Source organism: Necator americanus, chromosome III, assembly GCF_031761385.1.
Source record: "Necator americanus strain Aroian chromosome III, whole genome shotgun sequence".
In the NCBI taxonomy this organism is placed as follows: domain Eukaryota; kingdom Metazoa; phylum Nematoda; class Chromadorea; order Rhabditida; family Ancylostomatidae; genus Necator; species Necator americanus.
In genome coordinates this window covers 27737139-27802959 of record NC_087373.1, presented here as the reverse complement: position 1 = coordinate 27802959, position 65821 = coordinate 27737139, and the positions used below count along the sequence as shown (strand labels likewise).

At 39.4% G+C, this 65821-nt stretch overlaps 4 protein-coding genes across 9 annotated transcripts; 1 reads left to right on the top strand and 3 right to left on the bottom strand.

The window, feature by feature from the left end:
- Positions 1 to 3594: 3594 nt before the first annotated feature.
- Positions 3595 to 5565, bottom strand: RB195_011148 (uncharacterized protein; the record flags this gene model as incomplete). Of its 2 annotated transcripts, none has more annotated exons than XM_013445894.2 (1): positions 3595 to 5565. In XM_013445894.2, one exon carries the CDS (start codon positions 5563 to 5565, stop codon positions 3595 to 3597), a length of 1971 nt encoding a protein of 656 aa, XP_013301348.2. The 2 variants fall into 2 exon arrangements, with proteins under 2 accessions (XP_013301348.2, XP_064050033.1); XM_064192450.1 differs by having other exon boundaries at positions 3595 to 5520.
- A 3111-nt stretch (positions 5566 to 8676) lies between these two features.
- RB195_011147 (uncharacterized protein) lies at positions 8677 to 22266 on the bottom strand (the record flags this gene model as incomplete). 2 transcript variants are annotated; one of them, XM_064192448.1, is made up of 19 exons in its annotated part: positions 8677 to 8679; positions 8729 to 8849; positions 10956 to 11071; positions 11190 to 11276; positions 11564 to 11674; positions 13282 to 13394; positions 13454 to 13603; positions 13666 to 13782; positions 13851 to 14010; positions 14067 to 14188; positions 14341 to 14395; positions 14779 to 14923; positions 15643 to 15722; positions 15791 to 15896; positions 15951 to 16030; positions 16301 to 16398; positions 16495 to 16655; positions 21842 to 21975; positions 22120 to 22266. In XM_064192448.1, 19 exons carry the CDS (start codon positions 22264 to 22266, stop codon positions 8677 to 8679), a joined length of 2106 nt encoding a protein of 701 aa, XP_064050031.1. The 2 variants fall into 2 exon arrangements, with proteins under 2 accessions (XP_064050031.1, XP_064050032.1); XM_064192449.1 differs by lacking the exon at positions 8677 to 8679 and having other exon boundaries at positions 8705 to 8849.
- A 1792-nt stretch (positions 22267 to 24058) lies between these two features.
- Positions 24059 to 61761, top strand: RB195_011145 (uncharacterized protein; the record flags this gene model as incomplete). Of its 4 annotated transcripts, XM_064192446.1 has the most annotated exons (14): positions 24059 to 24094; positions 24143 to 24224; positions 54243 to 54487; positions 55522 to 55593; positions 55883 to 56084; positions 56153 to 56280; positions 57538 to 57611; positions 57671 to 57758; positions 57828 to 57887; positions 57961 to 58071; positions 58374 to 58484; positions 60279 to 60389; positions 60483 to 60617; positions 61615 to 61761. In XM_064192446.1, the coding sequence occupies 14 exons, from the start codon at positions 24059 to 24061 to the stop codon at positions 61759 to 61761; spliced, it is 1602 nt and encodes a 533-aa protein (XP_064050027.1). The 4 variants fall into 4 exon arrangements, with proteins under 4 accessions (XP_064050027.1, XP_013301345.2, XP_064050029.1 ...); XM_013445891.2 differs by lacking the exons at positions 57538 to 57611; positions 57671 to 57758; XM_064192445.1 differs by lacking the exons at positions 57538 to 57611; positions 57671 to 57758; positions 57828 to 57887; ... (3 more) ...; positions 60483 to 60617; positions 61615 to 61761 and adding an exon at positions 56448 to 56489.
- RB195_011146 (uncharacterized protein) lies at positions 39917 to 40531 on the bottom strand (the record flags this gene model as incomplete). Its single annotated transcript, XM_064192447.1, has 1 exon — positions 39917 to 40531. One exon carries the CDS (start codon positions 40529 to 40531, stop codon positions 39917 to 39919), a length of 615 nt encoding a protein of 204 aa, XP_064050030.1.
- Positions 61762 to 65821: the final 4060 nt, after the last annotated feature.

The following is a 65821-nucleotide window of genomic DNA, read 5'->3' as shown; positions in this document are numbered from 1 at the left end:
AAAATCCTCAAGAATAGAGGAAATGCCTACAAAAAAAGGAACTATATGAACTCTGCGCTGTTTGCACACGCAGCCAGTTTCTTTTGCTGCTAATGCACTTATTTTGTCTACTTTCTTCGCAAATGAAGTACCATTAGTGCGTTCGATAAATAATTTAGTGAATTCCACAGATAAAGCTAAGGTAATCGAATTTTTCGAAAGAAAACCACTAGCGGATGTTTCGTAAGAGCTGCTCATTTCACTTAAGATGCAAATGCAGATGCTCCCCTGCTTCATCTTTATGTATGTCTAGCTCTCATTCTAATTGAGGAAGCCCTACTGCACCCAATCAAAGTTTTTCCCTTCCTGCAGCAACGTCCACGCGCTCGTTTCGAATGGCATAACACAACGTTCAATTATACGCACTTCGATGCATTTCGTAGACTCCGAAGAAAACGCCGAATCCCTCGGGGAACGTCGAGTGGCGAAAGGAAAGATAAAGTGCGCAGGCCATGAGTGCGCAAACGAGAAGTGGAGGTCAGAGAATGTTGAAATCTAACGACAAAATATCTTGATTGGAAGTATTACTTTGAAGAGTGGGCGTATAACGCAGTGGTAAGAGGACACCGCTTGGTCAACAGAGCCGATGGTTCGAAACCGTCCTAGGCCAGAAAACTTTCTTTCTTCGAGGAACGATAAAATGATATGAGACTTGTTCGAGTTCGACTTGTTCGATAAGAACAATAATTTTACATATTTCATTTTCTTTGGCGGGTGTGGCGCAGTCGGTTAGAGGTCCGTTGTAGCCACACAGTCCAGGGTTCGAAACCGCCCTAGTGCAAACCAAGCCCTTCATCCCTCCGGGGTCGATAAATTGGTACCAGACTTGTCTGGGAGGATAAAAACACTGAATTGATCATCGGCTGCCCCCCGCAAGTCATTGTATAGGCCAACAAGCGTTCCAAAACCTCAACGATTACAATTCCAGTAAAACGCGTTGGCGCATCCCAAGTGGATTGCTACGCCAGTGACTTCATCCTTTTTTACTTTTATTTCATTTTTAGATCATTATATTTTTTAAAATAGTGTAATTGTAAGTGTAAGTGTGTAATTTCTGTGTTGCTTCATTTTTTTTCTCACATCAGCTGGAACCTGCAAGCCATCATAATGTCTACGTAGGTATTCATGAACCTCAGGCGATTCTGAGCTGGTGTTGAACTCGTCCCAAAGGACTTGGTCAGCGTGGAGCACTTCACTCTTCTTTGTCTTTCTTTGTAGGATTTTTCCATTCTTTTGAAAAGTGCAAGTTCTTCACATTAGTCTAATCCTAACGTCTAAAAAAAACCATCTCCATCCTTGCGCATTAGAATTTTGTATAATTTGATCCTTCTTTTTTCACGCCTACATAAGCGTTACATCAAAGTTCTTCTGAGAACGGAGAATTTTCTGCACATACCACATTATAAACAATATATTCGTAAGCAACCACCAGCAATATAGTAGAAGCTTTTATCCCCTTGAAGCTGAACAGCAAAACAATTCCACGCGTTTTCGTCGAAAATGGCTGAATTACTGGCTGCTGACAAAATATTCGCATAAAATAAGCATAGAATATAAATAATTTAAAAGTGGACGTGATATTCTGCCGCAGTCACGAAAACTCTCTTCATACCTAAATCATTCTAAGAATACTAATATTACTAGAATTGCTTAGCATATATGTACCTCTGAGTAATAACTTTTGGATAAATCCCATACGCACCTCTCAGACATGACGTCATCAAAAAAAGTTGTTGTTAAAAGGAGTATTGCGAGAGTATAAGAAGTATTTTAACGCAATGAAATTTTATTTCAAAAACGTTTAAAGAATATAAAAAAGTGGTAATATTAAATTTATGGAAAAATGAGTAGATGTGATCTGTCCAGAGCTGCCGTAGGAAGCATTTGAAAAATTTAGGAAAACAAGTTGAACGTCATTTTTGAGTTTTGCCTTCGATTTTTTTTCGTACTATCTGAGAAAAGAAGATTTTTTAGCACAAATTTTCGTCTGCATTATAGTGTACGCGATAAAAGAATCCACTAACTCCGAATTTTCGAATTCCGTTGACATTTCGAGTTCAAGACACATACTATCCCAGAACTCAAAGATAATTATGTATCCTGGAACGATTTCCACCCCTATCTCTATAAACTGTTGTCTTCATACCTTTATAAGTTATACTCCAGTAAAACAAGATAATTATTGCTAGGAAGAACTAGCCTCCATTATCCTGATAGTCTCGGAACTCTCCAAATCCTCTTTTTTCCCCGAAACTTCGGCTCGAACTGAATGCATGTTTTCTTGTTTTGCCAACGAGGTTTTCATGGAACTTTATTTTTCAGCCTGACGTTTCGACAACTTCTGGCATTTTTTCTGTTGTCACATCCATTAAAATTCAAAATTCACTGTTCAAAGAACATCGATCAGTTGTGGATGAACGTACTCAGAGTACCACGTCTCCAGACAGTCACAAGGGAACTATGAACTGTCGACTGCACTTATGTTGTTTTCCTAGCTACTAAAAAAGAAACTAAAGAAAGAGAAAAAGATGAAACCTTCTAGATTATTTTTTTATTGCAGATAACTCGTTTTGAATTCTATTCACATTAATTTTAATTTAGTTCAATCGATAGTCATTATCTCATATTTTTGATAATTCTCTTTCGACAATATTTACATTGAATTTCCCACTTTATTTCCCATGGGACTAAATCTAAAACTTGAATGAATTGAATTAGCTACAACTTTTTTCTAGTATTTTTATGAGCAGAGCATAGTCCGTGAATGTAATTTTCTTGCACTGCAATTAATTACAGAATGCCTGCACTTTGGAAAATATTACACCTGGCCAATGGAGAAGAAAAAAGACTCATTCGAGGATTTATAAGTTCCCTGAGGTTTTTTTGTTGCATGTATGAGTTCTCTTATAAAATTTCTCAAGCGTTCTTCGTCCATTTTCATCCCTGCGCATCTTTTCCTATCTGCCTGTATTACCTGCTTTCTGACACGTGGTTGTAGTTCTCATTTAAACTTATGGGCATGAGTCAGAAACTGGAAAATGCGATTGATTTACCGCAACTAAGGAGAAATGTGAATTTAAAGATGTTTAGACGATTCGTCACTCCTATTCCTATAAATACTACGTGTTCCTTATAAATCACCCCTTTTATTTATATTTGTAGAAAGTATGACTAAGATAAGAACACATACCCACACATACACTTTAATATCAGATTTATTCATCACATCAGAAAAAACGGAAAAAAATAACAATAATTTGGCACAATAAATCACTACGGGACTATTCGGCAAGGATCACATGCGGACACGTACGAATTTTGGTGCTCGCCTTACGCTGCGCGGCCTCAACCCCGAGGCGAGGTTCTCGCGAACGAACGAACGATACGCTGTGCGGTCGGTCGCTGACAAGTTAGCAAACGCGCCTCATTTGGCCGCTATTGATGCGCCTCAGGGGATTCGCCAGCGACTGATATGCACTAAGGACTAACGCGCACCATCGAATGACTAAATATGGAGGACCCGGATGGAGAAGCGTGTTTACTCGCTCGGTCTGGCTAGAGCCTAACTGGAATATCGGTGGCCAAACGTTTATAAACATGACCTACAGTATGAGCATAACGACGGTAACCGATAAACGCTAACAGAAAAGAACAAACGACAATGACAGAGAATGCAAAAGTACTGATGAGTATTGGAGCGAATTGTCGAGTAGCATCAATGCAAGGAGTGATCCCGCTGAGGTAAGGTAACAACGGGTACTGCCAGGACCCAGAAAAACAGTAATACAGCTGCGGATCAGCGATCTGCGTCTGGTTGAGTAGATGGGGGACGATGTCGTGAAGACTGCAGTCACATCGAAGTGGATTCGTGTCCACGCGTAGGTCCCGAAGTGAACGAAGGCGAGAGAAGTTACGTGTGTAGTGGAGGCGGTTCTCGCCAAGGTCCAACGTGCGCAGATTCGGAGGCAGGTCACCGGCGTTGACGACGGCAATCTGGTTTCCTCGGAGAAGAAGCGTTTTCAGCGAGGTAAGATGTGAGAGCGGAATAGTTCTGGACAGTGCGCAGTTCGATAGATCCAAATCCACAAGGGCGGTCAACTCGTCCAGATGGTCAGACCAACATCTTTCCCCTTCGCATCTGGCGAAGAGTTGGGGATTACTCGATAGCCTTAGGTGCTGCAACATTGGCAACCCGGCAAAGAATGCAGGATCCAAAGTGACGAGGTTATTGCTCGAGACGTCCAGGTAGACTAAGGAGGGCAGAACAGGATGAGGTAGAATCGACAACTGATTGTAGGATAGGTCGATCGAGACTAGTTGCATTCCGAGGCTCGGGAAGGCGAGATGGTCGATTTCGCTGATCTGATTTCTGGAGATGTCCAGGTGTTGCAAATTTGGGAACTGCGACAAGGCGTGAGGAGGAAGAACGGTGAGCAGATTTGAACTTAGAGTTAACGATCGGAGATTATCCATCGCGAATCCAGGAGGTAATACTGGCCAGTCAGTGAACAGATTCCGATCCATGTGAAGCGACTCGAGCGAGAGCGCTTCCAGCCGACACGTCTCGAGCAGATTGTCCCTGGCGTAAACGGTTGTCAGCACGCAACTTGTGCTGAGATGCAGTCGTTTCAGTCGTAATCCAGTGATATCCAAAGTCCTAAGCTCTGATCCGCATGATGACCATAGTTCCTCTTCCAATTTCAAGTCAGTATGAGATACGTTGAGAGTCCTGGCTTTGCTTCGATCCTTTAGCCAATTCGTGAATTCTGCAGGCAGATGTGCGTGAGAGAAATCGAGATGACTGGCATTTGACAGGGCGATAAGTGCAGAATCATGCACCTTCAGATGGTGGTTGACAGAGACGTCGATAGAGGTGAAGCGGCTGAAGTCGGTAGGGGTTAAGTGCAGAATTCGGCACTTCTCATCAAAAGGGCAGGCAGTTGACGGATTGAAGACGACGGCAGAGGAGTTAAGGGAAGCGAGGTTAGCATTGGAGAGAAAAAGCTGAGCAGAAGGCGGCAGCGATGAGGCCCTCGTTGCGAGGGCGAGCGGATTTCCGCTGAGATCGAGCTGCTCCAAAATGAGGTTCTCAGCAAGGATTGGCGAGAAGAGTGATAGGTCCGCGATGCGGTTCCTAGCCAAATTCACAACTCTCAGGCGCTTCAGACTTCGTAAAACTGTGGTCGGTAAGGATTCCAAATGGTTGTCGGCTAGGTTCAGCACCTCTAGATTTGGTAGCGGCAGCAGAGAATGAGCTGATAGATCTTGTAGGCCGCAGTTGTTAATCCGCAGTACTCGCAGAGCTGTATGGAACAGAAAATGAGGAGGATGTGGTAGATTGAGTCCGATAAGGTGAACTTGCTCGATCCATGGCAGCAGTGAGACCGTCCGGATAAGTAGGGTCGGCGACGAACATGTGACAGACTTCGCGTCCTCATCGCAACTGCAGTACGAGCAAATATCCGCCGAGGCGTAGGACATCAGGAAAAGTAGCAGGAGGATCAATGGGATGTCGCGAAGGATCATGATTGCGAATAGGCGGCAACAGAGAGAGGAGGAAAGTGAGGAGGAATTGTTCACTAGTGGGCGGGCGAGGATAATCAGCTGGTCGGCCGGCAGGCCCCACCCCTTTGTTGGTCGGCAGTTGCGGATCGTCGACGCACAAGCAAACGATGATTGCACGAATTCATAGCGGCACGCTGCGCAAATTCCGTGATTAGACTCTGCAAGCGGCTGCTTTCCTCGACCGGGTTGAAGTCAACTAGTTTGTTAAGCAGTTTCCGGGAAGAACATGGGTCGCCGCTTTTGGGAAGGACAATTGAACGCTGCAAACAATTCACAACTATAGCGTTTCGAGGAATAATTGAATTATTAGCGCAACTAAGGACGGCGCGACTTTTAAAATTGAATTTCCTGCCCGCCACAGTGATGATGGTCGATGAAGAGACCGGGCGAAAAAAATCTAGATCCCTAGGCAACTACTTTAGGTTTCTTTCGGGATGAATGGATTAGATTTTTTTCTTGACAAGAATAATTAAGCACTATTTAGCAGCATTAGCAGAAAATTTCGACAAAGAAAACGCAGCAGCAGGAAATTTCGAAAAAGAAAAGAACGCACTTTATCTCGTCGTTAAATTATCGAATAGTTTGTTTATAGAAAATTAGGAAGTTACATGCAACATCGGAAAGAGAACCTCAAAAAGGAAGGAAACAGCAAAGTTAGACATTTTTTTATCTCTTTGAACTCCGTTTTACAGTGAAAATACGCATTTTGAGTTATGTTGTCGTCTTTTTTTCAAGAGCTGTATGCAATAATTTTTAAATTCATTAATTTTTCGATAACTATTCAGAATTCTTTGATTTGTTTTCAAACGAAGTGAAAGCAATGAGAATCTTGAATCGTCACGTATGTTCACCCCATTTGGCATACACATAGATTCTTCTATAAATCAAATGAAAGGCACAAATTTGATCGATGTCGTGAGAATTTCCTTCCCACAAAAAAGTCACTTCAAACGATTTGAGAGAATCTCGTGTACTTTCGCAAATTTTCCAAGTAAAACTGAAACTCCGACGTGTTAGTCTCGACTGCTCGGTGTCTTCAAAAACCAAAGAGAGAGAGAAAGAGATCTTTGAATTTGGTGAAAAAAATTGAAGTGTTCTGACGCTATAAAATAGTATGAAAACAAATAGCAAGTAGTATCAATAATCATGAAAATAATCCATGAATTGAAAAGTTTTTAAAATGGCAAATATCCAGCATAGTTTAGCTAATCTATATTAATTTTCCTATCGTGCAAAGAAAACCCGAAAGAAAATATTTTAGGATGCGCGTTTGGATTTCCTAGAACATTTCTAGATTTTTGATTTTCTTTCATTCATAGAATGTCAGGTATTTCTACTTCTTTCTTTTTTCTACGTATTTCTGAACTCGTGGAAAATTTCCGTCTATTTTTACGATCAACAGATTTTTGTTCCGTAAATATTAACTCAACTCAAGATTGCAATTGGGAGTGATGGGCTTCCAAGCGTGTATTGCGCTTTCTGCCTTTCTCGCGGAGTATTGAGGAGTTCTTTTTCTTTTTTTCCCCCACAATTCGATATGTGATGGAAACAACAAGTTTCTGCTGACAGATTTACTGAATTTTTTTTTTGAAATTTATATTTCATGGATTTTATTTCATGGATTTTTTTCATGGATTTATATTTCATGGATTTTTTTGAAATTTATATTTCATGGGATTTTTGTTTTCTAAGGTTATTCACGTTCCTCTCAATCACAAATTGCAAAGTATTTAAGAAGAACAGGTTTAGACATTTGTGTGTTTCCCGATCGTCACACAACTAATTACGTGTTCGCATGTTTTTCGAAGTGAACACGCAACAAGTACAAATGATCAATTTTAATTTCCTAATAATTCGGCGAAATCCCACGGAAATTGTGAGAAGCGTGAAAAAACGACTTTAAAACGAACTCCATAGCGTTAGAAATCCAAAAAAAAACAAAGTCATCCCTTCGTTTCACTTGAAATATTTTAATCAGAGAAGTTTATTAGAGTTGTTGCACTCTTCCAAATGCGTTCCACCAGTCTTTTCAAAGATTCCGCTCGGAACGTCAGCGACACATTCAAAAAACTATCTGTCATCCGGTTTTCAGTTATGTTTTGCTGCAGTGGTGATAATGGATTTCGGAGTTGATTGAGTTTTTGAGCAGATGAGGCTACAAAGCTGAATTTATTGGTAAACAAGCGAAATCTGTGCCGCTGGGGATTTTTTTTAGGATACAGTTGTTATGATTTGATCATATTATTATTATTGTTAATATTATTGGTAGCATTTTTTTATTACTTCACTGTTATTGTAATCTACTACTACTATTATATATTTTACTATTTACTAATATTATTATATATTATATTATACATTACATATTATTATATTATACTATTTATTTATTATTATTCTACTATTATTATTATTATTATTATTCTATTATTATTATTATTATTATTATTATTATTATTATTATTATTATTATTATTATTATTATTATTATTATTATTATTATTTTGCTGCTAGTACTTACTAGCGTTACTTTATAAATATCGAAATAATCGCCCTCATTATTATCCTCATTATTATTACATTGTTATTCCGTTACTCCTTAAATCATTACCTATGATTTATGGAGGTCACAAATTCACCTGCTATTTTCCTTGGAGTGTTCCAACATCAATTTGAGTACACTTTCTTCTGGTTATTCAGCAAATTTTAGTTAGTTTCTAATTTCTGATCCATTTTTATTTGTTGCTTTAATAAATGAACACAAATTAGAATTTGATGGTGGATACGATGAAGAGATCCTTTTGCGCACTCTGATTCTATTCCATACTTAGATTCCCGTTTTTTTTTTTACTTAGATTTGTGTGATTTTTTCTATTTATTCTATTTTATAGAAATTTCTTCTTACAGCTTATCTGATTTACTGCTCTCAACCATTAAATTTTTCCCATTTCTTCAACAATCTCATCATTCGGAACAATTATTTCCGGCAAATTATTCGAGTAGAAAAAAAACTTTTAAACATCCCCCAATTTCCTAAATGTTGCGATTTTTCTTTTATAAGAAAAAGGACTATCACTAAAATAGTGCATGCAGATAAAATTTAAGAGAAATAATCGCAACCTACCTTATCAAAGTACGACAGCGCGACAACCGCTACATCGGCCAGCGGGGTGTGAAGAGGTCCGACACATTGCTGCTGGGCAATGAGGCCAGTCACCGAACGATCCACTTTGCATGTTAGATATCTGAAGAGCTCATTTTTGTAAATATGAAGATCAGGGAGGAGATTACGAAGTTTTTTCACCCATAAAAAAATGCTGAAGTTTACGAGAAACAAACTTTTCCTCATGAGCCGGTGTGGTTCGATGAGTAGCGGTATTTTCTTTTTCTTCTTTTTTCTCAGCAAATCGAATTAGATAATGTCTCTAAAGGCATCACACCACGAATCTGAGGTGATACGGACGGAGTAAATTCTTGATCTATTTCAGGACAACGATACCGTAACGTCTTAATGTCAGGAACGAAATATCTGCCAAGAATAATACTTTTTTGAAGAAATCTTCAGAAATCTTGAAGAATACCCCAGCTGACGGCAATTAGAAAGAAATGGACGGAATTACCCGTCTCCTCAATCTACGCTCCCGTATACGAATACCCCACCTGAAATCCGTACCACCTCAGATTCGTGGAGTGATGCCTTAAACAAATTATACTAAAAAAGCCTAAAGTCTGCCAGCTGAGTGGGATTCTTCGAAGGTAAATCCTTTAAGTCGCCGAGGAATCTTGGAAAAGCAAAAATCATAGAAGAAATAACTACGAAACAAGTTGACCTTTTGCCTTAAACAGCTTTAATTCTACTCTAATTGATAGGTGAGCTTTTTTTTAAAAAAAAAAACCAGGTGAGACGTTTCCCAGCTCCTCATGGACTCTGTTTAAAGCTTCAGAACACCGTCACAATCTCGCAAAAGGTACTTCCTGAACGTTTTCAGTTCTATTTTGATCTATAGCGAAACCAGTTCAGTTATCATTCCATGAGCTCATATAAGCATAAGCGTTGCGCCATGGTAAGGGGTTTACGCCGCACCTGCACAGACGATGGTTCGAGACCACCTTGAAATAACTAAACCTTTCACCGTTCCGGAAAGGTGGAGGTTAATTGTAGAGGTTAGTGAGGGCATATACCTTCACTACCCCTTCATTAACCTCTATAATTTGGAATTCAAGTAAAACGCGTAGGCGCAACCCTAAGGGAATTGTGGCACTTCCCTCGTCATCCACTTTCTTAACCTTTAAATCCCAGTGACAACAATCTTGGGTTTTTCGATCTGTTAACTCTATAAATAGATTAAGAAATGAGAAAACACTCTAACTTTAACTCAGCGATATGCGCCAGGAATATCTACAGAGTACCAGTACTTTTTTATATTACAGATTGTTCATGTCTTGTAGTTCAACGTGGAGGAAATATGAGAAAAGAGACATTCGAGCAAACCGTCTAAATTCTTCATCTATTTCAAGACAGTGATACCGTAACGATTCTCGTCTTAATGTCAAGAACGAAATATCTGCGAAGAATAATACTTTTTTGAAGAAATCTTTTTTTTAGAAATCAAAGAATGCTTTCTTCAAAACTATGCCGACTACTTTTTCCAAGTCTACGTGCGCATGATTTGCACACATTTCAAAAACGAACTCAATCGTATTGTGTACTATCAAGACTACGACCACATACTTAAATCGTGATCACCAGTTTTCTTCCGTTTGAAGTGATAAATACACTAATTTCCTTCCACTTCCTTACTCTTTCGCCAGAAGGAATCTTCGTTCGACCATTTCTGTTCCTTCTTTTCTTTTTTATTTCCACTTTTCTTTTTCGACTGTGGGTGTTAAATGCTATCAGTTATGTCAATACTACGAAACGAAATAGTAATGGTAAGGATTGTTGTTCACACAAACATGTTCGGAGAAAAAGAACAACAGTTCACTACCCTTACTTAATGTACACCTAATCATCACAGTCTGACCAATATCGTCAAATTTGTTTCAAATATTGTGTAAGGATTATTTCACATGTACTATCCGAAAAAGGAAATCAACTAGAGCCGAATAAAATTTGTAGAACTACGGTATGCATACTGTAAAGTTGCAATCTTGAAATACTACAAGAATCATGTAAAACACAGTTACATCGATGATTGACAAATCAACATAACTTTAAATTTAGGGATAGTTTTGAAGAAAGCATCCTATAATTTCTAACAAAAAAGATTTCTTCAATTTAACGTTTAGAGTCACCGCTAACAACCTCTACAGATTAATTTCAGGTTAAAAACCAACCAAAAACCGTGTACCTCTTACTAGCCACCGACGGAAGACGTAGGACCATTTCGAGCGCTTCTCTCACTGTCAACCTTGCTGGAAGTTCGAGCTTCCTGAGTTGAGTTGGAACGGAAGTTAAGTGGAACACCTAAACTTCTTTCGTTCATTGCAGTTCAACAAATCTGCATCGTAGATTAAAATCTAACAAAACATAAAAGGCAAATGGATTCTGTCTTTTGTTTCTATGACTTGGGTAAGATGAGTACCTTCTTCTCTCTTTCTCCAAGGATTTTCGTATCAAAATCGACCGGCATTTTATCATTGACATCGTCGACGAAATTTGTCAGAACAACCTGAAAATCTGCATATTTTTTTATATATGCAAATTAGAAGAACTTAAAGACTTTCATCCATTAAAGGTCTGAAATTCTTCTTCTTTCAGGCACAGGCTTTTTTTTCCATTATTTCCCAAAAAAAAATTGAAAATTTTCTGTCAATCTCCTGGTACAGTGGAAAAATGTAAAGATACCAAAAATACCTACTTTTCAGCGAAAGAAGTTATAACTGTTGCCTCTTTCTCGAAAAAAAAAGAAGAATAAAAGATGTTACTCAGAAAAAAGAAGAACTGCAACTTTCTGACCCTTTTCTCGTCGGTAACAGTGCCGACAACGGAAACGGTACATTTTTCTCGTCTTGATATTTGCATCATCCTCGCTAGTCCGCTCGATTCAATCAAGCATGCGTCGTTCTCCTAAAATTTTCATTATCGTTTGGAATTATGAATGAATCGGCCATTCATACGTTATAAAGTATTTCACGGGATCACACCTCAAAAGGACACACTTCTTCACCAGCCACTTCTAACGTTGCTCTTTCCGAAACCGCCGATAACCAGGACCAAGTTTATGAGGCCAATAATAAAAGCACAAAAACGAATCGTTAGTGAGTCTTTTCCGACCCGCAATGATTCTCAAACGGATGAGAAACGGGGAAAGGGAACAACAGAAATAAATTTCAACAGTCTGTTTTTTAAGGGAGTGAAAAAATTAAGAGGAACGTCCAAAGAAGGTCCCAAAGAAGGTTCCAAAGAAGAAGAGAAGAAAATAAGATAGGTGTCACACTTACTCGAAAAAAGAATCGACAAAAAGGCGGTTACATGAAGACAACAGTCCGCAGAATTTTACATCGTGATAAAAATTTAATCATAACAGAAAAATGACGAACGTAGAACAAAAACCTTATAAGTAATTTTAAGACCAAAATACCCTATCCTAAAAAACCTCTAAAAACTTGTGCCTGCCATTATTTTACTGAGTTTTTCAATCGTCAACAAAAAAATTCTATTGACTGTGGAAATGTGAATATTTAAACGGATTCTGTGGTTCTTTTTGCATCAATCGACAAGCACAATCGACTTTTACAACCGCAACAAATTCGCTGGATTTCCTTACGTTTCAGGAAATGATAGATGCTCACGAGACAGTTATCAACGTTATTAACTGTGCTTCCGTTCTGTAATTTTTAAAATATGTGAAGAGAAAAAAAGAAAAAAGAAAGAAAGAAATCAGAACGAAAGCTCTACCCTTATTTCCAATCGACAAAAAAACGCTTAGTTATTTTGGAGCAGCACATTCAAGTTACCATCCAGGAATTTATTCTCACTTTCGTTTTTCTGAAGAGTTCCTTTTGTTCTTGTTTTTTTTTTCACCCAAGGAGTGTTCTTACTAGAGCTGGATATTATTCACTGTCTTCTGTACGGTCGTCGCCAAATATGTTCAACTGAGTGGGCGCGACGCACCTCCGATTAGAGTGAGGCAGATAAAGGAGGATGTGAGTGCCAAACAAGGAAAACGTGTACGTTGCAGCAGAATCATCGCACATATTTGACTGGTGCTCTCGGATCCAACTATGCAAATCCACCAGCTCAATTTTTATTTGTCTAACTTGTAATTTAACAACTATACAATTTTACACACATAGAAAGGAATTTTAAACGATTTTTTTCAGCGATGCTATCTTTCACCTTTCGTTGATAGATAGCTAAGATTTGTAAAATTTCGCATCAATGTTCCTACATATGTTAATCATACTTTAGAGAGAGACCAACTAAGTTTTTCTGACTTTAGAATGTCAAATAATTTCGTTAAAAAAGTCCGTTACGTATCCTCCAGTTTTCCTCGTAGTCATTTTCCCATATAATTCCAAATGAAAACAACAAAAGCCATTCAACTAATTATTCAGGAGCAGTTCATTCAAGTTACCATCCAGAAAACACCCACCACATCGTTACCACGGAACCAGCGCCCCATGATGTGAAGGAATTTTGAAGACGAGGTATACTTCATGAATCCATCTCACCTGATACTCAGCTGTCCACAGTTCCCTCGCCGAAATGGTGTCGTCGCCGAGTTCAAAGCTTGACGCGTTGATTACAGCACCACCACCTTCTACCAGTTCCTTCAGTACGTTACCTGCAACTTTCCTCTTAAAAATTCTGGACCAAATTCCTTAGGATACCTCCGATACGTACCATTTCCACCTGCGCCCTGATCATGAATCGCTAGGATTGGGTTTGACGCGCCAAGCTCGGCACAAGCGCGAACCACTCGATGCAATTTTTGGCCCATCTCGGCGTCTCCTCGTTGCACGGCGCAGAAATCAAGCGTGGACTCACGTGAACCTGATGAGGCAAATGTAGAATATCGCCATATTTTTCTGGAATATTCGTTGGCACCAAAGTACCTTGCACGGATTGCGACGAAGCCGCGCCACCACCAACGCCAACTCGATATACTGGACCTCCAATTTTTGCCAGGTACATTCCTTCACGACAGTGTTCCTTCGATGTTTGACCATCATCTGAAGAAATAAAAGCCCCTCATATTCATTTATCAGGAATGTTTAACATTAAGAGTTGAAAAAACCACCTATGGCACCAATTCCTCCAGAAAACATGATAGGTTTCACATATTCGCAACGTTCCCCATTTGCAAGGCGTTGTCCAAAAGATCGAGCGAAACCACAAATGACTGGTTCTCCGAATTTGTTACCGTAATCCGAAGCACCATTTGATGCTTCTATGGCTATCTGAAAAGTGGTTTTTCACCAGAAGATTGTCTCAATCCATGATAAATACTACTCACAGTGCTTGGATGACTAAAACTGTACGGGTACTTGTCCTCTTCATGTTCCCACGGCATACGGTAATTCGGCAAGTGTAGGTTTCCAAAAGAATAACCGGCAATCCCGGCGATCTCATGGGACCCTAGATATTGTTCTTATAAGAGTCTCTTAATGCTACCAATGTGAGGTATACGCTAGGACGTAACCTCGTGTAATAGACCTCGTTTTTCACAACCTGAGCGGATTAACTTTAAAACCTAATTGAGTTTTGATGCGCACTATAATCATCACTACCTCTTCCAGTAGCGTGCGTATCTCGGATACGTCCTCCTGTTCCTGTAGTAGCTCCCTGAAAGTAAATCTATCCATAAGACCTAAATTTCGAGATAGAAAAAACAATTAATGGAGCATAAGACAAGGTCCAGGACAAAAGTTGATACTAATGAAAACGCAGTAAAAAATGTAATGGAAAGAAAAATAAAAAGAGAGTTCTGCTAAAGTTAAATTAAGCCGGCGCCGAATGTGTGCTACCATGCGCACATTCGCAAGCGGATTGCGTCAGACACACCGCACGCACCCGGTTGAACATATTTGCCGCCGACCATGAATCACTTAACCGACTACCAATTATATAATTTCCTTAAAGATAGAGGCTGTTGTCAGGATTCGGAAGAAATAATAAGGTTCAACATCTCCTATTTGATTCCATATGTTATGAGTAGATATACCTACCTGGAATGGACAAACAGCTGTCGGGAAATTATGAGTTTCAGCGGAATACGTGATGTGACGATTTTGGCATCGAATCTCCAACGCGGAACTTGACGTAGGATCGGACGGAAGAAGCAACGAAACATCTTTGAAACCGCGAATTGCGCTGCAGAACCAAGTATCGAAACATTCTTTAGTATTATAACGTGTTCAAGGAAGAAAGCGAGAGGAAATTTTCGAATCCAAGTGTATCCAAGTGTATTATCATATTTTGGCTCTATTCAAGAACTGCTTAAAATCCGTCAAATAACATGGAATATGTTCAAGTTAGCAGCCGCGACGCATCTACCGCAACGCAGACTCCTCTTCTATTTGACATACGCGCTTCCTTTTCCGTCTGCTCTGCCCCAATCGAAAGAGAATCACCGAAGTCTGTGAAGAAGACAAAGAACATGAGTTGCGGCAAACGCGTCGCGGTTATCCGGTTGAATGTCAATGCATACAATGAATTATGATATGATATATAATTATAATGAATTAGGTACGATTACCATTAATAACAGTATACATTAATGACTTTTTTTTTATAAAAGATTACCAACCTTTTTACCTTTTGCTTCAGTTTCACCACCGGATCTCAATCTACGCCTGTGTCGACAATAACAAGCTTATTTATATTTCAGCACATGGGACCAAAGTGAGCAGTGAGGGGCTATTCGGACCGATTAATTGGTGCGAATCATTCAAAGATGCTATTTCTTTAACACACTTGAAATTGAGTACTCAAAAAGAAGGTCCCATAAAACTTCAAGTGAAATACACAGCTTTCGCTCAGGCACGGTTCGGTTAACTGAAAATTTTCCATCAGAACATACGAATACGAACCTTGAATTATCAGAAAAGGCAATTGTATTGTTGGAATTTGAGTGTTGTTGAGTTCCTTTGATTGAATCCATCAACGATTCCTAGAAAATCATAGTCAAGTATAAACATCAACCTGGTTGTGGTAGAGGTATTTTTGGTCATTTCTCACCTTTCTCTCTTTCTCGTCGACCACCAACTTTCCTCGGAAGAACCAGTGGCGTGAATGCTCCGAATCGGACTGTGCCAAGTCGAACAGCTCAACATCAGTGGGATTCCTGTGCAGAAAAACGTTTCTGGCCATCTTTCAGGGAAAACTCTGGATTTCTTACCTCTTCAGTTTATTCAGGAACAAATCCTTATAGTAGACTAAATCGTGTTCATCGAAAGCAAGTCCAAGTTCCTTATTGGCCTGGAATATTCTCGTTCAGAGAACTTCCTCTTAAAAAGCATCGTTGACACCGAACGATGGCACAGTTTTAATGCAATGAAGGGGCTTTTGGAGCAACAGTGCGCGCGTTCGCCGCGCACGCGTCGCGACAACCCGGTTGAATGCGTTCGATATCGAGTGCTTGGAGTATTTTGTATGTCTTCTCCACTTTAGGTATTTATTCATATAACTGGGCCATTTGTTTCGAAAGATCAGCCTCTACTTTAATCTATTAAGCCTGCCGTTACTTACTTTATCCAAATTTGCAGGATCGCCAAGCACATCCACTTGAAAGAAATTTTCTCGTTCTTTCACGGTCGTGAAGTTGATGTTCTCCATATAAATGCATTCTAAATAACTTATGATTGTCGGATTTAATTTTCCATGAGAAAAAAAACCATGTCGTGTTTCTAATATCCTTCTAAAAAACCTAATATTTTACTAACCGGTCATACGGTCCCCGGCGATTTCCAGTAATGTCTCATCATCGGGTAAAGGACCACTGAATTGGTATCTGACAGTTCTTTCGAGTCTGCTCACTTGATGGATGCCGGCCGCTAATAGCGCCGACAACGCATTTGTGCAGTATGCGGTTTTAAATGTGAGCCTAAAGACTTTCTTTCGAGGAGAATCGGAAATAGATATTTAAAAAAACAAATAAGTTACAATTAATGAATTACAATCTAAAAGGTATTAAAAATGAACGCCACCTTCTTTTTCTTTTGTGACCGACTCGGAATACAAAAACATTTACATATTCTTAACTTTATTTACTCTTAAGGCGCTCATACCGCAGTAGGTGAGAGATGTGAGATTTGCACGATTGATCGATGGTTCGAGACAGCCCTAATCCAAACCAAACCCTTTAAATTCCCCAGTGTCGATAAACTGATACCAGATTTGTTTGGGAAGATATTAGGTTGTTGGAAAAGTCATGACTTATTTTACCAACGCTTTTTAAACGTCATTTATTCATGTAAAGAACAAAGATCAACCAATGATATCATGCCCGTTCGATAACTTTTCCCCATCTCTCTTTGACCTTCACAATTCCTGGTTCATAGAAGGATCCGTCTTCTTTTTTTTTTTTTTTTTTTTTTTTTTGGGGGGGGGGGGGAACTGAGTAAGATGCTGATTCACAGCGTCGTCTGAATTGGATTTTGCAATACGCAAGAAGTTTTGAAGATAGTGAAATAAGAGGAAATGTGATGGCCTAAGATCCGGTGAGTATGATGGCTCTGGCAACACATTCCGTGCATGTTCCAACAATTTTTGACGCGTGATCAAACTTATGTGTAGCCTCGTGTTGTCGCGATGGAACACAACTTCTCGAATGCAAAAATTGTTAGAGCTTGGATGGAATGTGTTGTCCGTTATATCCGTCATGTTTGCCTGATCTCGCGCCATCAGATTTCGCTACTTTTATTTATGCAAAACACTTCCGGAATTTTGTGAACCATCGTTGGCGTCGACATTCTTGTAAAGCATTTTTACCGTAGAATTTACGTAAGTTTTCACATGTTTAACGCGCACTCTCCCTTTTGTGAAAGAAAAGTGAAATATGGCAAAAATGCAGAGTTAAGTCTGTTTTTCAACTTGTTGTAAAAACCTGCAAAACTCAGCGAAATCACCGATTTTTTTAAATGGAGTTAAAGGCAGCATACCACGAATCTGAGGTGGTGCGGATTTCAGGTGGAGTATCCGTATACGGGATCGTAGATGACGGAGACAAGGTAGTTCCGCTCATCTCTCTTTGCATCACTGCAAACAGCCGCCTCCAGAATGCTGTTTTGTACGACGCGATCTATTGCAACGCTCCACCCCTTGCGCCGCCTCCGCCCTGCGATTCGTCGAAAATCAATTCGGACTACCCCGATAGGCAGTAAGGGACGCTACGCGTGCAAGGCTGGCGCGCTGCAATAGAAGGCATCGTACAAAACAGCATTCAGGGGCCGGCTGCTTGCAGTGATTCAGAGAGAGATGAGCAGAACCACCCCGGTCTCCATAATCTACGACCCCGTATACGGATACTCCACCTGAAATCCGTACCAGCCCAGATTCGTGGTATGTTGCCTTTGAAACTGTCAGCTATCAAACAACGTAACAATAACATAGATACAAATGAGTTCCAAAACTGCTCCAGCGTCATTTGTTGCAAAAATGCGTCGTGACTTTTGAACAAATCAAACGAAACACTGAATCGGCACCCGAAATTGTAACGCTGCACACGCATTCATCAACCTCGAACAGTCCTGAATTCAAGTTGCACGCGTGGGCGGATTCCCATAGGAATCGATCAATGCTGCACACTTTATCCTCAATCCTTTATTTTCACCATCTTCAGCTGGGCGATTCGCACATTTCCCTTTGAATAGCCGACAGAAATAATATTACATTATTATAAAATAATATAATATTATATTATATAACATTATTGTGTTGGGAAAACTGATAAAATATGACATGAGAAACTGAAAATGACAGATTTTAGAGGACCTATGTCCAACGCGATAAACTAACGTGTTCAGAAAGTTGGCAGGAATCTGGAAAAGCTGCCATTTTTTCTTCTTTTTTTTTCTCTTATTTTTTCCATTTTTTTAAATTTCGCTGACTGCGATGGAGTTACTCTCGCGGTGAACGGCGGTGATTTCAAAAGGATGCTTACTGACTGGAGGTGGCAATTTCGCCTTGACAATTTTCGGATTCAAGAGGATAATGCGATCTACCAAACCTTCTGCGAAAAATTTTGCTATTGAATGAAAAATTCGCCCAATGCATCAAATTGCGTGGGGAATCAACAATAGCTTGCCGAATCCTGCGATCTAATCCCGTTTGGCTTCTTTTTGTGGGGATTTACGGAGTCAAGAGTTTACGCAAACAAACCGCAAAATATCCCGCGAATGAAAGAATAAATCGACTATCCAGTGAAATGGAACCAGCTGCCTCTGACCGCGTCATATCCAACTTCAAAAAACGCATAACTCAATGCCATTCCACCTTAGGTGGTCATGTATCCGACACCAAATTCATATTTACATGGTATACCCCCACCGTTCGCAAAAAACATTCGTTGACATGTATGCATTTTTTAGAACGTTTTTAAATTTATGTCAACTTCTTGAAGATCCTGTAGATCGCTCAACGACAGATTATCACGACAGTGAAGAGATTTGTGTATCACAGTGTAGTACATTGATAATTAAAGTGATCACGCTCAATTTTGGCTAGTAATCCGGAAAATGATGTATGAACGAGAGTTGTGTGATCTCATCTTCCCTGCGAAGGCAATTTCAGAGGGAATTACTTCGATCACGTGATCCACAGAATCGGCGACTCGTGCACATGTGATGCCCTCTGTCCTGGACCATACAAGTGTAACGTTACGGAAGGGGTGTGCAACGTTGTTCAGCACACCTACCGATGACGATGTTTCTTTTCTCTTTGACACAAAGAAACAAAGATGAACGACACGAACGATGTGAATACACCTTTACCGTCTTGGCGAAGTTCTACCAAGTTCTCCATCTCTGTAACGTTGTGGAGCGGTGCCACTCCCGTACAGTGAACGCTTTTGGACAAGTATGAACTATATAAAAGCTACGGTGCAGATATATGGCAGAAGCTATTCAAATAAAGAATAAAGGATAGAATGTCTGGCGTTAATCAGTCCGCTTGGGATGCGCCCCCACGTTCACTTCAATTCAGAATCGTGTGAGCTTCACGAACATATAACTGGCCTAGACTTGCGGTGGCTAGCCGATGTGTAAGATCAGTGCTCTTATCCTCTCAGACCAATTTATCGACCCCGCAGGGATGAAAGGCTTGGTGAGCACTAGGGCGGATTCGAACCTTCAATCGATCGTGCAGGAAACGGAACCTCCAACCGCTACACTATTCAAATATTGCAGGAATAGTGTTGTCGTCCAGTACACCGCTAAGTCGCAACCCAACGAGGTCAAATACCTGGGGAGACTCAGCGTCCATTGGCGGTTTATGCGAGATGCGAAGTCTCGCAGAACATGGAACTGTGACGAATGGATGGATTCTGGGAGAGCTCTTGCTGTGGATCGTGAAGGTGACGGTGTCTATGTGACAGTGTCATTTCTAGACCAATATCGCGCGGCACAAAGCTGTTGTAGAGAATCTAAGTGACCATTTCTAGAAGAAAACGTTATTTCCTACTAGTTACGGGTTACTGGTGAATTTCGGAAACTATCACAGACATAAAAAAGTATCTATTATTATTATTAATATTATGGTATTTATTTTCTATTATTGGGTCAAAACGTCATGAAGGTCGGTGCAGAGTAAGCAGCTGCGCTCAAAGTGGCTCGTTGGAGGTAGCGGTTGGGACCGAGGTGGGACAGTCGCGAACTACAGGGTGAGTGGTGCTTCATGCTGTTTTGACCCGACTACACTTTTTTCAATTCATCAGAAATTTCCAGTGAAATAAGAATAGTATTCATATGATCTCATTAGGTGTAAATAAATGGATAAATAAATGAGGAAAGGAATTGATGTAAACAAAATAAAAACAGTAGCAATAAGCATTCTTTGCGAAACAAGAAGAAGTGCAGTGTCTAAACTAAAATCTGGTGATTTACAATCATACTCTATAGTCAGACTCCAAAATCGTATAAATTTCTCCTTTCATGCGTAAATGCACTTTTTTGAGACAACATAGGATCCAGTTTTGATCGGTGTGGTTCCGAAAATTAAAAAAAGTGCTGCTTAGCATTAAAAAACGACTCTTCCGCGTACTCGTGCCCATTTTACTCTTCAGATTTTCCAGCAGATTACAACGTGAAATAAATGTAAAACTATCAAAAACAAAGGCAAAGGAGCAAATACAAAATGAATAAACAACAAATATACAAATACAATGAATAAAAAGAATATAAACGAATATAATAATATAGTGAAATATACTAACGACATATAAATATAATGGCATAAATGGCAGATGCAAGTAAATAAAATACTGTCCCCGGAAACGATCCGCAAGTGAAGTTCGCCAGAAATCAAAAATGGCCCCTGCTCCCACGCAACTAACTTTGTGATGAACTTTATCGTCGCTCGCCTTGGCCTTCGCTTTTCTAGATCCGTTTTGTTTTCCTATTCTTTTCCGATCTTTCCTCGGCTTTGTTTGATCTCCACAAAATCAAATTGCCAAAAAAAAACAAAAGAAAATGAAGAGAATGCCAGCAGAAAAAAACGAAAGAGAGAAATGGAAGAAACAAGGAAATGAACGAAGAAAAAGAGATATGACTCGCGAGAGAAAACAAGCGCGCAAAATGTGCGAAGTGAACAAAGCCCAGCAGCCAATGATGGATATTAAGTAAGTGTTGAAACGGTAATATTTCCTAAGCAATTTTTCCTTGTTTTTCGGAGGGTAAAAATAAAGTTCCAAGGCAGGCAGCCACTGCCTAAATCTTCTGATTCGAATTCGAGTTTTTTATTTGATTTTATTTATTTTATTACTTGCTATTCATTTATATTTCATTTATTTTTTTACTTTATTTTATTTTTACATGTTTTTTTAAAAGCAAAATAAACAATTTCCTGGCGAATCATCTTGTTTCGATTTTTTTCTCGTTCAACCTTCTATGCCGAGCATAATTTCTATCATTTAGTTAATATGCAAGAGAATAACGCGACAAATTTTCAAAAAAAAAACAACAAAATAATGAGGAGTTACTAGACATTATATATTTGAATAATCGTCTCCTATTTGGAAGGTCCCTGTCCTTCAGGACGAGATTTTAGATAGTATCATTGGCGAGTGACACTGACCTGGGCCCGATCTCCTTGATCGTTCCGCTCAGCTGAGAACTACGCAACAAACGACCATCAAAAGGACTTGGTGCTAATAACCACTGCAGTTTCTCCAACTCTAAATGTTGAAACTCCTCCGAATCCACGCCATCCTGAATTCATAGAACATAGAAGACTCATTTATAGGATACCAATCCAATGATTCTGGTAAAGAATGACCGAATTTGTCAGAAAATGTCTATATTCCTTCCAATAGTTGGTCTCATGAGATAATTTGAACTGGAAACCTTACTTACTTTCAGGATAACATGGAAACAATACTCAGCGACCACTTCCACGTCAAATCCTATTCGTTCCCGTAGGGTCCTCCTGATCGAGGAGACTTTCCAAGCAGCATGCGGAGAGTCGACAAGCGCATAGAAGCGCAAATGTACCGGTGCCATTGTCCTATTATGACGAGTATTATTTTGTGAAAAATAGCTCAGTCAAATGGCTGATATAATTCGTGTCGAACATGTTAAGCTGCTTAGAGGTCAGAGAGAATGCGTGACAATTTTAGGGAGGAGCGTGCGTTGCGGCAGATGCGTCGCGCTCATGTGGTTGAACATATTCGGCGCCGACTATAACACTACGATATATTGTTGTGGAATGCTGAATATACCAAAAGATCATGAATAAACAAGTTTAAATCAATATGGATGTTTTACATTACAGCAAATTAGAAGGAGAAAAAATTGGAAGGATGCTGTTTGGACGCTACTTCTTACCTATTCTATTTTTAAAATAACTGCAATATTTAGAAAAAAATTATATTTTTCTGGGTGGTTAGTGTGTGTATATGAAAGAAAGCAGAAAATATTTTTTTTATATTTCATTAGGGCAATATGCAATAAGGCATAATTGACGTGAAGAGTGTCGGGTTAGGCTGCTTGAAAAGGTTGTAGATTTGAACCATCCCATAGATTTCCTACCACTTATCCAGAGTAAACAATGACTGCAGATGAGTAGAATACCAAAACGAGACTAATACTAATAACTTAATAATTAATGAGAATATCACTTTAAAAAAGTCATCTCAAGGATTTTTTAAGAACCCCGCCATGTTCACTTGAGTTATCACTTGAGTTAGAGGAGAATTCAAATATCGATAAATAGCTCAGGCAGTTTATTCCTAATCGAATTTCTATCAATGACCACAAGAGAATTATTCTTATCTGCTGGGAATAATGGATTCTAAAGCAGCTAATAAGAGAAAATTTGTTTTCGCTCATTTGTTGAACCTATGGAGAACGCAAGGTCATTTTCATCCATAAGTGGTTCATTTATGATGTAGTAGTATGCAATAACAAAATTATGGGGTTGAAAGAAAGAAAACGGAAGGAATAATTAGAACTATGCTGTACTACTACTAATTACGGGTTGTCACAACATTTCCAGAAAATTTTAGGAGTTTAGAAACATGCTGGATAAAAGTATGTGATGCAAGGAGAAAGTGTGCAAGGACCTAAATGATGTCAGAGATAAGACAGCCAAAGATCTTGGTCTCAAATGAAGTAATGTGCGAAATAACTCCAGGAGATGATTGCAATGTAATTTTGTGTCGTATGGGGATAATTATTGACCTGTAGGTCATCGAGGAGACACGTTCATTGTGATCGAAAACGTTTATTTGCTGTAGAAATGGAGAAGAGAAGCGAAAAATAATAATCTAAAATTTTGATGGTAAAACGTGGAAAAATACAGAGGCATCTTTAAAAATACATACTTTTTTGGGCTGAACTCCACAGCAGTGTTTAATTTTCGGATGCTGTACCTAACTAACTTAGCTCTAGAGCTCTTAGAGTAGGAATTTCTAGGAAGGAATAACACTTGCTGCTTCCACTTACTATTTTAGAAATGATGAGGAAAAAGAGAAGGTGAATGGGTCCTCTGTTCCTGTAAAATTAATTATTTCGGAAGCAAAGTCGCTCAAAACCGAACACAAATCCAGTTTCCTATCTTCATTCCTTGCCACGACCTCCCCGTGATCGACTGTGCACTTTAATTTTTATGGTGCAGGTTTCTTGCGCCCCCGTGTCCAGCTGTCCCTAAATCACCATCGCAAGCGGAAGTCGAGGTGATGACAGGCGGATTGATAGCTGGAAGCCGGGAGCGCAGTGTCGCCGCTAATCAGGATCAGAGAGGACGGCGCAGTTGCCCTTCGACATTGTGCTCTCACTTCAGCAGCCGGTCACGATGCTGTACACATCCGACGACGTGAAGAGATCGAAGGTAGACATTTGTGGACTCAGTGGATTCGTTTAAATTTCTCATTTGCAGCTCATGCATCTATTTGTGACAAAACAGCTGTGTTGGATCCGTTCCAGGATAACTCCGTTCACATCCAGAAGTTCTGAAAATGGTGAGTTGTGAGGAACTGAGTTAAGTCACAGCCATTCAGCACTTTAATCGCTCATCATTCCACTTCATTTTAAGTTATCGACTATCGATATTCTTCAGCATAGGAGACAGAGTAACTGGAAGTTCTCCAACCAGAATTCTCTCGAATTCTCTTGAATTCTTCCAGCAGAATTCTGTAAAACTTCTGAGAAAATCGTATTTTCGGTGATGCACAACACGCCATCTTTGTTTCATGGAATAGTTTTCGAATAATTAATTTGATTTGCAAATCATTTTTCATGACTCATTATTCTTAAATCATTTTTTATATTCTTCGACAAAAATTATAGCAAAAACCCCCACCACTTGAAAAAAATGCGTGGAATGGTTGAGTAGTTTTCTCCTGAATGGATAACATGCTAATGAATATGCAGAAATGTGAATACACCTTTGAATGATTGACAGATAGATCACAGAGATCACAGCATGCGTTGCTCTCACATTTCTTCCACATCGCATACTTCTATCCATAGATCTTTATGCTTTTCTCCTAATTTTCATGTTCAATTCCTCACGTATTCCTTACATATCGGAACTGTCGGTTTTTCCTTCTTCTACATATATCTGGAAAGGATTCTGCACCGAAATTTCTATATCTTTTTATCTTTATATCTTAATTTCTATTTCTGTTTTTCTATTTGGACAAAAATTTCGTTACCAAAAATTTCTGCACGTTTTTCTAATTTGTAATTTGTAATTTCGCGGCTAGGAAATCTGGATGTATTCACAACTGATTTTATCCAGAGTTGGTAAATCTTCATGATGAGTAGAGGAGGGTAATACGACTCTGCGGATGCTACTCAAGCAGAACATTCGACTGAGAAGCACCATTCAGAGAAATTTTCAGCGTTTGCTTTTCTCCGGACGTAGATAATGTTCAGGACATAATTTTTAAGAATGACAGCAAAAACGCAAAACGCTATCCTCAAATTCAGGAGTAAGAGGGCCCCAGATGTACAAATAGCGCACAATTTAAACGACGAGACAACTTATTACGCCAGCAGGAGTGATAAAATGAAAGCGCGTGAAGTGAACCTCAACAGTTTTAGGGCATAAAGGGTTGCATCATCCGACAAACTTAAAAGCAGCATGTTGCGAAACTGACAGTGTTGTGATCCACGGAAGATGGGGGTGCAACGATCGAGAGAGACAGCATCAGCAGCCCGCTGGTTCTCGTTGGTATTTTCACTAGCAGACGGTGCACATGCGCTTGCACACGCAGACGTAGCGTTTCTAGGTGCCTCGTAGAAAAATTTGATCACTAAGCCGTTTCTCATTCTGAGGCGGGAGGGGCTGGCGTGATCGCGTTCATACTCTTGATCTACACACTTAATCCTTTTTGCCTGAGATCTCCACTTCGTCAATTTCGTGGTACGATGTCCTTGAGTTTGTGGTGTTAATGAATTCCCTGATTCATGGGTTGTTTATAAAATGTGTTAGTTGCGATTCTTGCAAATTACGTACGGAATCTTACTCAAGTAAAATGTGCCTAATATTGAGGATTTTCCTGAGTACAGACCTTGAGAGAAGGAATTAGCGTTAGACATAAAAAGTATGTAAATTTCAGCCGAAGCACCAAAGTCATTTTTAAGTTCGGACCAAAATTCACGCTCTGTACATCTGCTCACTAACACCAAGAGAGACATATTTTTCTTTCAAAGATCGCACAGTAAGAAATTTAAGAGGGTTGCGGTGCTTAGCAGAAACAAAACGATCTCAGTTTTTACTCCAGGTGAAGGGAATCGCCTTGTTTGCATTCGTTGACTTCTGTGACGGCATTCTCTGATAAGTGAAATGAATCAAAACCGGTAATGTAGTGACTGATAGGACAGGCATTGAAAAGTATAAATTTCGCATGAATTAGAAGAGAAGAAAGCAACTGCCAAGAATATCGTGCGAAAACTGTAAAAACCTGTACTGAACAGTCTTTCAGACGACTTTAGCACTTTGTTTTGCCATTGCACTGATGTTTTTGATCGGTAGATACGATAAGAAGCGCGCATACATCTGAAATGCACGAAGGTGCACTTTAAAGCACATCAAAAAATTGACTATGTTGAGGTCTTGTTGTTGACGAGTATAACCGGGGCCCCTCTCAGTTCCTGCTAATCGTCCTGAAAAATGGTGACAAAGACGCATTCGGTACCTACGAGGTGCGTCAAAACCTCCCCCCATCCCTTGCACACGCCCCGCATCCACAAGTGGTTGAAAATCAATTGGGTTTCCTCCCGTTTTTCAGGATGATCAGAGGAACTTGAGCGGGTCTCATACTTGTAATCTACAACTCGAACTCTATATTCGCCCACAGATTCCAAAGTTCCGTGATACGCTGCCTTAATTACAACACATGTGTGGATGTACAGTTTCTGTTTATGAAAATGAGGTTGAGGAAAAAAGGAAACAAACACAAAAAAAACAACAAAAAACACAAGAAAAAGAACAAAAAGTGTGATTCTGTCTATAAAAAAACCCTTACTATCTATAAAAATTAGAAGATTTCACAGATTTGAAATGACTACGCCCAATCAATGCTTTAACATTCACCCCTTCCACGTTTCCGATCGACTATTCCTACGTCTTTCCACTTTAGTTTAGTTTCTCCTTCACTTGACTTTTTTCATACGAGTTTAGTTTCACAGCGTTAGTATTTCTTCAAAGATTTTCTGGCAGCACTGCTCGCAACTGAACCAAAATTATCGTCGAAGCTGTTCTGGTGGTCCAGTTCTAAGCTTTGAACTTCGTCTCGTACAACACTATTCATTTCCTACATCATCCTGGTACTTGTTGAAAGTTGGGGTTAGAAACGTCTACTTATCTTAGAAAAGACGTCTATTAAGATAAATAACATCGCTTTTCACATCTAACTTTGAAATTATAAAAATAGTTTTAGTTCTAGTTCTTCAAAAATTTGTTGACCATTGCTGTGCTAGTCATGAATTTGTGTATATGATCTGTACATATGAGGCTTTCGCTAGACTCCTGAATCAATTTTGTGTAGAAACGCTGCGATGCAGTGATATGTTTCAAAACCTCTCTTGGCCAACCAAGCCCTTCATCCGTCCTTAGAATCACATTTGAGGGACTAGGAAGGGCAAAAAGTAGTTGGAGGAAGACCCTCAACACCGCTCCAATCGAACTGCATTCGAAGTGCGCACTAGAGCGCAAAATCGTCTCTAGAGCACAAAAAACCATCCTTAACTGTCGCATGGCTTTCCCCTTGGGGAAGGCGTTCATCAATCGACAGTGGAAGTGAATAGCTGCGTCAATCGGGGCCCTGAAACCTAAACATAAGTGCCCTTAAGAATCCACGGCATGTTGGTTAAAGCTACCAAGAGAAAAAGAAAATAAAGTTGGATCTACTAATCCTTTAACTTCTTCAAACTCTTCAAACACGCTTTCTGGAAGTAAATAGCTAAGTCATACCATCTGGTGCTTTCAACTAACAAAAGGACCAAAAATAGCTGAGCTGAGAGATGGTTTCGCTGCAATCCGCATTTGACAGTTTTTGAGGACAATTTTTGTGTTCTAGGAACGATTTTTTGCGCTCTATGAGCAGTTGGAATACATTTCGATTGAAGCGGTATTGAGTGCCCCCCCTCAACCCTCTTTCACACTCTCCTTTTATCTTTTTCTAATTTTTCACTATCTTTTCTGCTATCCTTTCTTATAGATGCCTTGGAATGAAAACACTAATAGATCAGCTCGACTGTAAGTAGATGTGCACCGTATGCGCGTTCACAACCCTGAAACGATTCCGAGTAGAAGTCGATCGCATTGACCCAAAGGGATTGAAAGGACTCCGTGGATTTCATCCTTTTATCCTTTAAATACGCTTACAAATGATTTTATTCCCGAGAATGGCTTCGCTTTTAAAAGGGATCGAGTTTGAATGGAGTAATGGTGGTGGTCGCTATGCTTTTTAGAAGATGAACTCGTCATCGCCTTTGATGGATGAGTATATGGAGGGTACCTTGGATTGAGCGCCGGTTTTCATACTACCTACTAATTTCTACCAAAAGTACTGTTTGATGTTGATTCTTTGAAAAACATTGTACGGTTCAGAGGAATAATCTCCACGCTTTTTTTATGAATGTTCGCTGAAGAGCTTTTTGTGATGTTTTGACATTTCGTGAGCGATTTTTCCTTGACCATCTTGTTCGTATCGTATGTCACAACACCCTTTGATCGAGCTGTAAGAACATTTCTAGATAAGCGAAAAGAAATTTATTCACAGGGATTTTATAATATAAATATAGAAAATGTAATATAATATAAGTATAGAAATATTTACTACTTACTATTTATAGAATATTTACGGGGATTTACAGGGATACAAGAATAAGAAATATATTTACAGGAAGTATATTTACTTAAAAGAAATATATTTATTTAAATATTCGTATTTATTTGTTATTTTAATTTAACTTTTCATATTATTCACCGTATTCCATCTTTTACTTCATTAGATGGGAATTTAGAAGAAGTGATAATCTCACATTTTTGAGGAGAGGCTCTCACACAGCATAATGTCTTCTCCTAGGAAATCTCCAAATCCGCGTTGGTAATTAGTATGACTCATTCACAATGACTAGTGCGGTAGTTTTCAGCGCAAGTGACGTTCATGGACACTTCTCGTGCGATAGGCCACCATTCTATGGAGGTGCCTGGTGCCGAGGTCGAACCAGGGTCTGGAAAAGTATCAGGGTCATGGTTACGATATGCGGATACTATTGTTAAGTCGTTCGAGTGGTGACATGCACTCTCAAATCTTGATCACGGAATTACATCTCTTGACTGTCAGGAAAAAATTTGCAAAGAAAAAAGTTCTCGAAACGTTAAAGACCTAACGTTGTTTGAAAAACTAAACGAGACTAAAAAATGTAAAAAATAAGAACTAATAAAAAACGTCATGTCAGAATTTTTCCCGGGACAGAAAAGGAACTTTTCCAATCCTTCGAAGGAAGGCAATGCTTTCCAAAAACAAATAAATAAAATGAGAAATGAATCAAGATAACTCAAGACGACTTTCGTTCTCATGTCCTTCTTCCTGTCAATAGGAATATCCCTGCAGAAAACGCTACTCAAATAGTACGCCCCCAAACGTAGTCGGATTTTTATTCAAAATTTCTGATTTTTCTAAATTCTTCAACTATCCATGGTGTTTTGAACTTCTGCCCTCCTATCTTGGATCTTTTTCATTGAAACTTTGTTGCAGCGTCTGCTGGTGTTTATCATTGGTTGGCATTTGTAATTTTTACTGGATCGTTTTCAGTAAAATGGTTACCTTTGTTTCTTCTCTGCATTAGTGCATTTTAAAGGTTTTGCATTCCACTTCGTTAAAGAGTATAAAATGGTAAAGGATCGCTACTGTTGATTTGATTTCTTGAGGTTTCAAAGCTGGTCGTCCTCTGAGGTGATGGGCATTATGGGACTTCAAAGAATATGATTAAAATAGATGTTTCCATTCTTTCACGCCTTTTTGTAGTGTGAAAGATGTGATATAGGCGTTCAGAACCGTCAATTCAATTCGCTGTTTGAGATTCCAGTCATTCCATCCGTCTAGGATCGATGCCGATTGTTCACATAAATGAAGAAATAACGGAAAAAGCGGAGAAAGGGAAATTGTTGTTAATAACATTCGTTTTCAACGTTCGATTGTGAAATATAGCCACCCACAAGCAATCAATACTAAGAGATTGGAAAAAGAAAACAAAAGAAAAAACTCGAATCCTATACATTATTAATGTAAGAAATTTGATCCTCGCTTTCTTTTGAGGAGTTTTTTGGAAGAAAATTAGCGATGATGTTGCTTTTTATTGATATATAATAAGATGTTTAAATACCGCGTATTTATTCATTTCTTTTTTCCTTCGTTCTTTCCCTTCATTCTTGGATTCTTTAGTGAAGTGGAAGAAAAACAAGGAACATAACATGTAGTGAACACTTGCCTGGTTAAGCCTATGTCCAATGCTTTTTGAAAGTGTTTAGTGAATAGCTTTCTAATTCCACTAATAAATATTCAATACTTTGGAAAATAGAATGGCAATCTCCTTTAGTTAACTGGAATTTTCATCGGACTAAAAGCTGTTGCTAAGCGTCTTTTTCTCCTTCGTCTTTTTTTCTCAATCCTGATTCTTTTCGTTCATTCACTCTTTCTTTTGTTCACTACTTTGCTCATTCCCTCCGAGAATCCTGACCGTCAGTTGATCTTTGAACTCGCAACTGTGGAACGAAATGACCATTCCATGCTGTAACCAACGTGAAGTGAGCGTCCGCGACTTAAGCGTGGTGGTGACCTTGCTTTAATTCATGCGCCATGTACTGTGGGTGATGATTGCATCGGATCCGTTCTGCATCACGAGGTGAGGTCAGTCGGTGCCGATAAGTACGACGAGCATCTGCTCTTTGCTGCCGGTGCTCTCATCCGCCCGCTGACAGATGGTCAAATCTGAATAGTGTCTGTAGTATCTGAGGACTGTTTGTTTTCCTCACAATGTTTTTTTTTGTTTCGGTTGAAGCAAATCGTCTGTGCTGTGCATATATTTAATGCGAAAATTCATCGAGTGAACTTAATCTATTGCTTGAACTAAATATTTCTTGTGTAAAGGAAACTGAAAAAAAGGAATCTCTGATTCGAAACGTTCCCTACACTATCCAGAAAGTCCCCGAGATTTTTTCGATTTTTTAAAGAAAATAAGGGATGGGTTTTTTCAGCGGATCCTACACCTATAAGTGATTAGACTACTGTTACCTGCTTATAAATTTCTGGTACTTGCTTGCTTTCATTCATATTTTAGAATTTATATTTGTACATTATATTATATTAAATTACATATTATTATTTTATATCATATTATTTTACATTGTATTACATTGTTATATTATATTATATTTATATTTTATATATTCGCTGGTAAAGTCAGCAACAAAAGGAATATCTTCGAAGTCTCAAGCGAGGTGGAAGAAAGACCGCTGGCAGGTGAAATGAGGACAATTTTGAAGAGAAGAATAATTTCTATAGAACATTTTTCAATAGAGAAACTAAAAAATATACTATTTACTGAATGTGTTCGAACAAACAACTGCGATGCATCTTCGCGGTTGTAGCAAATCAGAAGGAAGAAAAGTGTGTGTTCAGCAGGGGATAAACATCTGTTGCGATAGACGCGTCGCGTTCATTGGGATGAACGTTTTTGGCGCTGACCATGGCTATCAGCAATACATTTTTTTTTCGCCAAACCTGGATATTTCAATATTTTCTGTTTGCGAATTTTTTGCGTTCTACGCTCACTCATCCTCTATTGTGATTTCAAATTCTTGTAAACAGATGAAGAATTCTGTTGATGCACAGTATTTGATGGTTTTTAAGCCAAATATGCTTTTCTCTGATACCGCTAAATAGTCAGTAGAGGACAAAAGTAAACAAGTTGTTTAGGTGCGTTTTTTTATTTTCTGCATGGTTTCGCTGCGACGGTTTTTCTTTTCCTCCTCCTTCTTTCCTTACCTTATTCGTTGAGGTCTCTAAGCAAAATGTAATGGCAAAATTTCAATCCTTCTTTTCTTTCTTCAAGCGAATGTCAGTATAAATCCGTACGTGCTCTATTTTTCATTCCTTTTTTTCGCGTTTTTCTTACTAATACAAAATTTCTATCGTTTCGGTTGTACTGTAGAGGAAATATCCATGAAGTAGAGACATTCTGAACTGTATAACCCTTCGAACATAGGCTTCGAATGTGAAGATAGCGCAAGCAAACCCACTTCAAGCTACGATCTAGCATTTTCGGACAATAAGATGTTTATCGAGCGGCTAGGATCACATCCTAGACCCTCTACAACCGCCAGAAGAAGTGGATACATGGATTTACTTACACGCACATGAAAATTAACAAGATTTCCTTTCGAATGCTTTAATTTGCCTAAAAAGTTACCAGAAGTATAGGGGTTCAAATGTGGAACACCTCCTGTATTGTATCTTTTTTCGGAATGGAACTCCTCTGTAACTCGCACTCCCGATTTTTGCACAGCATCGACGATACATTGTAGATCCCCGCTGTGAACTGAACATCTGGGTTCGCAACTCGGCCATGGTCTCTCCATTCAGCTAATTACGGAGCGGCGATATACATAAATGCTGAAGAGATTGGAGTGTACGAGAGTCAGTCGTTCGGGGAGGCCGTCCAAGGACGCAGCAGATGCACAGCATCCGGATACACACACATACACACTTCGTACGGTGTTATCCATCTTTAGTGAAATCCTTTGTCATGCTGCATACTGTAAACCGATTTCGATTTTGAACTATATTTCTCAGTGATTCGTAAGGATTCTTTGAGAAATTAATGATGCTCCAGAGAACTAAAAGTCGAAATCCTTACCGTTGATGAATCCCAGATTCAGAATGTGCCAGTGTGTTCGACTTCAAATCAGAATCGTGTAAGGTTTACGAACGCGTGTCTGGGCTATTCAATGTGAATTGCGAACAACAGCCTTTGTATCAAGTCAGCGACATTATCTTTGAAGGCAAATTTGGCACCATTTCACCGACCTCGACGAGTTGAAAGGCTTGGTTGGCCTTGGCGGGTGTCGAACCATCGACCACGAAGACATAGTGGTGACCTTCTACCACTTTGCTATACCCATCCTTTCAAACAACGCTGCATACAAAAAAGTTCGTGTCGATACCAGAGGCGTAGGGGCGGCGGGTCCTGATATGAATATGAATATCAATAAATACAAGTGCTCAAATCAAATTGATCCAGACTTCCTCCCCAAACCCTTGAATCTATGCGGAGTCAAAATAGATGTCTGGAGACTTAATACTTGTATACAGACTTGGAAAAACACCATAAGGCGGCACTTATACGTGACTCTCCTTGGAAAAAGATTCCAAGATCATATCGTTTAGTGGGTCCAACGCTGTGCATATTAGCCGTTCAACGAACCGGATCCGTAGATGCGAATCATGCAGGAAAAGCGCTTCTGCATGATTATTAGTCTTTTTTTTGCTATGTGGATGGAGAATACTGTATTCTGGGGTCCCTTGTGCCGTTTTGGAAAACAAAATTCGGGAAGGTGGTGAGAAATTTTTGCGACGATAAAATCACAGATTATGCTGACATTGTTCGAGTAATCCCTGGACAGAATTTTTTAATTCTTTTCTTCTCGCTATCGTGCGCCAGCAAAGAAACGATTGAAGAGAAAAACAGAGCAAGTGATTTATGCGGCGAACGACGGTGCTAGAAACGTCCTGGACTCCAGCAGCGATAATAGATTCCATTTAGAATCCACTTTATATCTTCTGAACAATCTAACAATTATGAGGATTATGCTACTATTATTTTTACCATCGTAATTTTATTATTATCATGTTGTTTTATTTTGCTTTAAGCATCGTGAGTGACCTGTAGTTTCACCATAATGTCATAAAATATGCTCCTGTCCTAATTACTCTTCCATTCCTTCTAATTACTGTGGAAATCTTGATTATTGCCTACGAATAATAAAAATTAGATGGATTTTAGTTTTTTTATAGCGATAAATGAGGAATGCATACAATTCATCCTTTTTAATTTTTAGTCTTTATTGTTGCCTTTATGATTTTACCATAATCAGAGGGGTCAATGCTGCACGCCTAATTTGACCAACCGATTTACCAGTTTAACTAGTTCTGCACCTGTAGGCTCTGGAATTTGGACACTCACAGCAAACCCATCTATGAATACGACCACAGACGAAAGCTGCATAATAAATGCATGCATTCCTCCTTCATCGCTGCAAAATTCTCTTTGAAAAACCATCTAATTTAAAATTAAACTTAAAATTTATCTTCGATCTAAAAAATTTTGAAAATCGTTGAGAGTCTAAGAAGCATTCTCGGATTTGAAAGCACGAATATTCAAGGTTCTAGTGCCAGAGTTTCACGATGATGTTCTCAGTTCCAATACAAAACAATAACAATACATCGCCTTTTCCGGCCTGCAAAAATATTATGTTGTTTAACTTGACATTATTTCCATTCAAATTCCACTGGTTTTTGTATTTTTGTTCAATTGCATTTTGTTTTTTTTTTGTTTGGTTTATTTCAAACACTGTTGTCTAAAGATCACAATATCAACGCAAAAATTTAACTATTCATTGGATGGATCCTCACGTAAAATACTTCATATATATATAATATGTGCATATATATATATATATATATATATATATATATATATATAATACTAAACATTAGTTCTTTATTATGGAGTGTGACCTTACAGCAAAACTTGAAAAATATAGAAAAATAAGAGAGATCCAACTCTAACAAGCCCATTTTGATATCCACGATCAGGCTAACACGATAGTCATCAAAAAATCCCATCTCAGGAATTCTATCCATTTTTGGTAGGTCCCACTCCTTTACATGGGATTTTTTGCTTGCAATCATGTTCCAAAGGAGTTTGCAATCCATATTCTAAATTTAAAAGTAACAAAATGTATTTCAAGACAGCCAACCTTTAGATTACTTTCATTCTGAACATTACTGATAGACTCTGGTAAATTTTTTGATTTTTTCACAACTCAACTACACACCGTCCCCTTTACTGCATCTGTGTCTTTTTTCTTTGTTTTTTTTTTGCAAGATTGGAGAGAAGCATTTCGTAAGAAATGCACTGCACCCGTAATTAGCTGATGAAGTGCCCGTGACCTCATGTGATATGGTCGACCATATGTTGATAAGGAGGCGGGCAATAAATAGTTCCAGGGAAACAAATGAGAAGCTATGAGATAACTTTCTGAAAGAAATTTTGTGTAAAGCGCAAGGATCTATCCATATAAATTTATTGAATGAGAAATCAAATGTTCATCGTTCTACGAGAGAAAATGTTTGAGAAATAGTTTATGTTGGAAAAAAAAATGTATTTTAAGTTATTGAGAAAGTCTTTGCAATTTTATAGAAAGGTTTAAGTTACCTTGCTTTTTTCAGAAGAAAAATCCTCATAAATTCATGACCGAAATGCAGGATTTTCGTAATATATGCGTGCCCAGTGGCGACTTCATGTTCTCTGAACCTTATGTGCATATTCTGGGAAAATCCTATAATTTTTCCTAAGGTTTTACATTTAATAATTAGTTTGAGAGAACTGCTATAGTACAAGTGTAGTTAAAATGGATGAGTGCGATTAAAATGATGTGACTAAAGTGGAGGATGGCCACATATTCCACTTTTCTAGACCGTTACTTCGATCGATAATTTAGGAGCCAAGAAGCACTTTTCCTTTCTGTTTCTTCCCATGATTAATTATCTCTTCTTTTTTTTTCTTTAATGAGATAAAATTAGCGTGATTTATGTTGCATTCTACAAAATACCACCAATAAAGTATTTCCTGCAAGAAGAAAATTCTTTGGGATCCCATAAGTGCAGAGGATAATTTGCGGCAGTTGTTGGAAATTTATGGTGCAGAAGGGTACGTGAAATGTCGGAAAACCCCATAGTCTCATAAGGGCAAGTGGCTATCAATCTTTTCACGTACATAGAGTTGTTATGGTTGGTGGTGGTGGTGGTGTAGAATAACAGATGTTAGGAGAAGGGTTCGAATTACTCGCATTCATGTTTACTTTGAATTTCACGTGAAAATTAGGAGTTTCGTCCGCAATAGGAAACGGTGGGAAATAGCAGAGACTTCTTCCATATCACCTAAGTCCAAGCGTTTCAGCCAATGAACTTCAAAGTCTGTTTATGGTCTGAAATTGTTGAAAAACAAGCGATTTTCCAAACATCAGCTATTTGTTTCATATTTCAACAGAAAAGCAATATATACATGTTTTTATCGGAATATATTGCTTGAAATCAACGTATAATCAACGAGCTCAGCTTTCAAATCAAGGCTGAGGACATTTACCGTCGAAAAATCTTGTACCGCTAAATTAGCGGTCCTCCCTTCAAATGCATCTGCATCTGTTCAGCATGAACCGCATCTAATCAACCATTGAGAATAGAACCCTAATAAGATTTAGTGGAATTAATTTTATGTACCATTAAACACTGAACTGACAACGCTACGCGCCTGCCCTATAATTGCCCGGTGGTCTTAATTGCATTTCGGTTGCTGCTGGGCATATCAGCGAGACACTTGAAACCTATCTGAAATTCATTATATTTTTCTTCATTATATTTTTTATCCTATTATATCGTTATGTCCCACTTTATGTATTCGGAATTTGAAATTTTATTTGTAATTCAACGATAGAAATCACAAAAAGAATCTGATAGTTGCATTCCTATGGCTGTCATGAAGGAAGTTCAGCAATTTGAGTGCAACTTAGCAACGTAAGAAAAAAAAGGAAAAATTAATCGTGTTCAACTTTCCCTGGAAATATTACCTGTTTCCGTTTTGTTTTGCATTGAAATCTATGAAAAATTATTTCTTCACCTAAATGCGTTGAACTCGAAGAAGAGTCTAGAAACTTGAGGTTATGAGGTCCACTCTGACAAATAAAAGTTGTTAATGGAGAGTTTTAGTGCTGGTTACTGAATTCCATGTTTATGACAGAACTTTTCTTTAGTTTCCAGGAAATGGTTGAAGATTTCTTAGCAGTTGTTCCCACTAGATAAAACTCACACCCACGCATATCCGTTATGGTAAGGGTTGGCGCGGTTTTCGCGCTTCACCTACAATTTCATAAAAACACGGCAATGGCAACGGTACCGCTTTTGTGCACAGTTGGAGATCGAGAAAATACTTTCATAACATGTTTTTTTTAAATTGTTTTTTCTTAATCAAGTGCGCGTTGTTTTAAAAGTAGTAAATGCTGCAGTTAGGTAATTTCGCTACATATTTCAAACGTTGTAAGAATGCTATGGTTTATTCTTTGTCGTTCATGGTCTCTGATATTTGCCCCAGCGGAGGACAAACGCAACGCGTTCGGCACAACTATTCCCGTTCGACGCGCAGTCCTTCCGAAGGCGATGCATTCGTGTCGCAAATAAAACGCAGACATGTAGAGTTATGGCAACTGCTTGAACCGAGAAAACTGGATCGTTAAGCTGAGCACCTTTTTTTGATGATAAAGTTTTCTGCTGAAAATCCTATTAGCGTTCGTAATAGCTCAGTATTTGTGGTAATTAGCGGGGTTGAAAAAAAAAACCGATCGGATTCTCCAGAGTTTATTGTCACTCACTCCAAAGAAGGTATCTCTTCTACTCACATTCTAGGAGAACATCAGGACTCCATGAAGTAAGAAATCCAAAAAGCAAATCATATAGGCACACTATTTTGTTTTGCGAAGATTTTTGCCTTGTATCAAGCAGTGAAAATAAGTTTCCATTGAAAGTTTGCCGCTTAGACAAACGTATATAAATTTCAGAAGCGAGGACACGCTCCAAGGCCAAAAGTTGACCTCCGGGCGAAACAGAGAAACGTTTATGCGCTATTCTTTCAACGTTACCTTTTTCTTACACTTTTTTACACTCGCACGTTCTTCATTGCCAGCTAATTGTTTTTTGGATTACTACCAGTTTCTACTTCACTAGTACATGTTATCTCAATTCACGATGGAAAACGTGCTCAACTGCTGAAATCAGCGCCGTATTCAACGGCACTTGCGTTGAGCGACTGCAATGAGTATCCACATGTGGGTACAGAGACGTAGTGCGGGGCGAATGAGTGGATTCCAGCAGATGCGTTGCGTCACTTCGTGTCGGCATAAGTGCCGGCACCACATGTCCACAAATATGAGGGTACGCATGACATATGATCTCCCCAGGATACTGTAGTGAAGACCACTTAGGACTTGGTGCGTTGAAAACAAGTACAACTTGATGTGACAAAAATACAATGATTAAGGGTCGATAATGAAATGTGCCCTTGATTAGGAAGGTCATTCATTATAGATTGACAACCTTCACCTTGTCAAACTACAGCGTAGAAATAGGCTCCAGTGACCTCGTCCGCCGCTGATTTATCACTCACGCGGCGGCTAGCTTCTTCTAGACGTTTTCGCTCGTCCTTAGACATCTTCAAGGAGACACACTGGGCCTGCTGTTCTGCAAAAATTGGAATGGAGAATAAGCCGATACGCAGATAAAGGGTCAAGCTAGTAGTTCAAAGACAAAACCGCCATAATGTCCTACAAACAGAAACCCAGTTACAAAATATGTAAAAAGTGGTGACTGAAATAATGAATAAGTAAAGAATAATACATTAAAAAATAATAAATGGAATAATAATAATACATTTTGGTGTCTAATAAAAAAGCAGTAGTTTGTTTATATCACTTAAAAGTCTATCTTAAAATTAACTCTCTCTAAATCTAAAAGTAGAGATACAAAGGTTCCTAGAAATAAATTAGCTAAAAAACTCGAGTTACAGGATAACGATAGTTCTCATAACTTTGAAAGCTGGAATTTTCGTTTTAACGAAAAATTTTGTCACATAATTGAAGCTATAGGTATATCCTTATCTCGTTTTTTACGTGAGGATTTCTCTTGCTTTGGTGCGATTACTAAATTAGTAATTATATAGCCGTATGCAAGTATGATTAGCGGTAGGTAACAAGTCACTATTTAGGTCTAAAAAGTGAATCTCTTAGACACCCCTAATTGCTCTGACAAGGCATGACTGAGGCATGCTCGAAATTCCGCCGGGACCCTCTTTACACGCACCCCTGTTCTGCATCGCAGAACGGCCGAAATACATTAACGCATTAGAAGAAATCACCATTTTCACTTGACCATGAGGGTAGAGCGGAAACTGACAGGCTGCTGGCTGCAAAGTCCAACAGAATGTTGCAAAAGACAACAGAAGAAAAACATTGCTGAGACCATTATTAAGATTAATGTGATCCTATGTGAAAAGAATGTTTTTAACCGGAGGAACTTCTGCTTTCTTTCCGCAAAAAATGCTGATTGAACTGCTGGCTGCGCAAATTGTCGAAAACGTTTCCTTAATTTGGATCATTGTGATCGTATATGAATGAGAGAAACGTTGGTGTCATTTTCACGGAGAAAAAACACAACCAGGCTTGCGGCATGCTTCGTCGCGGCTGCTGACATGCAGCGAATCGTCTGAACTGTTCGGCACCTGGTCACTCATTTGCTATTATCCGTAGTAGCTGCTCCGGAAAATCTGATTTTGGCGAGGTTTAGGGGGTAGCTTTAGTTAGTGGGGGGCACTCAACGATGCTCTAATTGAACTGCATTTTTGAGCGCAAAAACGACCATAGAGCTCAGAAACTGTTCGTAGGTGACAAATGTCGCCCTCTCCTCCCACCTACTTTTGCACCGGTTTAGAGTCTCTATTGGCGAAACTCCCGAAATGTCACAAGTTCTCAAGTTTTTATTTCTTCAGGGGTTAACTGAATGTTTAACCTAGGGGGTCGTTTCCGAAAGGTTCACCTTCTATTAGATTTCCATTATTAAAGTCAGTTGTTTGGTTATCTGTTACCAGTTTTTCTTCCGTTCACAAGACATCAGTTATCGGTGGGTCGAAAAGGCGCGGCATGCGCGCGGCTCGGCCGCAACCACATGCCGACGGTTGTCGCCTGCCATTTTGTCTGAGTGTGCGACTCATTGCTGTAACCATCTGAAAACTCGATACATTTGAGTGCTTCTCCTACAGTACCAGCACTGTAGTTTCATGTACAGCTTTGGGAAATCACTCCGGTCCGTTCTTAGAGCAAAATTGGACGATTTGGACTCAACTCCAACGATTTCTTCCTCGCTCTCTGTTTCTTCCTTAGAAGATAGTGTGAGAAGTACGGAAGAGCACCACGAGAGCGAGAACAGGGCCCAGCACGATCGATACTCACCGGATTGACAAGACTGCTTGCATGGTTGAGTGCGTTGCTTGCGTAACCCACTTCCAGGTGGGGTTCCGCGGTGGTCTCTTGAATCCAAGGCAGAAAATCGTGGACAGGTGTGCTGGTGCTTAGCGATCGAATGTTCGAGGAGCTGTAGCCCCCTCGGCCGGGGGTCCGTGCTGCTGGTGGTGCAGCTCCCTTCTCCCGTGGATCGGCGACGGCTGCTCCAGTGCATTCGCTGCGCCGTCGTGTTTGCAGCCGGCGGTCTGCGTCTCCGTCGCCGCTGTGCACTTGCGCCGCTCTCGCCGTCCGGGCGCTAACCTGCCCTCCGTCCCTCGCGCGCTGCCCGCCCCGGCCCGCGCTTGGCCCCGTTTCGCAGCTGACAGCGCTGTTCGCTCTGACCTTATGGACTTTTTTCGTCGTTTTAATTGGTATCTGATGTTGATTGCTTTTGGATAGTGTTTCTCTTGTTCCTTGGATCCGCATCTCCCATTCTGGTCTCCTTGAACTCTCCTGGTTTACCGCACCGTCGTACTGTCAATCCTCTGTCTCTTTTGTCCTTTTCTTTGTTTTCTTGCCGCCCTCGTGCGTCATCGTCACCTGAAATTGGACGTTGAACCGTCGTCATTGATTTCGGGAGGTGCTCTCGAAGTGTGTTTGTTCACGCATGTTCCCCCCACTCTTCTCTCGGTCGCCTCTACCCGTCAGGTCATTTCACCACCTCTCAATCCATCGTCCATTTCAGTCATTAATGTCATTTGAATGTTTCTATTTATTTACAGTCAGAATGTGCATTGTTTGAAAACATACAGTCAGCGGACGTATCGTTAACCTTATCTTGTTTTTTCCAGAAAAAAATACAGTATTTCCTTCTTCGCGAAGATATTAGGCTTGTCTCTGTAATATCTCTGTGTTACATAGGTGAAAAGAAACATCTCGTGCAGTTTTTCGATGACTGCTGTAGCATCACTTGCAATATTTTCTTCTTAATCCAAGTTTGATTCAATAAACGGTGATGAAAAATCAGGACGTGATCCTAGTTTCTACCCGGGTGCTCAACTATTGCCTCAACCATTACTTGCAGAGAGAACGATTCGCAATTTCGTGCATACATATTCGGCTACTGAGGTGGCTCTCCATTCATTTTATCGCTAGCTTGGTAGAATCATTTCCCTCAGTTCCTTGTATTTCGTGCTTCATAGGAAATTTAAAGGTGCGCCTCAGGAGGTGTGCGAGCTAATTGGGTGCAGCCGACAAGACAAGACTAGTTAAGACAAGTTATGACACAAGGCTTGACCAGTGATCTAGGAACTCCTGAATGCAATCAATAACCAGAGAACACCTCGATGCCCAACTTTTACTCGTACGACAGGAAAAATATATCATATACATAATATATAAATATATCTTTCATATAATCTTCTCCGTAACAAAGCGGGACATTTCACGCCAGTACTCTTTGGTAGTGATTGTGGTGACGACATAACTACTAGATTCCAATTCTTCTTTGAAATCCGCCGTTGTTAACTGCTAATTTTTATTAATTGTTAATTCTTCGTTCTCGACGGATTCAGTCCCTCGTTCGCACGTGTTTTGTAGCATTTATATATTTATATGTGTTTGTACGAGAAAACTTTGAAGTGTGTCAAAAGGTTTGTGTTAACTTGTCCTAACTTGTATTAACTTGTCTTATCTTGTCGGCTGCACCCTTTAACTCGGGTATCTCTTGACCCCTCCCCCTCTAACAGCCCGCTCCTTCGACTCGATTTTTTCGTGGTCAATCAAAATTCCGCATTATTTCATTCTCATATGTCGTGCTTTTTTCTCTAAGAAAGTTGTACTTTAGATCTTGCACACTAGAGGTCTCATTTATGACTGGTATTCATGTGCCACATTGATTTTAGTTTCATTTCTGTGAAAGGTACAATCGTATGGTTGTAATCTTTGAAATACATTGAACATTCGCAGACTTGGCGGTTCTTGAAGCGAATTGTTTGGGTCTGGATACATCGTTTAAAAAAAACATTTCTACCATTCTTTTTTCTTACTGCTATTTCTTCGATTTAGGCTTTCTAAAGTGCTAACCGATCCCTTGTAGTCCTTATAATCTTTATTCGTTACTATTGTTTCATACAATACGAACTTCTTTGATTCTGAGTTCGCTAAAACAGGATCCTTGTGTGCAATCTAACCCTCTCCAGTATTTTTGACAGGTGGAGCTTGTAGACCCCGATGACCTCGCACATCGTGCCGATCTGTCACTCAGATCGCGCTTAAGCTTTGAGTGGTGCTAAGGTTGATCCTGATGCATCCCTCGACGAAGATATCCTTTCGCTTTTTATTCTACTACTCTGGTGTTCCTTTAGATGAGCATCTTACAGATGCTTACGATCCAGATTAGCACATTGAGTATTCTCTTTCCTTCGTCGCTTTCAGACATTTGTATCTTTATTTTCTTAAATTTATCTTCTTCTGAGGGATATGCGTGGCGATGCGCACGCGTGCGTGCGTGGAAGCCCAAGAACTACCAAGTGCCTGCTGTAATTAGATCTTGGGATATACCACTCGCTGAAATATCAGTTCTTCTGACTTATTACATACGTAATTTTATCGTATGTAGTGAGGAGATATCGCTGCAAAACTGAGAACACAACCTTTACATCTTTTGGAACTGTTACTCAGTTAAGCTTTCAGCAGGCTTGTTTTTTTTTAAATTTCGTAACAAATGTTTCTGTAGCCAATTGAAAAAATCCTAGTCGTCAGGTGGAGTGATCCTGATGTTTGACGGCTGAGAAATGCCTGACACACAGTCATTTCCAATCGATATCAAAAGATTCCAACTTCTGCGGCACATACACGTTACCCGAATAGTGCAAATGCACCAAACACCTCATCATCTCATCATTTCGACTCGACAGTATGTATGTACTGTTAAAAATCGTTCGAAGGATATGCAAAATTGAATATACCAGTTCCCGAGTTAATAATTTGGCCCAAAAATTGAGCGCTTCATGTCGCGAACATGAGGGATATATCATAACTGTACAGAATGGCTTTTCTTCTGGACTGTTCTCCCAATTCTTCTATTTTGCAGAAACGTGGCGTTCAGGAGCGACAGCTCATTGTAGTTTTCATCCTGAATTCGCCTTATGACTTATATGAAGTTGCATTAAAACTCTTCGTTGATAGCTACGTGATGGTGGGGGCATGATAAGCTTCTATGTACTCGTCTATACCTGCATCATGGACTGTTTTGATCCATCTGTATAATGAAAACACTAGGTGCTAAGTTTGTTTCTCGATAAGGAACGCAAGCTTCTTATAAAATCCTCTAAAAACATATGCTTGAATATTACGTAGTTACTGCAGACCGTATTTTTTCGGGAGAAATTTTTCTGGAAATTTTAAGATAGAACCACTCACGCCCTACTTATGAGTGGTTCGACGAGTCCGTCTTGCTATTAAATGTTTTGTGTTTATGTGAAAGAAATGACAAGGACTAGAACATCCTTCAACTACGCCAAAACTGGAAAGACGATTTGCTGTATATACAGTCTGATTAGATACAGCCAGCACAAGAATGACTGTGGACTATTGTATAGAATTTCTTTCACTTATAGAAATCGTGTGGCTCATGTGCATTTTGATTTGATCTGTCAGCAGTTTTTGGGACATCATCCGGTTTTGTCGGACGGAGCGTTTTTTCTTTTTCTTTATTCTATATCCAGAATTTATATTTTGAGCGCTTGTTACAGTGGGATTTGATGACTAGTTCTCTTTCCTCCTACACATCTGTCACCAGGGTTATCTTATAGACATGATTTTTGTTTTCGAATCATATTCTTGAACGAAGAAATGTAAAAAAAAAACCCCGAAGATAGTGGATTGTATGTAGGCAATGTCAGTTTAATATCGCTGAACAGCAATGCATTTTGAGGACCATTTTGTTGAATCAGGGAATCCTTTATTGTTTAATGTCATCTTGTCTTAATCTTCTATTCCTGCTATGTTTTTTAAAATTGCATGACAGTGCACAATTTTTTTTTGAAATAGATTTAAACTGGTCACTCAAGTTAGGTTTAAAACGATATCGCTTGGAGGTTTTTTTTTTGTTGGGAGACATATTTCTAGGGTGTAAACAACGTACAATTTATTTTTTGAAATTAAGTTGTAATTGTAATAAATCGATCATATTTTTCAAAGGAAGTGACGCTTGAGTTGTGGAGCCGTCTCGTTCACATAATGAATGTATCACGTAGTCCTACTTCACGACCTCAGTGTTAACTCAGATGGGTGTGCTGTCATCGTACTGACTGATTTAACTTGGCTGATTGGACTATACAGTGTCCAGCACTCGAATTGAAATTTAAGTATGGTGTATTTGCACAATCTATGCCGACGTGTGCGGTCGCTAATGTTGAAACGCCTCGGTATCGATTTAAAAGACCGCACCTCAGAAATTTCTCAGGCACTTATCCCTCCATTACACATCGTCATTTTTTTGACTCAACTACTATTCGTTGTTTAATTAACATTCACTTCGATTTTTCCGTGCATTCGTCCAGCAGCACTTTGGAGTAAACTGTAATGAACAAAGGAACATGGGACTCAAAGTTGTGTGGAAGTTTCTTCAAGTTTCCCCAGATACCAGCGTAGAAAACTGCTGCAGTTTGTTGGATTTAAAAGGAAATCGGAGTCCAGGGATGGTTGAAGTGACTTCTTCATATTTGTGATCCCTTCATATTTAATAGAATGACAATTTCTTTCGAGTCACTCACTAACTCCTAACAATTTCACTAATCCTTTAAAATGAAGGAAAATGAGCACAAAATGGAGTACTTCAAGACCTCGAAAGTTAGGGAGAGCGGAGAAGCAAAACAAAAGTTTTTGATCAGGCTTATCGGCAGAGGCCACTGAACTATCTGTCGTAAGGATTTCGCGTCCTTTGAAAGTGTTTTAAGTTAAATAAGGGGACAAAAAGAAAACTATTGAATTGTCTTTATTGCACGAATAGCACTGAATATGTTTGCTATTCTTTCTCAAACGATGCCCTCTAATTTTATTTTTAGATGCTAAATTGAGGGTATAAAAAAAAGACGGCTGTGATATTCGAAGCTTAATGAACACGGTATGTTGACATGCTAATTTTGAACGTGAAACTGTTATGAGCTGTTGTATGTAGAATCAAGGTGTTGTTTGTTTAAATCATGGAACCAGTCAAGGTTTAAAATTCGAAATCAAAACGTATACGCTTACTACTTCGTTACGTTCAACAATCCCGTACATTTTTTTGTTCGAATGTTTTTTTAAATGCTTCCATGTTGTTGCTCGATCTTTCGAATCCACTCAGAAAGCAGCATACCGACAGTGTTGAGCCGGTTGATTTGTTCGAATTATCAAGTAATCATTTAATTCGGTGTCTGGTTTGCAGTTGTATCAAAGAGCACTGTTTCATGAAAAGGTTCATGAATAGTTTTGGCGGCATGGCCAGACCTCAGTAATGAGTGAGTCGTAAACTTTAAACTCTTAACAAATGCAATGCAAATGAGTAATGTGTTTTTCTCTTCCGAACTCGTGGTGAAAATCAATTCCGTAATCTGTTTTTGATAGTGAGCATCCCTTGCAAGCATTACTGCCTTTTAATTCACTTTGGCAGCAAAATACCAACCAGCTTAGGGTTTTGCGGTTGTTTTTACTTTTATGTGCTTTAAAATCCGGCGAAGGATAGTCCAACAATCTAGCTAAGTGGAATGACTTAGCTGTTCTGCTCTCGTTGCAGCTCTTGCACACACCGCTTCGAAAACGCTATTCTCTATTCGTTGAAGCCTCATGCTCTTCTTCAGTCCTCTGAATCCCTCATACGCTCAACAGCATAATCTGACGATCAGGAAACGATAGCGCAGAAAACTATTGTTTTCTGGCCGTCGGATTTTTGTTCTTTTTCGCATCCTAGAAACCATATACAGGAGAGAAATTATCATTTTCGTAAGGAAAACATCCCGCTATGGCTGCTCTCACATTTACTAAGGCGCCTTAATTGGATTTTGGGCTTCAAAGCTATCAGATAAGCCTACGTGGCCTTATAAATATTCTTAATCTTTCATTCGTTGTGGATTGTGCGGAGCCTCATGTGCTGTGTTTTTACTCAATTTCTTTTCATGCATTGTCTTCCACGAAATGTAATGCCCCTAGGGACTGATGCACGAATTACTTTGTTTGATTGTGAAAAAGAATTCGAATTAGGATTCCTCTCACCTGAAAACCATAACAAGCAATAGATGTGACGCCACGAAATCATTTCCTGCCTTCTCCAAAATGTAAATGGCGAGTAAGCAGGACACCAATTGCATTCGATCGAAACTGGTGGAAATATTCAACACCTAGTATAGGTCCCACTTCTGTTTAAATCCACTGTTTCAGCCTCTAAACGAGACAACCGATTACTTTTTCTTGTTCCTTAACCACTTTTGCAATTTTGAAGGAGAAGAGTTTCCCAGCGCTTATTGAAACTGTGTTGTCAGAACAAAATGAAAGCTATTGTTCTGCTCCTTTCCCCTCCAAAAACGTAAGACATTACCGCCATTTCAGAGTCGATAGCTGTAGATTCAATAGCTTTGAGAACTATTACCGTCTAAGCGCTTTGCTGGAGCGTTTAGATCGCTAATGGCAGCAAAAAAACAACCAACGTTGCCGCAACGGATGCAAATGACAGCTTGCAGTTGAGTTGTAGTCCCCATCAGATTTACGTAGTAAGATTAAGAGCAGGTCGGTTGCGCCGTAGTTCCACTTCATGATAATTGACTAACCCCGGGTTGAGGGGAGAACGAGGATTAGTATTGTAGTGTCCTTGTATGATCATCCTGGATTATTATTGAAGTGTATGCTTCATGGATTATTGTATCCACCACATCTCGAATATTTATTCGAAATTAGAAGTTCAAGTGACAGTTCAATTCGCTAGTTAAATCAAACGTGCGACAACATCAGCGACCAGTGTGGTTTTGCTGTGGCACCAGTAACAATGGATATTTTGATCACCGAACGCGCATTCACTATATTTTTTGATTTTTGCGCTGGTTATTGTGCACGCGATGATATAATCATCGAAATAAAATTCCAATTGAATTTTGGTCGTATAAACACAGATTTTCGACGGTTTGAAATATGAAGCTGTGCGCTAATAGAGGATTGCACTGAGTCTGATTCTGCATTCACCAGTCCTTTCCTCGGCTTTCGATTTTTTTCGGGCTGTTAAAGATTTTTTTCATTACTTGTACGGATATTTGTTCCGGTTCTGTGTGTACACCTATCCATTGTACTAACGGCCCTCATTCCATTCTTTTTCGAATTGCAAAAGACGACATATTTCCATTGGAAACATAGATGAAGTTTGCTAACGTCATCTTTACGTGCTTTTATGAAAATGAAAGCATTTAGAGATCGCAGAAGTCCAGTGGTTGATAAGAAAGTAGGGCACGTCGACTCTTTCCTTCATTCTGCTTGATCGTATCTGAATTGTGGTTAAAACTAGTTATAGCTTCTGTTACATTGAAAGTTTAGTTTTTGTGGTGATTTCTTTCCAGTTTTGAAAAGTTGAACACCAAAGTGTCATCGTAAAGTTTCCCAATATTGCACAATTTTTGCGATCCTGTCATAGTTGCGATATTCGCCTATTTTGCAATTCTATTCGCATGTGGAACCATTCTATTAGTCTCCTTCACTTAATAGAAATATTTCAATCGACTAAGACAGCAAAAACTACTAGAATTACTACTGTGTGTATTGCACAGCTTAGTACAGGTGGAAATGTTTGTGTGAAAAATAGCAGCTGGAAATAGTGCAAGGATATGTCGAAAAAAAAACAACTCATGACAGAGAAATTTCTCGGTTATTGAAAATGATTTCTTTGTAATCTTGGAGAACCAATTTGACTGATGATTTTGTGAAATATCTTGGATGATAACTTGGAGAAATCGCAAAATCCCAGAATCCCGATGCTCGGTTATTTTTTTTTTTGAATAGATGATGAATATGCTCCTCAATGATTGACATAAATTAGGCCAGTACTGTGTAAGTGAATAAGTTGATCCTCGACTTCTCCCTTCATTGTTCGCCATTAGTAAAAGATCTTGCCAGGTTTGACAAGGGCCTTAGCTATCCCACTGTGATTTCACATATCACTGCATATCACCTGAAGGTTGGAACTAATTCTTACAACTTTTGCAGAATAAATTTATGAAAATTATGGCGACGCTTGAGCTGCCAATGTTATAGCTTTTTTTCAACTGAATGTCGTTAACTCATGAAAATCTAAACTCTAAAATCCATAAAGCTTCTATAACCACCAGAAAGAACCTACGTACTTCACTCATTTCGACTAGTTCTGTAGTAGTCGGCGAACTGAAGATCTTATCCGTAGAAGCTAGATCGTACTGTAGAACTTTTGTTTTTATCCTAGATGTTTGGAGGTCACCCCATACAGCAATGATTGAGGGTTGCTGATTCCACTTTATTTCGTCTCTGTAAAGACAGGAACTAAGCCAACAGTCTTATTGTTAGCGCAGTGCACACATATACGCCTTACGAACTGAACAGAAGATGACTGAACGAACTCTCTGGTCTTTCTTCATTAGTTTCCATTAATACATGTCAGGTTGGGGGAATATGAGTAGAAAAAAAGAGTCGTAGCGAACGAACAAGCTGTTTTCCGGAGATGAGATTCTAGATATTGCTTACTCAGTCTCTAGCAGTCTAAGGAGGTGGCGGATTCACTCTGTCCAGTTCGATGCTTCGCATCTTTGGTTTAGTTGCAAGAAGAGATTTAAGTGCTTATAGATTCCAAAAGCTAAAGAGTTATATAGCAAAATACAAGCCTATAACCGAAGAAAACGAAGGTCAGCTGAGATTTTGATTTTGCAGAATTCCCTTTTCCCTCTCATGCTGTCCTTCGCGGAATGCTCGTTTCTGTGCATTTTTTTCTGAAGCCGTTATTGCACGTCGTCAATTCCGGCGACTGTTTTTCAGTACGCTAAGCAAACATTAAACGATGTTCTTGCTCAACTCTGTAAGAGTAGTAAGTTCGTTCCAGTCCCAATATGTACAACAATGCTGCGTTTCGGAGTACAGTATTATTCCATGGGACGAAATTGAAATCCGACTTACGAATCGCATGTTGACAGCGAGCCCTCCGCTGAATCTTCTTTGCGGAGGACTGTACATGCATCCATATACTTGATTGCTGCAAACTGTTAATGCAACTAGTTCTCTTTGCTTACGGATTTTTATTGTTTTTATTCTCTCACTTTCTTTCCGTAATAAATGAAGAATATGTGGTGTGATTTAAGAAGAATAAGTCTCAGTTTCTAGCTAGTCAGTTCGCGCGGCTCATTTGATTGATTTGCGGGGTGTCCGGACTGTGTTCTGTTTGTCACGTTAGTGAATATAATAACTTCCTTCACTGCAGAATACCATGCACTGGTGCAAAAACACTGCTTCCGCTCAAAATTAATTGTTTGCCAATAACTATGCAGGGCTTCAACTGCAGTTGAAAAGAAAAAAATCCATCTGGAGAAAAAAAAACAATAGATTCACTGCAATCTCGTATTCTCCTGAAGTATTCCTTTGTAAATCGGAAATCTTGCTCACCAATAGAAATTTGTTGTACTAAAAACTGCTTTTGTGAGTAAAATGAATCAGCTACCAGTGTCCAGTGGTGTGAACCAGTCACAGCTGTGCATTTGGTATTTTCGGCTGTATGTACTCGCTGTCAGCTGGATCCGGTCACATGCGAAGGATGCGATAACGAAAGTCCACATTTGCAGAAGAGATATGAGCGATACGCGATCGCGATGTGTTTGTCCAACTAACTTCGTAACATAAATGGAACCTGGAAAGTCTTCCACCCTTCCATTTTTAGTAGAGACGACTGTTGCAGTTTGAACAATAATGGCAGATATTTTCTTAATCACTTTCCTGCACACATCCTATGGAATTTGGATTTTGTGCCGCTTCTTTTCCTCAACGCCTATTACCCACACCAGCCTACGAAATTGCAGTCTATAAAGAAGTATTTTGTTTAGTCCTAAGTACGTAAAGTCGCGTTAATTGAACTGCTTTCACTTCGTCGTTTCCTGGTCACGGCTTTTACTTTCTTCATCGTTTCAGTTGTCGCTGATGGGCAAAAGAACAGGTTCCCATTACCAGTTGTGTTGTCTTCTCTGCTCTTTCCTATACGCTCATGTTTTTTAGTTTCCTGTTGTCAAATGTTATTATGATTGGCGGGTTGTTTATGAGGCATCGTGGTCCAGTGATAGGTCCGGTTCTTTTGTGACTGCCATTTCCATGTCTTTTTTCCGGTTGCTATATTCTTTGCGATCCTTTGCTTAACTTGTCTTCTTTAAAGGCAGCATACCACGACTCTGACGAGGTGAAGGAATCCGGGGGAAGATTTAGAGTTAGTTTTTTAGATTGCGGGATCAGGGGTGGTTTCGCTCATCTCTCCCTTGTCGTCGTAAGAAACGGGTGGAAGACGATGTTTTTTTTAAGACGATTTCTGTCGTAACACGCCACCCTTGTGCATTCAGGTGCGATCGGTCGAAGACCACTGCTGTCTTCTTACCAGCCTATTCAAGTAAAACCAATGAATAGTCTGCTAAGGGGACCGGAACGTGCATAAAAGAGCGTTCTAACGTATTTCGTAATAACCGAATTGGTTCCCACGCCGTTTCTTACGCCGATCAGGGATGAACGGAACCACCACTGATCCCACAATCTACAACCCCATCTCTAGCTTTTCCAGCGGATTCCCTCGCCACATCAGATTCGTGGTATGCTGCCTTTAACGCCAAAGATCTGGATTTTTTTTTGCAGGTCTGCGTAGTAGGTTATCTGCTTATGGTGTTTAGAATGCGGCGGTAATATTTGCTGTGCCGGCCCCTTTATCAGTGTACGTATTTGTACCGTGGCGGGTTCCGCAGCTTTTCGAGGTCCACTGCTGGCAGTGAGCTGAGCTGCGTTCAGTATTGTGGTGAGAGCCTTCCGGCTTCTCTTTAGGCAGTCATTTACTGGATGAAATTTCCCCTTAATAACGACTATCCAGCTTAATTAAAGCTCATCTCTCTCCCTCTCTCTCTTTGTAAAGTTCTGCAAATGCGCTACTTGAAAAATGAAAATTCTGCGCATAAGGAGTGCATTTATGAGAGAAATATCCCGAAAAACTTCGATTCAGCGTAAGTCAACTTCTATGCAGATTTTGATAGTTAGGTACCCCATTATAGGTACCCCAATGCAAGCAAATAGTCAACATTGCTCCTAATGAATATTTGTTTTTATTGGGATAACTGGAAGCATTCAGTTCTACCTCGTATTTAAAAAAAAGTGCAAATTCCCTCATGTAAGTGAAAAAGTTTTTTTTTTGCGGTAACCGTCAAATATGCAAAAATCCTTGCTGCACTCTATCTTAATGGTTGCAAAAATCTAGCTTCTGCGATATCTAATATTTATTTTCCTAACTTAAGGGGAACTGCGGTATCCAGCCGTAGTCTGTAACGTTTATAGACACAGAGCCTGTTCAATCCCATTTATTCTTCCTTCATAAATACTTTCCAGTGTGGGTCCTTTGAATTTGTACATATTTGTATGCTTTAACACTGCACGTTTGGAGGTGAATTTGGGTGTGGTCATGCCAAAAAGGAAACCTGAACACATAGTGCAGCTAAAAAGAGAAAGTTGATCATGCATGAACACATGAAGCGTTGTCAGTTTAGCCACTACCCGATCTGTCCATGCATGGTTGGATTCGTGTTTCACTATGTTTAACACTATGATTATATGTTGTGCATTAGATCTTACCTTTGTAAGTAGTGTGATCTAGAGATCTTTATTGTAAAATAGATATTTGAGTCTTTCGAAACCCGTACTCTTTTTTCCCCGGGAATTGTGCCCCACTCAGGAACGTAAACACAAAGATTATCGTCCGGTTGCGTTAACCAAATTGAACGCGAAAGTTCAATTTTTCTAAATCATCGAACACAAATACACATAATCGTCGGCCTCATCCCTGGTAGCTGGAGAAATTCCATTCTTTTTTCTTTTCTCGATGCTACCCTACATCTAAATCTTACTGCTTCTGAATTTGCGCTAACCAAGTAAGATGATCCATTCTGACATTTTCTTTTTATTTCGTATAATTTCCTTCTGCATCTATAGGACTCCTTCAGTGGTCTGCCTGATTTTGAATTTCGCGTCAGCTGTGCGTTCTATTCCTGCTAATATGTTTATGGGTGCAGACGGTGCGGCGGTGTTTATCTGCTACGAGGGTCAGATTGCTGTTTTCACTGAATAGCTAGGAAAGTTGTATTTTCCCAGGAATCACTCGCAACTTTTCAGCGTGGCTGATCCATGTAATTTTGTGTTCCACAACCATATCTATAACTTTGTGAATTTTGAGGGCGAAGCTCATCGGTTACTACCTAGGAACATTTATGAGTAAACTAGGGCTTTTTGGAAATTTTCGTTCTTAAGGAGCAAACAATAAAAGCTATTCATCGCAGTCTTTTGGGCCTTCATTATGTAACGGCTGTATCACTGTCGCACACATATCATTTTTTTTTACTCTGTTTTATTTTCAATGTATTATCATGTGTTTCAGTCAGCAATAGGGGTTTTTGTTCACTATGTTCATGGACCTCTTTTTCTATAATGCTCTGTTGAAAGTGGCTCAGACGTGAGGAAAAAATCCGATTCTTTTTCCTAGGGAACCACCTAGCTCGCATTCTTTTGCAGAAATCTACCTATGTAGGTGCACGGGGATCCACATTTTGCAACTAGTTGTGTTCAAAACTTCTATGCTTTCCATATAGCCCTTAATAATCGTTGGAGGGATTTGAAATCTAGTCCGCCTCACCTTGGTTTATCTTGGTTGTTTTTTTCTTAGTTTGTTATTTTTTCAGGATTTTTTTATTTCCTAAATAGGATGAAAATCGTTTCGCATTTGCTAAAATTTGCATTTCATACTTTTATTTCTCGATAATAGATAATTTTCAATATTAAAACTTGTGTATTTGAAACTCAGAACTCACATGAAGGATGGTAGCAACAAATTCACACCTGTTGTTTGCAGAGCTTATCCTACAGAAATATAAATGGATCAGTGATTGCATATTTTCGTTTGTGTGACGTGAAAATTCTAAGTCAAACTAACGTTCACCGTTCATTTTGTTCTTTTTTCATCAGAATTCAGGCTTGCGTTCTCATCTGAAAGAGAGGAAACTTGACTCATGAGGAAAAAGTCGCGCTAAAATCCTGATCTTAATCGTATTTTCTCACTAGACTAGAGCCCTACTAAGTAAGCTCGTATAAATACGAATTTGTTTAGCATACCTATAGGTCTTCTCTGTAAGTTAGAATGTGAGGGATGCAGGAGTAACATTTTCACGCGTACTTTTGCGTTTTCATGTTGCAAAGATTTTGTTTGATGAGAATAATTTCCCTTTCAAAACTGTGGTGAAATTGCCTAGTCAGCAACGCAAGTGTCGTGTTAGTAGTCCATTATTAGTTTCCTCGTCGTTCAAATATGATCACTTTTCCCCCTCTGAATGTGCAGTTCTATGTGTGTGTGTGTGTGTGTTTTTTTTTTTTGAAATCTTGGATTGGTAAGATAATATGACTACCAGTGCTGCGAAATTTGTACGCTTGGGCGTCCAAAATCTCACCAATCAAGGGTCAGTCTTATTTAGGGTCAAGAACAGAGTTGTTACAAAAACGAACTTTCTATGGTGAGGACCCCAATGTGAAGCGAAAACATCGATGCATTCCGTAGCTTTGACTGTGTTGAGAGTCTTTGAGATATATGTTTAATATATACTATTGCTTTAATTGCGTTACTTTCCAACTCTGAGCCGTCTTCATGTAACTTCATTTTGTTCTAAAGTCTTTGTTCATTTTCTGTTCCATCATTGAATCACGTCACAGGAGACGCTATTGATCCGATATCCTGGTACTAGCTGGCTTCCTCTCACCGAACCTTGTCTCTCCCAAAACACATCCCATGTTTTCTGACGCGTGCCACTAACTCAAACAACAATATCTTGCCTCTTTTCTTCTGATTAATTATCCACTTTGTTGCTCTATTGATTGATGCCAATTGATTTTTTTTTGTCTCTGCTTCCCTTCACTTTATTTGTTTCTTTGTTTTCAGTGGAGAAACAACCACAACTGTCTTCTGCTAGTGAATCGGTTGCGGTTTTTGACGTTGTGACAGACAAGGATAAAATGGCAGATGATGGATCGGCTCAAGATGAATCCGTGAGTGGTGGACCAGGACAAGGCTTACCTGCCAGTTCACAAGCTCAACCGACGCGTCCTCACAGCCCCCTTCCCTCCCCTTCACATGGACACCCTGATCCGTTGATGCCTGTAGCTGAGAATTGGTGCCATACACAGGTTGGTCCTTCAAGCTAGTTCGTTTTCACGTTACTATTTCTTGGTCCTAAATATTCGAGCGAAAAAGTTTGCTTAACTAGTCAATTTTTGCTTATACACCTTTTGATGTAAATTTGGTGTATGTATGTAGGGACGCAGTTTTGCTTCGCTACGATAGTCGCAGAGTTACGACTGCTACGAATAAACCTGGTTTTTCCTTCAGTTCCATACTCTCTGAAGTTGTGGCTAAATTTACATTTTTCTTCGGCCTTTTCTTTTCCTTTTTCTCATTGCCGCACTGTAGATTGGTTATCTTTCACTGGAATGAAATTTGTTATGAGTCAGAGAATGGAGACTGAAAAGGAATAATTTCACTTCCGGAAGAAAAGAAAGAAACGTAGGAATATCATTCATGTTCTCGAAGTGTAGATAATATTCCGTCAAGCAGTAGTCTAACACCGTTTTGTACGAACCACTTTATTAGTACTCCGGCTGTCAATTTCCACAGCTCAGCAACTCTTATGTTGCATCATCAGCTCTTATATTGTATCATTTCTTAGGATGTATAGGAAGATAAATAATCTCGAGTTTCTAGCCCATACTCTCTTTACGGGCTGTTTTAAATTTTTAATTTTTTTGAACTTGCTTCTTAGATTTTAAACTGATGGTGAAATGAGGAGAACTTAGGTCCTGGAGAAAAAAATAATGCTTTTCTTTCGGGGACTTAGTGCCTCTGCAAATGAAAAAAATGTTGCGAGTCAAAACAATGACATCCATTTGGCTTCACATTTGAAGTCGCCTGTCAACGTGTCCATCCTTGCATCAAATTTCTCAGTGGAGCCTATAATGAATAGAGCTGCCTGTGGGCCAGTAATTTCATCTATAATAAACTTAATTCAGCAATGGTTAGTTTTTCACATCAGGATTTTTCCGCTTGATGAAGCATTTTGGAAGATGCTTCAGTTTGCTGTGTAAGAATGATGGACCACCAACTGTCTTCCATCGATGGTTTAGCAACTTGTACATTTAACATAAACTGACCGTAAATTTTTCAGGTCAAAGTTGTGAAATTCAATTACATGTGGACAATCAACAATTTTTCATTTTGTCGAGAAGAAATGGGAGAGGTGAGCCTGCAAATTCGTTTATCCTTCGTCAACTTTCGTTGTTTCATGAGTTTCGGCTCGTAGTCTTTTTTCAATTATTAAACGAGTTCCTCGAGGCATCATGTGCCTGCTCACCGTTGTGAGGCTTTTGTTTGTTTGGGAATTTGTCTGTTCTTATCTCTTTTTATCTTCTTCCAAATTCTTTAATAACAATGCCTTCGCTATCTAAATAGAAATGTTATGTAAATTAGTAGATTCTGAACTGCTTCATTCTCTTTCCGATTGCAATTTTTCCATAACTACTTTTAAGGTGCTGAAGTCATCGACATTTTCGGCTGGTGCCAGTGATAAGCTGAAGTGGTGTCTTCGTATAAATCCTAAAGGGCTGGATGAAGAGTCACGGGATTACCTCTCGCTTTACCTCTTGCTCGTACAATGTGCAAAAAGTGAAGTGCGTGCTAAATTCAAGTTCTCGATACTTAATGCCAAACGTGAGGAAACCAAAGCTATGGGTGAGCTAATGATGGAAGCTTTTTTCGCTTGACATATATTCAAATTGGAAATATTCTAATACTTTCAGAATCGCAACGTGCTTATCGATTCGTGCAAGGGAAAGATTGGGGATTCAAGAAGTTTATAAGACGAGATTTTTTGTTGGATGAATCAAACGGGTTACTTCCTGATGATCGGCTGAGTATTTTCTGCGAGGTAGGTCAAAAGATGCGACGCAGATTGTTGCTGCAGCCATCTATATTTCTTCATTCTGTAATTTTAATCTACTCTCAATTGGACACACTGTGTAATCTGTGATCACTATGTCTTTTACCGGAGACGTCATTTTTGCTTTTAAATGTACGATCCAGATGAAATTATAGGGCGACACTAATTCGGAATGGCTCGCCCTGATTAGAAGCTGATTAGCAATAAGATCTGGATATTTATGTGTGGATTTTTTTTTACTGAATTAGGGAATGCAAAACAGAGTTTGATCACAGAATGCTTAATGCGTTGCGGAACCAGTACGAGACCAGAGTTGCCAGGAAACAAATTACTAGAAAAATCCTATTCTTTCTTCTGTTTCTCTTCTACTTTGTCTTATCGGATCTTTTTTTTTATTGGAATTCAAAAGTACTTTCTGCGACAATCTCTGCATTCATAAACTCGAGTCATGTGAGAAATGTGTGCCACGACTTCCTTTTGACTCAATCCAAAGGGAATATATCTCAATTAATGGCATTGCATCCGCAATATGAATCCAAAAAACTAATAATTCACTTTCAGTATTCTAATGTTGTGGTCTTATGGTTACTTTTTCAAGAAGAGTTGCTCTGTTTATGCTTCAATTGAAAAAAAAAAAACTGAAACGGTCTTAATGAGTCAAGTTAACGTTGTGCTGTTCTCCCCGTTGAAAAAAAAACCCGAATTGATCGTAATGAGTCTAGTTAATGTTGCAGCTATATCACCTCTGTGTAATATTGCTTCGTCTCGAGTTATCAACTTTGCTAATTTTCTATATTTTTTCTTCTATCTCCTATGCTTCTGACATTCACCGCGTTTGTCTTACCATCTACTCTCTAATTTATTTATTTACCTACTTATTACGCTCAATGGCGTGCTAAAAAAGATCTGGCAAGAAAGAGTAGAAAACAGTTACAGTAAATATATAGTGAAAAGACAGAAAAAAGAATACAACGAGCAGTAGTCAATTCCGTCTATGATTTCGGCCTAGGTACTCTAACGCATATTGATTTATCTACATATCAAATTCTATCAAACGTTACCTAAACTGATTCCTTAACAATATCGTTTTCTGTTCTAACCCGGTCACTCTTGTTGAACACATCCATCCTTGAATACGTCTGGTAATATCTTGTCAATTCCCTTCACTCCTATAAAAGCTGATGGAGTGGCCGGCGAGGTCTCTTCGAATGTTCGCCTGGTCGTCGCCCGCGGTCGTACTTCCAGCAGTTCATCACTGGTGGTACCCGTCGTGGTCGCCTGCATGTCCTCGTTTCGTTAGCATCACCCAACTACCAGGCGTACTTCTTTCTGCTTGTCCCGGTAGCCTTCGTTATCATCGCCAATGGCCTCGTTGTAGCCAAAGCCACGTTCATACGTATGTGCCTGCGAGTGGAAGGAAGAAAAGATATAGATGGGGCAATTTGCCACAGAAACAGGTTTATAAGGTTGAAAGAAGTGTATGAGTTAAAATTGATAGATTTGAGTTAGAGCACCTTTCATTGCCGTTTTTAAAGGTCTCGGTGGTTGCGGAGACAGTGAACGTCACCGGGCAAACAAGTGCTCAACAATTCAAGGTTTGTTTGTTTGATACGTAACGATTGAACAGTGCGTATATGTGGGATGGAGGGGAGAATTTACATCACTCAGGTACCACCTTGTCGACTTTCGGAAGACCTTTCTGCACTATTCGAAAGTAAACAGTTCAGTGACTGCACGCTTGTCGCGAATTGCAAGTCGAGCGGGCCACAAACATTCCATGTAAGATATTCGTCTTCGAACTTTTTCCCTTTTGTTCAATATGTAATAGAAAGATAGAAGTTTAGAAAGATCAGGCGTCGATTCCGTACTTTTTGCATTATGCAACCATGTTACATAAATAATAGTTAATCATTGTTAATGTACACAAATGACAATAAACAATAAGATGGCCATTCTAACGGTTGATTTTGAGAGGAGATTTTGGAATTAGGAAACCGAAATTTCGTACAATTTGCTGTTTCGAATAGTACGACGTGGAAACGATACTCCTATAGTGTCGGTAGCTTTTTATCGTTCTTCAGGTACACAAGGCCATCCTCGCCGCGCGATCGCGTGTATTCCATGCAATGTTCGAGCACAATATGACGGAATCGGAGCGGAATGAGGTCGCTATCGACGATGTCGAACCCGATGTAAGTGCAGTATCCACAATTTTTTTGCTGAATCTTCCATAAAGTGAAAGTTTGGTGAACGTATGACTGGCCGTCGAAGCTAAGCAAATATCTGGGAATTAGAAAAAGCGAAGGACTCGATGCATCACTCTATAGAATGTGACTCAAGGGAGAAAGATGAGGGAAAAGTGACAAGTTTTGGTGTTTTCGTGACATGATCAGGAAGGAATAGGAAAATAAAAGAATTTAACGGAGAGTTTTATGCAGTGTGAAGAGAGCAGTTGGCTGTTGTGAATCAGAACGTCATTTTCTGGGAAGCAGCTAGTCGACATTCCTATCATTCTAATCGCTTGGCAAGTGTCAGAGAAGGATTTTGTGGTAGCAAAAGACTGGTACTGCGCTGTTGATAGAAAAACATCCAAATCAAATAGGATGGTTATTAGTCATCCGTCTTCCATGCATTCAATTTATTTTGAACATTCGCAAGGAGAGCGAAATAGTTCCAACAAAAATGTCCAATTCTTAGACACATATTGTCCCGTATTCTTTCAAGAAACCGTGCCAAGGTCCTATAGTACTACGTCTGCTTCACTTCGAAGCAATTCCATTCGCCCATTGTCTAGAAATCCTTTTCACATAAAGATCTGGATAAGTGGACTCCAGAAATCGTTTTTTTTTTGTCGTTCTGCACTTACTTTGGGTTTATTTAAAAGATCTAATGGCTACAAAGAGAACTATCTAATTCTAAAATCGACATCGATATTTTGAGGAAAAAAATGCGAAGAAGTGAAGTTTATACGCTGGTTGCGCAGAATAGAAAAACAACAACCTTCAAGAATATCGAAGTGCTCGCTTTTCTCTCTTATGCACGATTGTCTTTTCTCTGTTAGCATCAGTTGAGGCTGCACAAGTTCTGTGGAACTCTCGACCACTAAAACAAAACATTTTCACACCGCTCACGTAATTAAGAATGTTTTGTTACGAGACCGAGACTTTCTTCACAATAGGAAAAAAAAAACTAACCACAACAAGTAATCCTTAGCACTTTTGATTTCAGTCATCAGACATACAGTTTTGACCATTTGTAAGCATAGTTTGTCTGTAGACTCTCTCTTTTGCAGTGGTTCTAAAACCTTCTGATTCACCTATCTACATTAAATAGTGCGTTAAAAAGAAGTACTCGGAATTAGTAGTATGAAATTGAATTTCATCAGATTGCTGAAGGAGAAAAGCCACACCTGAGTTTTCCGAGGAAAATTTTTTCAGAAAAAAAAACATGAAAAGCTTCCAAGATAATGAGCTATGGTATTTTTATGCGGTGTAGGCCTCGTACTACTCGTACGATGGAATAATATTTGCATGAATGTCGTGACATTTTAGCGCTCTTCAGTTGGGTGAGAGAGGTATCACGGGAAATGAATTCCAATAATTCTTCGTCGTCTCGTACTTCATATTAAAGTAAAAATAAAGTCTCACTATAATATCAGAACGCTTGGGACGCATCAACCGCATTGCATAGTGATCCTCCAGATAACTCTGCTGTAAATTTTTTGACCTCGGAGAGATGAAAGCTTGGTTGGCACCAGGGCGGTTGCGAACTCGCAGCGGTCCTCTAACCGACCGCTCTGCAGCAGCCCATATTAAAATACGAATGTGGGAATTGATTCCCCTCGGAGCTCAAATTCACGTTCAATACCGCTCAAAAAGATGTGCTCCTAAATCTGTAATCTTTGCTCAGTTTTATCGTTCCTTTTTAAACCATCGTTGTCAAAAGTTGTGCTTGACGATAAGACTAATAGTTTGTATTTATTGTAGGTATTGCGAGAGATGCTTTGCTTTATGTATACGGGGAACTCGCCCAGTGTAGATCAAATGGCGCAACATCTCATCGCTGCTGCTGACAAATATCACTTGGATCGTTTGAAGGTGAACTTGATAAACTATTATTCACTCTTCTAGATGTTCTGAGAGACTAGCAAATGTACCGTGTACCGGATTTCTAAATCCCTACATCCTCAGGTGATGTGTGAGCAGGCGTTGTGTGCAGCGTTGACCGCGGAGAATGCGTGTGTTACATTGGTATTGGCCGATCTCTACTCTGCGGAACAACTCCGGACCCACGCAATAAACTATATCAACGTCAACGCCACTGAGGTAAGAACAGAACTCACCAAAGATGCTCCAGCTCAGTGCAACAGAATTCCAGGTTTAAACTTTTGCCCTATTCTGCTCTGCTTTATTGGTTGTTCAAATTTAGCGGCTTTGAATCTCACAGGTCATATTTCTCCACTAAAATTTTCAATAGTCGATTTTTTTTTGCAAAGTTTGTGTAATTTTACAATTACGAGAGGGGCACTTTTTAACAGACAGCTTTCGTTTCAGAGCATCTGTTTAAAAGAGACTGTAAAAATGTTAGATGCAACTAAAATATCCAGCAAAAGACCTTATTTGTTTTACTAATTAGATTTATTAGGAATTATTTCGCATTAATTTAATGGGTGTAACTTGAACTTTACTTTTTTTGCCCGTTATTGTGAGCGCCTGCCTAATAAATTTCAAGCAAGCTGCTTATGGGGCTAATTCTGTTGTTCGCTGTTTTCACCTAATCTTCTGAATTGCTGAACTCAGCCCGAAGTTAGAGCACGCTATGCTCTGATGGTGGAAATTCCAATTATGTGATGGGTTTTTCATAGGATTTTTTCATTTTTCATTCTCATGGGAGTGATGGGTTCAATACCTGATGAATAATAAATAATTTTCCTGAGAGTGTTATCGGAACTCCTTTGATAATTTTATTAAGATTGAGACCGGTATTGTAGAACCTCTGAAAATTCATCAAAGAAGAGATAACGAATTTTATTGTTTATTGGTTAAAAACCTGCATGTGATTAAATTTCTTTTTGTTTTTTTTTACCACACTTCGTTATTTGACTTTAATTTATTCCCTTCAATATTTTTAATTTGAAGCTATGCCTCTTTTCTAAAAGGGGCTTATTTCATTTACGTTCATTTACTTTGAGGAATAGTTCTGGGATTGCAGGGCAGAAGAAATTTCGAGCGTCGCCACCCGCTTCGCTACGAAATTTGTGCGCGTCTAGCGAAAGAAAAACTAGCGCTTTTTCGGCGAATTGACGAACTTCTGTAATTGCAGGTGATGAACTCGGAAGGGTGGAAGGACCTGGTGAAGGAGCATCCGACACTTCTCGCCGAAGTCTTCAAGGCCCTCGCCACGCAACAAACGCCTCCCGTTGTGCTGGCTGCACCGCCGAAGAAACGGATCAAACATTGCCCGTACTGAGAGACCCTGTGAAGATCTTTGTGTTGAACATTTTGCTTACATCAGTTTCATTTAAATTTTGCTTATTTGTATACGATTTTTGTTCGCTGCGTGTGATACAAGTGCCTCTTTTAAAATCATGGAAAAGTCTTTTTTGCATGAGATTATCGATCTTTCCTAGCCAGCCCAACGATTCTTGTTCGCTTCGCCAGGCTGGCGCCTTACCCTAGCTCATAGGTCATTCAGCGTTATCATTTTGTTCTATGTTCAGGTATTTATGTTCTTAATGTGCTAGTTGTTGGCGACATTCGGTCATTTGATGTGTGGTTTTCGATGTTTCGATCATTTATCGACTGCGGGTGTATTACAATTACTTCTCGTTTATTTTTATTTGTGAACATAGGCATAACCGGTAGATTCGTGCAAGTCGGAGCGCGATTATCGCTCTCTTACTCGCCATTATCCGCGAATTTCAATAGCCTTGCTTTGTCGTCAGCGAGAAGTGAAGCTTTTGATAATTTTGCATTCGTGTTAGGAACACAATACTAATTTATGCTATTCATTGCGATATGAAAAATGCCAGTACAAATCGTTGCGTTACATCAAGAGAAAAAGAACCGAACATTCCGATTTCTTAAATTCCCCTAACTGAGCCTTATGTGTTTTTCACGATAACGAACGAAGATTGCTGGCTCTCCCCGGTAATGTGGTAATTGATGAAATTATAAAATTTCACAGTGTAAACAATTTCACGGTGCAAAGGAATGGATCCGCTCATGCTGTTGCGGCTGTGCGTTTATAAAAGTATTTATGTTATGGGAATATTATTAGGAGAAACGACTTTTGCCGAATACATTTCAAAGTACAATTTCTCTCCTTTACTCGTGAATCCATGAACATTTACCCAGTTATTATTCACTGTGTTGAAGATACATGGCAAGGTACAAGTGAAAGAGCAAAAACTGTTAATGTGTTGATTTAAGAGTTGCCATATCAACATTTTTTTGGCATGGCGAATACTGACGTGAAATATAATCGGTTTATCAAATACGTTATGAATCATTAATTATCCGAGATAAGAAAACGACAGGAAACGACAATGTGACGAGCCCTATACGGAGTTTTAAACTTATATCTCTACGGCTGCGTTCATTTGCATTTGCCGGCAACTCGTCGATTGTTTGATCTTTGTGATTTACAGAAGTTTGACAAAATCAAACATTCTAACGCCAGTAGTTACTCATAGTGAACTGTAAACGCAGTACACTTACCGCCGAAGCCGAATTGTGCCGAGTCTCCTAGACAATGTGATTTACTTGCAATAATAATAAATAGGGTTTGTAGAAACTGTAGATTTTAGCCAGCTTCAGTCTGAATTCCAAGGATTCGCATTCCACGTCATGGCCTTCGCATTTTATTGATTTCTCTATGTAACCAAGTTTTGTTGAGAACCTACGCACGTGTCAGATTCTGAACAAGATATCATATCTAATGTTACGGGCGCACGTAGCGCAGTCGGTAAAAGGATCTGCTGTGATTGCACAGTCGATCAATGGTTCGAAACCGCAATAGTGCTCACCAAGGCTTTCATCACTTTGGCGTCGATGGATCAGTATCAGATTTGTCTGGGAGGTTATAAACACTGACTTGACACAACTGTTAACCCCGCGGTGGCCCATCCAAAGCGGATTGATTAACGACATAACACCTTGTCCTTATATAACGTTCATAATTTCAACAAAGAAAATGATAACTGAGACTACAGATTGTATTTTCCAGATGTGTTGCATGGATGAGCAACGCTTTTGCGGTTGTTCACAAGAACACCAGGCAAACTGCCAGCTGTTACCAAAGATACCACATTTGGGGATCATATAGTTCCACCAGTGTTACTGAAACGCTCACGCGCATCTTGCTGTTCAGACGAGAGTCGGCTAGCGATACAACCAATTTAATACCAAGAAAGCTTCATTGCGTTACTTATGTGGGTCGCTCCATTCGCAACTTGCTGCCTCATCGCTACGGTATCCAAGCACAGCTGCAAACTCGTCCTTTTGCATTTATTGGCAATGGACTACCCCCGGTCAACATTGATCAGCGTTTCGACGGCCTAAGTGGAATTCAGAAGAATGCCTTAAAGGCATCACCCCACGAATCTGGAATGGTACGGATTTCCGGTGGAGTATTCATATACGGGGTTGTAGATTATGGGGAGGAGGGTGATTCCGTTCATTTCTTTATAATTGCCGTAGAAAGCGTTCAAGCGTTCTGGCGCACTATTTTCTACAAGGAGTCCTATTGGAACGCGCCAGCTCTGAGCGGCGCCGCATCTTCCGGGCTGTTTTTTACTGCAATTAGGAAGAAATGGACGGAACCACACCCCTCTCCATGATCTACTATCCCGTATACGAATACACCACCCGAAATCCGCACCGCCTCAGATTCGTGGTATGCTGCCTTTAACGAATCTCAACACTTCTTCGAATGTCTGTCAAACTACATCTTTGAAGGAGGTTGCGGAGGTTGTGCGATGGAGCCGTTTGACGTGGCTTCTGTGCGCCAACTGACTTACTCTCCTGCTTGGATAACGAAACCCTACAATCGGTGTTCGAAATCATAAGAAGGCGTGATTTCAGCAGCTAAGAATAAATTGTGCAATAAGACTGATCACGGAGTGTTTGAGTTGTAGTGCATTTGAGTGGTTTGAGAGATAGTTCCAAGAAGTACGAGGGATTCCGCATCTGGGATGGGCAGCTGGCCCTTGTAACGGCGGTTTGTTTCATGAATGAAGTATGTTTGCAACACCACCGTCCATGTATTGTGATAGTGGGAAGGAAATATAAACTTTCTTCTTTTGCACTGTAGAAATAGTGCGTTTGGGCTTGTGCGCTAGTGTGCTAGTGGTTTAGCGGCCAAACGTCTGTGCGAAGGCAAGCGATGATAGAGTGCTCACTAGGAACCACAAAAAATGGCAGTCGAGGGGCAATCGTCTCGAAACGAGCTTCATGGGCGTATTTTGGACGGCATCTTGATAAAATCTTGATAAGATCGTCCACCGTCCGTCCAAAATAATAAACAATGCATGCACAACGGATAGATTATATGGAGTTTAGGACAAAAGGTATAACTAAGGAGAATTTGCGTCATGATCCAAACATCTGGACATATATATATATACATATATATATATATATATATATATATATATATATATATATATATATATATATATATAATAATAATAATAAAAGCGAAGATGAAGTGTTTTTCGTTAATCAAAGAACCCGATGAAGTCAGTGTTTTTTTTATTCTCCTGGACAAGTCTGGCATCAATTTATCGACGCGAGAGGTAGGAAAGGCTTTGTTGGCGCTAATGCGGTTTCGAACCATCCAGTCGCACGGAACCTCTTGCCAGCTGTGTTAGCCTTAATTGGCAGATATACTCAGTGGTGAAGATTTAGCAGTAGACTGTAGACTGTATAACAAGCAACATATCCCAGTGATGCTTTCTTAGACATACAGTAAAGCTGAGAACTGCGCTGAAATATAAGTGATCCATTAGATATACTGATCGAGCTGTAGCAGTATATATTGACGCCTCCCTGCGTCTTTTTTATATTCTCTTCTAGTAGTGGTCAACTGTTCCAGGATATCAAAAAGTGGTGACTCCTCATGCTTGAAGTGCCGTCATCCGTTCACCCCTGATTAACTCGTCCATTCTAGCTCAAATTAAACATCTAAACCTTGATAAACGTGGTTTTACAGTGGAGTTTAGAATTAAGAAAAAATCTCAGGATTCTCAAGATTTCTCAAGATTCTCTTTTGTAATAACAGGAGAAAATGTGATGTGCAAAAAAAAGCCAATTTTTTTATTGTATGAAGTTTAAACAAAACTGTAGTGAGCTGCGTTCTTTTTTGTTACTTTTTATGGTACATCTGCGGTGTTTTCAAATAAATAAACTGAGTGTTTGCATCGTTCTTCAACAAACATTTGGCTTTTTAAAGTCGATGAGGAGACGTTTAGTTGTCTAAGTTGGAAGTGAAGCAACATTTTCGTCTTTCGTTTACATCTGAATTGGAT